Source organism: Cupressus sempervirens, chromosome 10 (genome assembly GCF_028749045.1).
Source record: "Cupressus sempervirens isolate cs-2001-9-10 chromosome 10, ASM2874904v1, whole genome shotgun sequence".
Lineage (NCBI taxonomy): Eukaryota > Viridiplantae > Streptophyta > Pinopsida > Cupressales > Cupressaceae > Cupressus > Cupressus sempervirens.
Genome location: NC_143127.1, coordinates 659,982,880 through 660,054,968, shown reverse-complemented (window position 1 = coordinate 660,054,968; position 72,089 = coordinate 659,982,880). Strand labels below are relative to the sequence as shown.

The window sequence follows — 72,089 nt, the reverse complement described above, 5'->3', positions numbered from 1 at the left end:
AAAGATGCTAATGTATGGAGGAGATTAACACCTTCCTTACACACATTTTTACATAATAGATGTTGTTAATCTCATATTGGTTTTGATAAATGAGTGTCTATACACTTTAGTCATTTATAAGTTATGTAGTTAGTTCAAGATGAACAAGTAATGCATGCTAAGCATAACATGTAAGATAGCGCATTTTGAGTCACTCAAGTACCGAGCAACATTATGTGTTGAGTGATTCTAGTGTCAAGTAACTAGTAAGTGCCAAGTAGATAGTATGTGCTAATTTATTTAGATATGGAGTGATAAATTGCATGTTGAGTCATTCAAAGGCCAAGTTAAAACATTGAAGTTGTAGTTGATGCTGAGCATCAAGGACTTCAAATGCTGAGTTTTAGAATTTTGACATAGTTGTTTGTAATGGCACCAACTTCTATTAAACCATTTTGAGCCAACTTAAGGATTGTTTTGTGACCTTAGATTATAAGAATGAATCTTTGTTGTGAATCCCTATGTAGTACATGCATCCAATCATAAAAAAGGAAGGATTAAGAAACAATATGGGTGAATTGTAATCGTTGATTCATACCTAACCCTAAGTCACCTAGGTCTTCTTAAGGAAGACAAACCCAAACTTTTTATGTGTGTGGAAGGAGAAAATAGAGAAGTTTTGCATGCACAAATAGAGCTTTTATGGTGACTAAGGAGTTGTGAATTGAAATACATTGTAGAATATATTAGAGGATTACATAGGAAAGGAATTAGAAGACAACAGAGATACATCTAATCAGAAAGGATCAAGTAAACATTAGGAAAGAGGTAATCCATCATCAAGCAGCAAAGTCTTAACTAAAGGATCATTAGTGAGACATTATAATAGGTGAATTAGTTAAATCTCTTAATAGAATAGTCTTAATAGGTTGTTGTAAATCCTTTAATAGGGTGCTTACTTCATTCTAACTCAAAGTCCTTTTACAAGGCACACATCTAACAGTGTGTTGAAATCCTTTAATAGGGAAAACCTTTCATAGGGTATAGATCATGGTTCATGATCAAAAAATTGTAACCTTCATTGGATACACTTTATTACTACAATAGTGGAGATTTGTGGGTGTCATCCCCAACCTAGTTTTACCTTCTTGTTGGAGGGTTTCTGGGTAACCAAATATCTTATGTCATGCATGTGTTGAATATTTTATTTACATGCTTTAGATGTATATTCTTAATCTAATATTTTAGTTTACTTATTGAATAATGAGATTGAAGTGAGGTGAATGATTTTATGATTAAAAAATTTAAGTGTTGATTCACCCCCCCAAAAAAGTTTACTTTCCCTATTGTATTTCCAACAATTGGTATCAAAGCTTAGTTATCTGGAAGTAAAGCTTTGCAGCTTTGAGGAAAGATCTTGGAAATGGAAGTCTACAAGTTGGGAAAGACTATTGAGAACTAGAAGATTGAAATACAACTTTCCTGTCATGCCCAAAAATTATAGGCAAAAAGCACACAATTTTTTTTTTGAATTAATTAAGATAATAAGGTCGACAAAGGTGCAGGTGAAAATCTAGAATGGAACTAATTGATCAAGTATTTGAAATTTTGATAACCAAAGGTACTAGGAGATAGAAGCAAGTTCACATAATTTTAGAGCAGTGACATCTCGATAAGGAACAATAAAGTAGATATATATTAAAAATTTTGGATATTAATTTTAATGAGTACGAGTCTAATTAAAAAGAAAATTTCTTAATCGAGTACCATCCCTAAGAGATATCACATCTAGACATACACATAATTATACTTAATTCCAATGAATTTTATTAAAATCTAAGTTAACTACATACTTAATACTAATAAGTCATAACTAACTAAATCTAGCTTTACTTACCAACTAAATACATTCAAGTTTAAGATCTATTCCAATTTAACAATCACATCCATAATATCTTTTTTAATAAATCAAAAAAAAATAAAAACTTTCATCATTTAAACTTTACTAACCTAATCTAAAAACACTAGTTATATTACATAATTTGAAACCTTTCAAAACAAATATCAATTTAACTAATCATTAATTTTCTAATACTCAAGATTAAGAAAATCTTATACTAATTTAGGTTGCAACTCAATCTAAACATACTTAGATTGAAAATTATTTTAATACTAAACTAAAATAACAAACTTTAAACAACACTAATCTAACTTAAACCCATACTACTTCTTAGATAACATCAAACAACTACTGGTCTACTAATAAATTTAATACTACTCTAAGCTGAAATATTAACAAGTCTATACTAACCCAACAACTATAAAACAAGAAATATTACTAATAACTACACTACACAATTTAACAATCTAATATCAATAAAAATTAACCCTACACTAACCTAGACTGCAAACTAATCATCACCCTAAGCTAACTCACATCAAACAAGTCTATAAATACCCCTAGCCTTAGGCCTACCCTCCCTCCCATGTCACATAAGAAATGGGCCTACCCCCTAAGTATAGTGCGTTGCCTAATGGGACCTGCTCACTGACATAGGACTGTCAGCGCAGGTCTACCCTTGTTCCACGCATGAGTGGAGGTTGGGAGAGTCAGCACTAGGGGAGAGGGAGTGGTGATATTAAGGGGATTGTGTCACCCTTAATAAAGTTAGATTCCCCTTTGTGTTTTTTTTTTGTATGGCATGGAACAAATTTCATTGCCTCCCTAACGTGGGTGGAGGAACATCTGTACTTGTCCATGATACGTGAGAGATGGGGGTAGACCAATGCCAACGCATGGTAAGAAATATTGATGGGTGGGTTAAAGTTTAGGCAAAGATTGGTGTTTAATGCTCTTCCTTCTTGCACCCCATATTGACATGACCACTGTACTGCGCGTAGGTGGCAAGGGGGGGGGGGGGGGTGTGTGTTAGTAAATGCATAAAGTTTTATAGTTGAGATATGGAATTTAAAAGCATTAACATATATATATATATATATATATATATATAGATGTTTTATATTTAATCTTATTTAAGTTATATTATTTAATGAATTAACAATGATTTTTAATTTGCAATTCAAAGAAGAATATCTCATGGAATATTCTCCGTGACATGGGGAAATTTAAGACTTCTCCATACATTTTCCAGAGAGTGTTTTTAGACCTGGAGATGCACAATTTGGAAACCATTTTTGTTTTTTTTTTGGCCAAGTGCTAGCATGTTTTCTTGCTAAAGTTCCTTGTTATGCAAGATGAGTTTAAACATTTCTAGAGATAATATGGAGTTCCTATGAACAAGCACACTAATACAAAAGGATGCAAAGGATTATAATTCTCTTTTCTACTATAGCTCATGTTAATTCAAAAATCTAAAGACAAGGATGTATGTTTTATATAGTCATCATATAACATGGTATGTGTTCTCTCTTATTTATTTAAATTCAAGGAAATTCAAAACTTCTTAATCAAATTGATCTTGTTCTTTATGAAACTCAACAAGGAATTATGATCCTATATTCAGAATTCAAAAAGGTGATGAATAATTCTTATCAAATTTAATTGTATTACTAATGAAGCTTAACAATGAATGTGCTAGCTTGGTGATCACAATGTAGGATTATTATTACATGTTAAAATTCAAAACAACGAATTGAAAACTTCAACACATCCATTGTCTTTCATTATCATAATTGAAACTCAGAATTTCCCAATTCAAGACATTAACTACCATTCTAATTTCTCACATTCATATGCCAAAATTTGGAACCACATGAGAGCATTGCAAGGAGAATTTCATAATCTTTTCTTTTCTCTATTATTCATCCTGGTTCAAGGCTCCATCGGGAAAGAACTAGTAAGAAAACCCGATGTCTTTGCCACTACATCAAATTCAATTACAACTTACATAATATTACAATTCAATGAGTTTTCTTCAAGGCTTTCACAAGAGAACTTTTATCAAATGTCTACATTGCATCAAGGGAAACATGGAAAAGACAAGAACCAACATGGAGGTAAACAACACAAGGAGATAAGCAATTTAAGCATGCATTCCCAACCCGGTTTCACAATAGGTCCAATAATGAATCAATATAAGGGAAAGGTGGATTTTCTCAATAGGAGAAGTCAATCACCATACCATCACATAGCCCTTTCGGGGCTAAAACTTCAAGAACTTCCATTCTTTTATAAGGCCCTTTTGAGGCTATATCCATAAGAATTTTCATTATTTTCCACATTCAAGAATTCTCAATAACAACAAGGTATGAGATGACAAGTAGGGGCCCATACACCCTACCCTTTTTCCCTCCTCTCACCATGAGAGGAGACTCTACACTATTGAGGTCCAACTAAGGCCCTTTCCCCAAACATGGCCACTTCTTCCCTATCCAAGGGTGAATGTTGCCAAAACCATCCCCATGAAAACCTCTCAAAAACAAACAAAACATCAAGAAAGCATATGAATAACATTAAAAAAAAACAAGGTAAAATCCCTCCCAAATCCACCCCCAACACACAAGCAAGAAATTCATAACTACACAATGTCTCAAACATGATTCAAGCAAGATTCAAAACATGAACACACATAAAGAACCATTCAAGGAGTGAAGAACTCCTACCTTCATAGAAGAGTTATGGCAATGGTGGTTTGAGAAGAGCTTCCCTTTCTTTCTTCAATCTCCAAACTTCTTCCAAAACTAGAGGATTGGGTGACAAAAACCAAAACTACTCCCAAAATGCCTCTAAGTATGGTCCTTAACTCAACTAGACTTCAAGTAACTCAAGATGGAGGTTTGGTTTCACTAGCTCAAGTAAAGAACAATCCATTTTCGAAATCAACCTAAAATAGGGTTTTTGAGTGACCCTAAAAGTCAACCAAGGAGGCTAAAGGGTTGGAAAGTACTCCCCACCCATACCCTTACCCATAGGGTACTTAAATTTAATGTTTTTAGTCCTTTAAAGACTTATTAAGAACAATTAAAAGCTAGGAGAATAGTAAGACCAATTTACAACCTTTAAGAATTACAATACAAGGTTAGCACAAAATTAACAAGTAATTTAGCTCTACCTTTCCATCGAGTTTTCTTGGCTAATTTTCCTGCACACTCATTTCACACATCAGTAGATCCAGAAACCACATGCATAATGTAAATTACATATTAGAGGAATCATATAACTTAAAGCACATTTTCTAATAATCAATTATTTATCTAATTCTACTCATATTTCTAGCCATTTGACTTGCATACTCAAAAATGTTAGTTTTGCATACATTTACTTCATCATTATATAGGTTTATAAGCATTAAATGACGAAATCAAATAACTGAAGTAAAGCATCACACATCACAAAATAGCATAATAATGTTCTGTATATCAAATAATTTTCTGACATATCGAGGCATGAGTATCAAAATAATATTGTATCATCAGTGCTAGGATGGGTCAGGGCGAGGCCTCACATTTCCCTACATTAGATGAATGAAGCAAGAGATGAGTTAAAGTGATCATTGAAAAGAAGGAAGGAAATAACTATTGAAGGGAATGACACACATTACCAAGAGATTGACACTAATGAATTGTTTATAGATGGAAACGCAAGTGAATTTGATGAAGTAGTTGCAAATCTAATGGAAAAGAATGGAATGCTAACTAAAGAGGTCAAAAATCTCAAGATAGAACAAGAAGTCCAATCAATATTACTTTGTGAAGTCACTCAACATAAAAAGAAAGCCATAGAAGAAAAAGACATGATTGAAGATGAGAAAAGGACACTGGTCAACAGATTGGAGGAGAAAACATCAAAAATACAAAGAATTTCTAGCATGCAACTGGAGACAATGAATCAAGTCATGATTGGAAATCATTAACTGAATGGAGAAGACATTGATATCACAACATTGAAGTTGCAGAATGAACAACTAAGAAATGACCTAAAAAGAGAAAAAGAGTTTGTTAAAAGATTCAACAGACCTAGTGAAGCTATAAAGTACATTGAGTAATTGATAAGATCTCTTAGATCCAATAGTGATACAATCAGATTAGATTACACTAGTACTAATGAAGGATAATCATCCAAAAGTGGTGAATAAAGAAGTAACAAAGATAAGAAATCCAAACCTACTTGTCATAATTGCGGTAAGATAGGTCATACTACTAATTTTTGTAGGAGTAAGATTGCAAATCAAAATCCTAAGCAAAAGTTCATTGGTCACTTCCACAAATGTAACAAACAAGGACATCAAGCACATGAATGTAGAACCAAGACCATAAGTACACAAAGATTTGAAGAATACTACTATAACTATCAAAGGTATGGACATAGAGAATATGAGTGCAAATTCAAGCCTAAATGGTCATCAAACATGAAGAGAAAGGTAAAGCACAATGGAAACTCTTATAGTTGGGATTATAATACTAGGTATAGTTGTTAATATTTTCAAGAGTATGGACATGTTGCTGAAAATTGCATAAGAACACATTTCAAAAGTGATTACAAAATATGGTTGAGTCAAACTACATGTTTTAGCTATTTGAAAACTGGTCACATAAGCATAAATTGTCCAACCAGTTCAAATGCACCAAGTAGTGAATTCAACAAAGGAAAAGGAAAGGAAGATGTTAAGAATGTTAGAGATGAGATGAACAAGACATGGAAGAGAAAGGAAGATTGCAACATATCAAGTTCAGATGAGGTACTTTACTTCACCCAATGGGTTAGGTGAACACACCACTTCCAATTAAGCAATCAAGAGGTATGTTGGGATTGATATTTAAAAAGGCATAAGTTATACATCAGTTAAAAGGATTTAGTTTTGAAAAGGTTATATATGCATAAAGTAAGATGCAAAGTGTTGATTATAACCTAGAAGAAATCTTTAAGTTGTGATAGATTTCATGTTACTACCAAGCATGAAGAGTTTTACTTTAGCTACTGAGTGAAATGTTAGTTGAGGTCGAGCTATCAAAGGTGATAGTGTTGCTAAGCTCATAGTAGTTTCCAAGTGGAAAGGAAACTTCATGGAAGCTAACTGAGTTGAGATTTCTATTGAAGTTAAGCTTACAGTTGTGTAAGCACAAATCATTAAATGTGAGGTTTTAAAGTCTATATGATTGATTTCCACTGATTTAGCATCATTAAAATGTGAAGGAGAGCTCAAAGACCTAAAAGAGAATTTAAGAGATCTTTCCAAGCATTTTCAAATAGGATTCAATAGTTTCTCAACATCATCTCAGCAAATTTACAAAGGTATTTAGCATGTGGCGAGCTATGCTATTTGAATTTTTGCAAACTATAGGTTTTCATAATGGTGTCTATTTCTTTAGTAGCTAAGGTTAAAGAGGGAAAGGAAGTTTTGAATGTACAATTGATAAGAAATGATATCAAACAACCAAACTTTAGGGCTATTCCTGATATTTCTTACAAGCAAGATCCATTTAGTGTGTTATTGATGATACCACCTCAAGTTTTAATGATTCAAGGTGTGAGATGTTGCTACACATGCAAGGTAGGTAGTATAGGTGACATGGAGATTAGGAAAACCTATGGGGAATTATGCAAAAATGGAGCATTCAAAGGTGAATTAAAATTTATAGAGGCAAAAGGGTTAACCCATGCCCTAGATTTCTTGAACATGTTCAAAATTGAATGGATAAAGATGGTTCCAAGAAGAATTCATGATAATTATATATGGTTGGATAAAGGACCTATGAAGATCACGAAGAGGATTGTACACAGAGTAATAGGGTATCCAACCATAGACCAACCTAAAACTATCAGGAGTGAAGAAAAAGAAGCTATTGAGAAGAATAGAGGGATTGTATGGAACAAATGAGGAATGAAAATTGACATTATCTCATATCCCCAAATTTCTTTTGTAGTGAGGTTTATAGCACACAAAATATATCAATCTAGCAAGCTCAATAGTGTACTATGTATTACTATTGGCATGGGCTACAAGGATCATACTTATGACCTTGCCAAGCTTTAGTTGCAACAATTGACAAAACATTTGGGAGCAATAAGGAAGACCAAGAGTGCACAATGAAAATTTGGTTCAATTCTTGTATGTATGTTCTTTTATGTATAGGATACATTCCCTAATTTTGGTAAAGTTGTATGGAAAAAAAAAAGATCTATTATAGTACAATTAGGTGAATTTATTGAGCAACTTGGAGATAATTTTTAGTTTGTAATAACTAGCTGCTTTGATGATTTCAAGATGTCAATAAAGAAAAGATTGATGATACCACTTTCACCAGTTGAGAAACATTTCAATGATGTTTCCTTTCTAGTTGACATTGATTTTACATATGTTCAAGTTGTTGTTCCAAGGGTAAGGAAACTAAGGCCACTTGGCTATGAGATCAATGTAGATGAAACCTTTGCAATAATTATAACTCTTCTTGTAGAAGATGTAGATACTAAGGCTATAGCCTTTAGAAATTATGATGTGGATAAATCTAAGATAACAATGGATTTAAAGACTACCTCAGTCATAAGAAAGAAAAACAAGATTTTCAAGAAATTTAAGGAGAAATTTGATGGAGTAGAAAAAAATGAAGAAGAAGAAGAAATTACTGCTCAAGCACCATTGATCATTAATCAAGGTCAAGGTGAAGACAAAGGAGATGAGGTAGAAATTGAAGAAGGTGTCAAGGGAGAAGAAGCCATTGAAGCACCTGAGAAAAAGAAGAGGAAAGATAAAGCCCTAGTAGTTAGCAAACCAAAGAAAATTGCAAAACCTAAGCCTATAATTCAAGCTACTCAAACTAGCACAAGAGCTACTTTTAAGAAGGCCCAAGAAGTAGTAAAGCCAAAAGAGAAGATGGATAGATTAGCTAGCAAAGAAGAAGATTTTGAGAATATACTAAGGAGAAAGTGTATTGCTTCAACTGTATTTGATGACAATAGCCAATTCAAAGTGGTAACTCATAGTTCTTCCTTAGATTTAGACAATGTGTGTGAAAACATAAGGAATAATGCTAATTTATCTAGTCTCACACATATTGAGCTTGATAAAATTCTAGAAAATTTGAGATGAACCAAGTACAGGAGTTGATATATGTCATGATGGCAACAGTCAAATAGAGTCCAATTGAGATTTCCAACTCATTACCAAAAGATCTATATCACAAAGTTGAGAAAATATGGCAATATAGTCTCAATACAAAAAGACAAATCAGAGAGCCTACACTTTCTCGAGTGATGCAAGAATTGGATAGGGTCAGAATGAAAAAGGAAATAAAGAAAAATGCAACAAAATTCACACCTAAATATAAATCATTTAGCATACTATAGAATAATATGTTGAGGATGTTGTATAGAAGACCACTCAGATTTGGAAATCATTATATGGTTTAATAACACCCAAGGCAATAGAGTAGACACCTATTGAGGTAGGTGAAGACAAAGATGAACAAAAAAAAGTAACTGAGGTTACTACAGTTGACACTAAGATAGTTGCACACAAGGAAGGCACTAATACACATGAAGATACATAGGCTACAACTGAGTTTGAGTAGTAGATAGAACTGAGTGTACAAGATACACTAGTGTTGAGTGCTAGTCCTCAACATGAGTTGAATATAGACACTAATGTTGTAAACATTAAGGTTGTTTTTGATACTATCACTCAAAACATTAACCCCCTTTCAAAGTAATACTTGAAGAAGATACTGGTAGAATCTACTACCTAGGCAAAACTATGTGAACATCCTATACTAGCGAGTGTTGATGAGATTGAGAAGGTAGAAAAGGCATCTACAAGAGATGAAATTCAGAATCAAGAGACATCTATAGCCCCTCCTCAATCCACCTTGATACAACCTACATTACCCCTTGTAGTGTATCAAAGGAAAGAGCCATCCATGACCCATATTAGCAAATTCATACACATTGTGTCAGTACCAAAAGTTGCAACAAATGCATAGGAAATAATACAAGTTCCAACAAGTCAGATAGATACTCCTGCACTTACAACACAAGAACAAGGTACAACTGAGAATGTAGAGAAAGCAAAGGATAGGATTGAAGAGATAGAATTTACTAGAAAACCTGAGGAGCAACTAGCAATATGAATACTGGTGACTTTTCTAGGAATTGCTACTCCTAGTCAAGCTCTTCATAGGCCAAGTATAGAAGTTATACCCCTACAATCACCAAGTCCAAGTCTAATAACATCCAAGGTAGATGAAATTACATCATTTATTGATGTGAACTTGGATGAAGTGATTTAGTTTAACAAGTCTGATTTTGCAACCATCACTATTGTATAGATGAGCATACTATAGGATGCTCTTGCAAAGAAGAAAAACCAATGACTACTCATACGAGAGGATAGGTAGAAGCACACTTTGCTAGATTCCAAGGAAAATTTTCTTGATGCATTTAGCCTACCAACACCAGAAGCAACAAAGCCTATCATAGAGTAGTTAACCAACCTAGTTGAGAAGGTAAATGACACAAACTTGAATTCAAATGTGAAATTACTTGAATGGTCTGAAAGAAAGTTTCAAAATAAGGTTAATGAAAATATATCAAGTGCTATTACAGTATCATAGGTTGAGTTAGAAACCAAAATTGACCATGTAAAGAAGGTACTAGAGAATATTTTCTCTTTGTACACCAAATTGTGCAATCCAACACTCTTTACATAGGAAGTTAGGAGCCATATAATAATTTTGGAGAGTCATATGTAGTCAACTAGCATAACTCTACCAAGGTCTCCAGCCCAAAGTGAGAAACATTTTAGGAATCTCTAGAACTCCCAATGTCAGTTAGCAATATTGCATGCAGATGAAGCAAAAATAAAGGCTGAACTGATTAGCATCCAATCTATGCTAACTCCACATATGAAGATATTGCACAAGGAACTAGCCTTTGCTAAAATACTCATGAAGAAAGGTTTGCATCTTACTACTCATGAAGGCTCAGTACACCTTGTTACCAAGCTAGCCATCCAAATCAAATCATTGGAGGTTGCTTGTGAGATTTGGAATGCTACTTTGAAAATAATGTTTGAGATCTATAATTTTTTTGTTGGATAAACATACTATTAGTGTATAACCCTTTGACATTAGTGTCAAAAAGGGGGAGAAATAAGGAGGGGGGAGAAATAAAATATGGGGATAACTAAAGATAATGGAGAAAATATTTTTGAGGGAGCTACTCATTTTGTGAAAATAGGAGTCAATGATAGAAACAGAGCACATAGATCGGTTTATGCACATCTACTTAGCAGGAGGGATGATTTTCGTTCAGATATAGAACAACACAATTAACTCAAGGGGAATTATTGAGTTTTGAGGTATAATGGGTAAGGCATACTTTACAATTTTTTTTGGAATTTTGGAATTTTTTATATAAGTCAAACAAAGATATTGAATATCTATGCTATACTCATAAGTTGAGATCATTCATGCATAACCAAGTGTTTTTCTTACTCATGTGATAGGGGGAGATTATTAATCTCAAATTGGTTTTAACAAATGAGTGTCTATACACTTTAGTCATTTATAAGTTATGTACTTAGTTCATGTCAAGCATAACATGTCAGATAGTTCATGCCAAGTCACTCAAGTGTCGAACAACAATATGTGTCAAGTGATTCAAGTGCTGAGTAACTAGTAAGTTTTGCGTCAACCAAGTGCTGAGCAGATAGTATGTGTTGAGTTATTTAGATGTCGAGTGATCAATGGATGCTGAGTCATTTAGAGGTTGATTTAAAACATTGAAGTTGTAGTTGATGCCAAGCATTAGGGACTTTAGATGTCAATTTTTACATTTTTGACATAGTCATTTGTAATGGTACAAACTTCTATGTAAACCATTTTTGAGCCAACTTTAAGGATTGTTTTGCAATCTTAGATGATAAAAATGAATCTTTATTATGAATCCCTATGTATTACATGTATCCAATTATAAAAAGGGAAGGATTAAGAGGTAATATGGGTGAATCACAATTTTTGATTCATAGCTAACCCTAAGTCACCTAGGTCTTCTTAAGGAAGACAAACCCAAAAAAAATTATGTGTGTAGAAGGAGAAAATAGATAATTTTTGCATGTGCAAATAGAGATTTCATGGTGACTAAGGAGTTGTGAATTGAGAAACATTGTAGAATCAATTAGAGGATAACAAAGAAAAAAAATTAGAAGACAAAAGAGATACATCTGATCATAAATGATCAAGTACATGTACATCAAGAAAGAGGTAATCTATCATCAAGAAACATAGTGCTACTGAAGAATCATTGTTGAGACATTCTAATAGGTGAATTAGTTAAATCTCTTAATAGAGTAGTCTTAATGGGATATTATAAATCCTTTAACAGGGTTCTTACTTCATTGTAAGTAAAAGTCCTTTTACTAGGTACAGTTCTAATAGGGCATTGAAATCCTTTAACAAGGTAAGACCTAACAGTCTTTGTAAGACTTTAATAGGGTAGACCTTTCATAGGGTACATCATGTTTCATGATAAAAGAATTTCAACCTTCATTGGATGTAATTTATTACTTCAGTAGTGGAGATTCGTGAGTGGCATCCCAACCCTAGTTTTACCTTCTCCTTGGAGAGTTTATGGGTAACCAAATATCTTGTGTCATACATGTGTTGAATGTTTTATTTACATGCTTTAGATGTATATTCTTAATCTAGTATTTCAATTTACTTATTGAATTATGAGACGGATGTGAGGTGAATGATTTTATGGTTGAAAGTTTTAAGTGTTGATTCACCAACCCCCACTCCCCACTTAGAGTTTACTTTCCCTATTGCATTTCCAATAGATGTCATTCATGGACACAATGAATATGGGAGTAGATGCAGTAGAGATATTTGGTATTCATGGAACTCGAGATATTTTTCATCTATATTGCCATCAATGTCAAAGGGAGAGATTATTAAGCATGAATTCTAATGATATTCCTATGAGGAAGTATCTTGGAACTGTTGAGGACATGATTCAAAGGTGGCTCCTTGCATTCATGATAGAGTTTTTAATTGACATCAACATATTACTTATTTTGTGAAGACTAGCAAAGAAATAGACAAAGTTTAGTTTTTTGTTGTTTGAGAAACAAAATTAAGCATATGAGGACTTTTGATTATATTATACAAAGTATTTTCTGATGCTAAAGTTAAGAACATGTATGAAAATATGAAGAGTAGATAGAGATATGATGGATTTAGTGAAGGTAGCATTTAGGAAAAGCTTCTAAGTAGCATTTATTGTTGTTTGGATTGTATGTCCTGATAGAGATATTGTTAACCTCATAATGGTTTTTGACACTTGAGTGCCAACACACTTAAACATATTTCACATTGGATGCCAAGTACATCATGCATTCCGAGTGATCTTCATGTGCCGAGTGAAGATCAGCTGCCGAGTGAAAATTAGATACCGAGTGAAGTATAAGTGCCGAGTGTTAACAAGTGTCGAGTGTTAACAAGTGCTGAGTGTTAACAAGTGTTGAATAACATCAGGTGTCGAGCTACTTAAAGTGCCGAGTAATACAATTCTGTTAAGGTGCCAAGCTATCCAGGAAATAGCATGTGCCGAGTATTTGCAATACTTCAGGAGCTGAGTAACTCAGTATATCGGCATAAGAGTTTGTAATTGCACAAACTATGATGCAAACAGTCTTTACAGCTGACATAAGGTAAATCTCGAAGGATTTAAAGATGAGATCGAATCTTTTAATTTTCCTATGCAATTTGCATGCAGCCAATAAGAAAAATGCTAAAGGCATGCAACCAATCAGCAAAAGATAAGTATTGAGCAAAAAATGAAGATTGAATGTGGATCATAGATCCATACCTAACCCTAAATTTTCAAATGTCTTTATAAAGAAGACGAAACTTCATTGTAAAATGTAAGAGGTAATAAAATAAAAGGTGTGAGAAGACATACAAGGGTTCGCAAGGAGTTATATTTTCAAAAGTGAGGATTATCAGATCACAAAAGGATCCATATCAGAGAAAGCATAACAAGTGCCTGCAATCAACAATCAAGGATTGTAATCAGTCAGGTTTATTATACCTAATACTCTCTAGCAATTGTATTAGAATGAAAATCTTATGGTGATAGGTTAGCTTAACAGCTATTTCGATAAAACCTTTAACTAGGTGATTAAATCCTTTAACTGGGTGACACTTCATGTTAAGTGTTTGAAATCCTCTAACCAAGTCACTATTGACACAGTGTAAAGCCTTTAATAGGGCAGGCCTTTAACAGGGCAAACCATCAGAACTGGTTGAAACAATATTGCTGCAGTAATTTTTGTGGGTATCATCCCCACCCCAGTTTTACCTTCTTATTCCTGGAGAGTTTTTGGTTACCAAATTCCTGTGTTATGAGTTATTGATGCATGTGTTTTATTTCATGTTTATTTGATGTATTTACATGCATGGAATTTACTTTCAGTTAAACCCCCCCCCCCCCCCCCCCCCCGCCCCCCTCCTCTCATAAGTACTCTTTCCATATTTGAATATTCCAAAAATTGGTATAAGAGCTTAATCTAGGTTCTCTTAAGGAAAGCCTAACAGCTTGGAGGAAAAGATATAAACATGGAAGCTTTCAAACTTGGAAAGATCATTGAAAATCAGGTGATAGATGTGCAACTTGCTTTGCATAGCTTGGAGGAATTCCAGAACAAGTTGAGAAACTCATTAAAAAAGAGGAAGGATCTAGCCATAGTTGGAAATAATATACACTACAAGGAGATTGATACCACCAACATATTTTCCAGTGGAAACACTAAAGAGTTTGATGTAGCAATAACAGAACTGATGGAGAAAAATAAAATTCAAGCAAATGAGATAAGATCTCTCAAGATGGAACATGAATCAAAGGCCATAATGATATGTGAAATTACTGAACACAAGAAAAAGAGCAGTTGAAGACAAAGTGATGTTGGAAAATGAAAAAAGAAATCTTGCAAACAGACTTGAAGAAAAATGTACTAAACTGACAAGGATCTCAAACATGCAGATGGATACACTTGCCCAAATGATGAACCTTCATCATGAACTCAATGTAAAAGATATTGAGATCTCTACCTTGAAGATGTAGAATGAACAAATGCAGAATGAATTGAATAGAGAAAAGGAGGTAGCAGAGAATCTCAACAAATCAAGTGAAGCAATCAAATATTTTGAACAGTTGCTAAAATCACCAAAATCTTCTCATGATACATCAAGACTAGGATACAATAGCACTGAGGTTGGGGAATCATCAAAGAATGCTGAACAAAGAAGTGACAAAGGTAAGAATTCAAAACCCACTTGTCATTTCTGTAATAAGAAGGGGACATACAGCTAATGTGTGCAGGAGCAGAAGATTTAATCAATCAAACATACCCAAAAGTTTCTGTCACAAGTGCAACATGCAAGGACATATGACACAAAATTGTAGATCCAATGTCACAAGGACTCAAAGATTTGATGGACATTATTATAATTGCAAAAAATATGGACATAGGGCATTTGAATGCAGATCAAAACCTATGTGGACATCAAATCAACTAGCAAAAATAGAAGGGAATGGAAGTCATTATCATTAGGATTACAACACCAAGTACAGTTGTCATTATTGTCAAGAATATGGACATATACCATAGAAATACATAAGAAAACATTTCAAAGGGAACTACAACAAATGGTTGAATCAAACTACATGTTTCAGTTGCTTGAAAACTGGTCATATCAGCAGAAACTGTCCTACAAAATCAAAGGCACCCAAGACTGAAGATAACAAAGGAAAACAAAAGATTGACATTGAAAGGATAAGAGGGCAAATGAACAAGACTTGGATAAAGAAAGATGAGTACAACACATCAAGTGAAGTGATCACTTCACCCAATGGGTCAAGTGATCACACTTCATCAAACTAAGCATAAGAAGTACACATGACTGATATACAAAGCTATATCATACATCAGTCCCAAGACAAAGAAGCTAAGCAAAGTATAAATCTACATAAAACAAGATGTCAAGAAAAAAGAAAATGTTGATGCCGAGCTGCCTTTGGATGCTGAGTTAAAATAGATACCGAGCTTCCAACAGCGACCGAGCTAAAAAATTGATGTCAAGTTGGAAAACTCCAATGAAAGTCGAGTAAAGTGAAGAATAGTGGAAGCTGAGTTAGGTCAAAATTTCTTTAGAAGCCGAGTTGGTAGTTGAGCATTTAATGCAATGAAATTAGGGTATATTATCACAATTTTAATTAGTTTTTCGCATCGCGATCAAGAAGCAAAGGAGAAGAAAGAGAGCTGAGCAACTTCATAGAAAGAATCCAATATTTCAAGCAGATTGCAACCTCATTCAACACGTTTTTCATCGATCTTAAGGCATTTTCATCTGTGTCGAGCTACGTAGTTTCATACCCATTTGTTGTATAAACCCCAATTTACAAAAATGGCGTCAAGTTCAAAGAAAGTCGAAGAAAAAGAGTCATTTGAAGTCCAGTTAGTTTCAAATGAAGTTAAGCAACCAGATTGCCACCCTATTCCTAAAGTTGCCTATAAAAATGACCCAGCCGGAGCTCTTTCCCACATTCCCCCAAAAGTTGTAATGGTTCAAGATGTGAGGAAATGTTACAATTGCAAGATAGGAGCCCTAGGAGACATGGAAATTAGACAAGCTTATGATAAACTATGTGTAGATGGAGTACTGAAAGAAGAATTTAAAATCATTAAAAGAAAGGGTTTGACCCGAGTTTTAAATTTTCTTACCGTATTCAAAACTAAATGGGTTAGACTTGTATTTAAGCAGAATCCATGGAGGAAACTTATGGTTAGAAGATATGCGCATCAAATTGACAAAGGAAATTATACATAGAGTAACAGGGTACCCAACCCTAGACCGATACAAGACACTAAGAAGTGAATCAAAGGAGGTCATTGAAAGGAATATTGGTGCACAATGGAACAAAAGAGGAATGGCAATTCACACTATAAAGGATCCTCTAGTTGAGTTTTCTATAAGAGTCATTGCTCAAAAATTTTATCAATCTAGTAGACTCAATAGTGTACCATGCATTGTAGTAGATGTAGGTTACAAATTGGTGAAGAAGGATCATACTTATGATCTTGTAGAACTGCAATTGCAACAGATAAATGAAAATCTAGCTGCCATAAGAAGAACAAAGGGCACACAATGCAAATTTGGAGCAATCCTAGTTTGCATATTCTTTTATGTACAAAATAAATTTCATTCTTTTGTTAAAATAGCATGGAGGAATGATAGAACCATCATTGCACAAATTAATGAATATATTGAGCAAATGGGAGAAAATTTTGACACTTTGATGACAAGCTATTTTGAGGATTTCAAGAAATCCATGAAGCAAAGGTCAAGGATACCAGAATCCTTAGTAGAAAAGCATACTAATGATATATGTTTCTTAGTTGACATAGGTTTTACTTACATTCAAGCAGTAATACCAAGAGTAAGATGGCTAAGGCCATTTGGTTACAAAATCAATATTGATGAAGCATCAGTAGCAATAATTGCATTATTGGCAGAGGAAGTAGATAAAAATGCACCACATTTTGGCACTTATGATGTGGTAAGATCAAAAATAATTATGGAATTAAAAACTTCTTCCACACTAAAGAAGAAAGATAAATTGATCAAGAAGATCAAGAAGAAGTTTGGCAAGGAAATTGAGGCCGAGGTAGAAGAAGAAGAAGATGACGGTGAGGATGAAGATGAGCAGGAACAAGGGCCAATGGAGCTAACTCAAGGTCTTGGAGAAGAAAAGGAGGAAGGTGCAAAGGAAGAAGAAGCCAAGGAAGCACCAATTGAAGCCAAGCCAAAGAAGAGAAAGGCAATAGAACAGCCTTTAGCTAAGCCCAGAACGAAGAAAGTTGCTACTCCATCACCTCAAAAGCCAACAACACGAGCATCAAAAAGAGCCTCTACTCAAAAGACTAAATAAGAAGTTACCAAAAAGAAACAAGTCAAGGAATCACAAGAAGATCTGAGGAAAAGAAGAAGGTATGTGGCTCAACCTGACACTGATGAAGAAGAGCAAACAACAGCAGAGCAAATAGAAAAGGTAAGAAATTCATCAGTTGATACCTTATGCAAAAAGATTGCAAATGGTGACTTGAATAACTTAAATAAAGTTTATTTTAATAAATTTACAAAAGAGGAACAAAATAAGATAGAAGAAACAGTGTATGGAATGATGGCACAGTTCAAGTACACTCCACTTGAACTAGATGGCCAATTGCCAAAGGAGCTGTCAAAAATCGTAGAAGATAGATGGCATTTTTGTCTAAAAATGGAGAAGGAGATGAGGGAATCAACCCTAGCCAGTGTATTGCCAGATTTGACTAGAGAACAAGTCAGCAAAGAAGTCAAAAGGCATAATAACAGGTTCACACCCAAATACAAGGCATTCTTTATACTTCAAAATAGAATGGAAGAGATTGTTCAAAGAACAATGAAATCATGGAAGAATTTGTATAAAAAGATTGAAGATTTTCTTGAGGAAGAATACAAGGAAGAAGCAACCATACTAGTAGAAGAGAGGAAAAAGAAGAAAAGAGAAGAGAGAAGAAGAAAAGAAAGATGGAAAGGAGGAAAAGACACAAAAACAAGATACAATGGCAACAACTAAACAAGAGGAGCAACCAGATCAGAGTGTGCAAGACACACAATTGCCACCCCCTAGCCCTCCACAAGCATCCATCTCACCTGCAGATACAATAACAATTACTGATGTTCCTGATACTTCTGTTCAGAATATCAATCCACTAACTACAGAAGATCTGAAAAGAATTCTTGACCAATCAACTCAACAAGCAATATTATGTGCAGATCCAGTATTGGTCAGTATAGATGAGTTACAAAAAATAGTAGAAAATATAGTTAAAGATAAGGTGAATACACAAGAACCACCTTCTATCACAACTACTAGTAGTCAATTTGAAATACCAACAAGTATAATTGATGCTGCAAGACAAAACAAAAGTGCAGCTGTAGAATGAGGAAAAGAACAAATAGGACAAACTATTACATCTGACCCTATAGCACAAACACAAGGTGCACTTCCACAAATAAAAATAATTGACCATGGTAGACAGGAGGAGGAGGAAATAGTAAAAACCCCTAAAGAATAGGAGGCAATACAAACACTAATAAATTTGCCTACCTTGGGGACTCCTTCACACAAGCCATTACAAATTTCAGTACCATCATCTAGTACTACCAAAATTGCAAGGGTACTTCATTATGGAGACCCTGAATTAGATGAAGAGATAGTCATACCAAGTTATGACTCAAAATCAATAACCATTGATCAAATCAATGAAGTGCAGGATGCACTAAATAGAAGGAAAAGACAGGAAATACTTAGGAAAGAGTATAAACATAAGCATACACTTTATGAGATCAAGGACATCTTTATGGATGCCTTCAGTTTGCAATCACCGGATGAGTCAAAGTATATCACAGAGAAACTAATAGATATTGTTGACTAGGTGACAAATGAAGACCTAGAAACCAATGCAAAACTTATGGAATGGTCAGAAAAGAAATTTCAAGGGAAAGTGAACAGAAAATATCAAGACAAATCGCACTTTCACAAGTAGAATTGGCAAAGCTCATTGATAAGGTGAAGAAGGTACTTGAGAATATATTCTCACTGTACAAAAAGTTGTGTGATTTTTCACACTTCACACAAGAAACAAGCCAAAAGATACCGAGCTTGGAAAGAAACTTAAACATTTCAAGCATGCAACTACCAAGTGATCCAGCTCAAAGTGTGAAGCATTTTGTTCAATCACTTCACACAAACAAAGAAAGAGCTGTATTAACAGAAGATGAGGCTAATATCAAGGCCAAAGTAATACAAATCCAGTCCTCCATCACCCCACATTTAGAAATACTCCATAAAGAGAAAGTATATGCTGAAAATGTACTCAAGAAAGATCCAAATCTTTCTACATTAGAGGGACTTATTCATCTTGCTGCTGAGACTGCCATCCATCATAAGTCACTAGAAATTGCTTTGAATAATTGGGATGAAGCTCTCAGAATGATTATGGAGGTCAATAGCACATTCTTGGCCAAATATGGTCTTAACCCTTAAACATTCTATGACATAAGTGTCAAAAAGGGGGAGATTAAAAAGGAGTTATACAGAAAAAGGAGGAGATACAGATTAATAAGGGGGAGATATAGCATAGATACTAAGGAGGAGCATTGATATACAGATAAGACACAATCAACTCAGGGGTGGTTACAAAATTTTTGAGGTATATATTGTAAGATTGTAAGTCACAAATTTTGATCAAATTTTTCAATATGTACATACCAATCAGATTAGTAAATGTACTTATAAGGTCAGTTAAGTGTTTTTGTCACTCATGTCAAAGGGGGAGATTGCTAACCTCATAATGGTTTTTGACACTTGAGTGCCAACACACCTAAACATATTTCACATTGGATGCCAAGTACATCACGCATGCCGAGTGATTTTCATGTGTCGAGTAGTTTTCAGATGCTGAGTGAAGATCAGTTGCCGAGTGAAAATCAGATACCGAGTGAAGTATAAGTGTCGAGTGTTAACAAGTGCCGAGTGTTAACAAGTGCCAAATAACATAAGGTGTCGAGCTACTTAAGGTGTCGAGTAATACAATTCTGTTAAGGTGCCGAGCTATCCAAGAAATAGCATGTGCTGAGTATTTGCAATACTTCAGGAGCCGAGTAACTCAATATATCAGCATAAGAGTTTGTAATTGCACAAACTATGATGCAAACAGTTTTTACAGCCGACATAAGGTAAATCTCGAAGGATTTAATGATGAGATTGAATCTTTTAATTTTCCTATGCAATTTGCATGCAGCCAATAAGAAAAATGCTAAAGACATGCAACCAATCAGCAAAAGATAAGTATTGAGCAAAAAATGAAGATTGAATGTGGATTGTAGATCCATACCTAACCCTAAATTTTCAAATGTATTTATAAGGAAGATGAAACTTCATTGTAAAATGTAAGAGGTAATAAAATAAAAGGTGTGAGAAGACATACAAGGGTTCGCAAGGAGTTATATTTTCAGAAGTGAGGATTATCAGATCACAAAAGGATCTAGATCAGAGAAAGCATAACAAGTGCTTGCAATCAGAAATCAAGGATTGTAATCAGTCAGCTTTATTGCACCTAATACTCTCTAGCAATTGTATTAGAATGAAAATCCTATGGTGATAGGTTAGCTTAACAGCTATTTTGATAAAACCTTTAACTAGGTGATTAAATCCTTTAACAGGGTGACACTTCATGTTAAGTGTTTGAAATCCTCTAACCAGGTCACTATTGACACAGTGTAAAGCTTTTAAAAGGGCAGGCCTTTAACAGGAAAAACCATCAGAAGAGGTTGAACAATATTGTTGCAGTAATTTTTGTGGGTATCATCTCCACCCCAGTTTTACCTTCTTATTCCTGAAGGGTTTCTGGGTTACCAAATTCCTATGTTATGAGTTATTGATGCATGTATTTTGTTTCATGTTTATTTGATGTATTTACATGCATGGAATTTACTTTCAGTTAAAAGTTTTATTGGCTAAAGTATGATACTTATGATTCACCGCACCCCCCCCCCCCCCCCCCCCCCCCGCCCCTCTCATAAGTACTCTTTCCATATTTGAATATTCCAACAGATATAATTTGGTTATGCAATCTCGGATATAGGTAGAAGATATGATGAAGATGCTAAGGTATGAAGGAAGAGGTAACTAAACCTATGATACTTTATTGTGATAACACAAGTGCCATAAACATATCAAAGAATCCTGTGATGCATGCCAAAACAAAGCATATTGCAATTAAGTATCACTATGTAAGAGAATTGGTGGAAGATAAGCAAGTGAGGATAGAATATGTTAGCTCAAAGGAACAAATTTTTGACATCTTCACAAAAGAACTACCTAAAGATTCTTTTGAGTATCTTAGAGGTAAATTAGGGGTGATACCCTCGCCAAGGCTACTTGAGAAAAAGAAAAGATTACACTGCATCAAATGAGTTGATTGTTGAAATATTATAAATTGATGCAAAGGATACTTACATTAGGATTTTTCCTTAAGTAATCAAAGTGTTGAACTACCAAATCAATCACAAGGAAGGTGACAGAGGGAGAAATTGGAGTACCTACAAAATGCTATACTTGCACAATAAGATGCTAAAATAGTATGTATTTAGCATTGTTGTCAAAGAGTGAGAGATATTGTAATGCCCCGCCAAGGGATCCAAAGAATTTCACTAAGTTTACCCAACAACTTATTTTTAAACATGAAAGTAAAACCATTCACAACACTTGCGAAAGCAATAGTAACATCCAACTGAAAGTAAACATAACATAATAGATTACATTCTTTAAAGATCCCTTAACGTTGAATCACATCTAAATTAACTATTCATCTAACATCACATCCTTATCAAATAACAATGATACATCCAATGTTCTTAAACAATATACAAGTGTCTTTTTAGTAATTACATTTTAGATTGCTCAATCATCCACTGTACATGTCACAAGTATGAAAGGCTTAAAAGAATAAAGCATCCATGTAAATAAAGTACATCATCATCCAATATTAATCCATGATGCAATTAAAGTAAATGAAACCACATATCATACATGATACATCATCATCATAAAGATATAAACATCTACCACAAAATATAAACAAACATAAATAACTAAGTGCATGGTTCCTCCCAACCGTAAATAACATCATTAGACCATCATGGATCTTAGCCATCCCTTCGTGCATAACATTCCAAAGCACCAAAGAGATCATCAGCTATTAACATAGTAGGAATGTCACTCCTAAAAATATCCTACTAACATGCAAAGTAAAGCATAATAAATAATCAACTAACATATGCAAATCATCAATGTAAGAAACATACCAGCAAATACATCCATCACAAGGTATATCATCTATCATAATGATCCAAGAACATAATGAAGATAAATACCAACCAAGAATGCTCCAACCACGGTGTCTCGGATGGATCTCAAATTATAAGAGTGGAAAATACACTACCACCCGACCGCGTGGAACCTAAGTGGTCCACTCCCACCATGCTGAGGAGATAATCTCAAGTCCCAAATAGGCTATCAAAATCACAAAGCATAAATCTCTATAAATCTAGCAATCTTAATAGTATACTACTCAAAGGTTCCAACACACACAAAATCGACATCTAATTCCCAGAGGCACACAAAGACATGTAGGAAACCTACTCTGCAAGTGGGAAAGTGTCATCGCATTTATCATGTACAAGTTACTCTGGCAGTTAGCTAAACTCCACGGGTCCATACTGATCTCATGTGGCCACTAGTATCCTCTCATACTGACAAGGCATACTACGAAATGCACGGTCACAACTATGTGTTCTCACTACTCCCATCCTAGCCTGTACAAGTGCTCAAGGCATGGGTGAGAACATCAAAACAATTATCTTTTTAGGTTCATTTAATCCCCATTTAGTGTGTAAATGTTATCACTTATTAACAAAACTTACAATGAGTTACCCTAGTAGCCACTTAGGGCCCTGGCCCCCATTGCAAGCCACTTCCCGACACTACAAGTAGATTACCTACCCTAAGCTCATGAAATCGTAAATCACCACAGTCTTGTACAAGTGACTGTAAAGAAAATTCAAAAGATAATCCATAAAAAAAGAATCATCAAATATCCATGATAAAAGCATCAAATATCCATAATAAGAATCATCAAATCTCCAAGATAAGAATCATCAAATCTCCATGAGCATCTGAAAAAGCATCCATAGAAAATCATGACCACAACAGTTCTGTATTGGCGACTGAAGGCATCACTAATAATCATAAGTATCAATTGGTTCTCAATAACCAAAATATATCTCAAAATAAATCATCATATCCATTGGTTATCAACAAACAATCAAGAATATCTCAAAATCATATTGATCGAAGACTCCAAAATGGTTGAGTCAAACATATCACAACATGAAATCACCAAGAAATAAATCCACATTTCAGTCCCAGCACGGCGACTAGAAAATAATCCAAGGATAACTGATCGATGACCCAAAAATGATTAGCTCAAGTGTCTTAGATACATATACATCTCAGCTTCACACATGAAGACTGATGAACAATTACAATTAGTAAATACAAACATTTTATAGAGCATACGATCACATAACCATGGTTGAGCTTATAAAGATCGAGACCAAATAAGACCAACATGCCGTCACATCTCATAACCCCCGAGCCTCTAGTAACAACCTAGGACTGGTCAACACTAGTCAACCCCAAACCCAAAACAAGAAGCATATAGAATACACGATGCAAACACATGTTTTGATTTACTAAATTCACATAGTTGAATAATGTTTAGGGGTTTTCAGTTTTCTGTTTGCAAGTATATTTTCAAGTGTCTTAAATTTCATCATTTGACCTACAAGTCAACCCATTTGTTTCCTCGATAGCATTATCCTAAGAATAACTTAAGGATAATTATTCACTAAACTGATCATCATTGACCTTTAATTAAATTGTCCTCTATATTTAACCATGATCCATATTTTAATTGATTAACCTTTCAACTTTTCTAAGATCATTATTTGTTATATTATAAGAGGACCAATTATCATTCTTCGAATAAGAGATTATAACTTCATTAGAATGATCAATTAATATCGGTTCACAATCCTTGACCTTTTATCATTCTAATAATTCTCAATTATATATTACTAAGTCTTCACCATTAAAATATCTAAAGTCATTATTCAAGTCATAAACATAAGACCTATCAACTTGATATCAATATTTCTACAATCTCATTAAAAGAATTATATCAATTAAATCTCTATTACATAACTTAATTATTAATTAAATCCAATTAGCTCTAGTTAATTGATTTAATTCATAATTTCACATTCAAACCATCAACCCAATGAGTATTAGTTAACTAACAATAGTTTGTACGTCAAAGTCAACTTCAATCCAATACACAAATATTAATATTTTAATAATAATAATATTAACAAGTTATTTTGGAAATCTTATCCATAATGACTACATTCATCTTTCTTAACGATTTTGTATTAATGATAATCATTTCAAGTTAAAACTCTATCGCATAATATAATTATATTGACAACTCAATGAATATCAATTGATTAAAATCAATTATAATCCAACTCCAAAAATTATTATTTTTTACAAAACTTCAATCAATAAATAATCTCCACTAGATCAACTCTAATCAAATTTGTTGATATCTATTTAAACTATTATTTATTAATAGTTTGCTAGTCCTTACAAACATTAATAAATAATAAACTCCTCAAACTATAAATACTCAATCTATAGAATCCTTCCATAAACTCATTAGTTAATATTTGGCTAACTCTTAACTCCATTAAGGTATTCAAACGTATTAACCAAAATCATAATAATTTAGTCTTAATCAATATCATTCAGAGTTTCTAAATTTAAATCAACATAATATAAATTATCATCTTCATTCAAAGTTTCTAAATTTAAATCAACATAATATAAATTATCATCTTACAATTATTTAATCAATATTAAAATCAACCATTAGACTCCATTTTCTAATTGTTCTAATAATATTTTGTCTATATAAATGTTGTTTGAAAAAGATCCCTATCACAAACCAATAAGACTCATTGTAGATTTTAACATGAATAATCTCCAAATTCTTAACATTATCATCTTCATTAAACAACTCTAAAATTGTTTAATATATATTAAATAGTATTCAATATACATTATAAAAAATCCACTATATAAACTATATTAAAATCTCTTTTTTTTTTAAAATTTCTCTCATTTAAAAATTCATTTACTTAGATTGACTAATAATTAATTACACTTCTTCTACTATTAGCTAATCTTAATTAAATTTGATTTAATTAGATTAGATAATAAATCATATAAAACTAATGCATATTAATAAGATTCTACTAAGGGAAGATTGCAATAATATCTTTAATTCATTCCATGCTTTAATATATTATTTTTGCAAAGTTTAAGCATAAAGAACTCTTGATTATAGGAAATGGAGAAATATCTATCCTTGAATAAAACAGTCCCAGTACGATGGTCATATCTCTCTAATGAACCGTTGGATCGGGCTGAAATTGAAATATCTTATAGAGGGCCAAGTTGTGCCAATTCTGACTGGAGCGATCGAATAAATTCGATCTCGATAATAAGTTATGAATAACTGAGTTTGGGTCTATCCAAGGGGCAGCGATAGGACAATTTGTGATGAATTAAATTTTTTCTCTTAAAATAATTGTTTTCTAAATTTAACCATAAAAGGGCTTGCTCATACGCATCTAAAAATATAATTGATAAAAAGATTACATCTAATCATTCGACTTTTCACCATAAAATTTCTATTTTAATTCCAAATCTTATCTCTCTAATTTAATATAAATTCAAACCTAAACCCGATCAATATCTAATTATTTCTCCTTAATTGGATCTAGGTTTTTTTTTCTATTGTTTTCCTCTCAACCAAATAGCATATCTAGATTCCAATTCATATCATAGATTCAATCATAGAGAAGATTCAAACACATATAACAGACACAATGAAGACAGGAAGAGAAAGAGTGCAAAAAGAATATGTGAATATCACGAGTGCACTTGGACACTGATGCTAATCTGCCATGCCTCAGAAGTCCATAAAAAATCCTTTCCTTCTCCATCATTCACAATTCCTCCAAGATCCAAGCCAACCAAAATTCTCATGTGACTAGAAGTGCTAGAAGAAGCATAAGAATATGTAGAAACATATGAGCATGTAGAAGCATATGAGCTTCTCAAATTCATGTAAGCTTTGAAGCTTCCATTTTAGCTTGAAGCTTGTAGCTTCCATTAAGCTTGTCCAAACACACTAGGAGAGCCTCTATTTAAAGGCCTCTAGGATGCATCTAGAGTGTCTCTAGAAACAACTAGGAGATAAACATGACAACCAAGCATGGCTCTTCTCCAACCTTCTAGATGAGTCTTAAGGTTGTAGACACCATGTACTCAAATAAAATGCTAACTTCTAAGTGTAGACAACTAGTGCATTCTTAGAGTGCAAACTGTTGTGTTGTCTACATGACAACTCTCGAGAATTTGCCAACTCCTATGTGAGAAAATATTAAAATAATGCACATTAATTAATTTAATATTTACTTTTACTCTTTCGAATTTAATTAATTTATTTATTAAATCTCATGCACTAACTTTAATAGCTCCACTTTTAAATCTTAATATATTTATATTTTAATCACATGAAATTTAGAATCTTTTAATAATTTAAAAAATATTTTTTCACTTTTAAATTTCATTTTTCAAAACTTAATTGCTAAAATATTTGTTAGCTTTAATAATAATATTATTTAGTCATTTATTTAAAAATGAACTCCAAATATATTATTATTAAAATAAATATTGTCACATTCCAAATTTAAACTTTTAACTTTTATTTTCAAATTTAATTATTTGATTTAATTAATTTCTCAATTAATTAAATAAAATAAATATTAAAATACCATATTAATTTTTCATTTAATTAAACCATTAATTAAATTTTTTAATTAGGCTTAATTAATAGAAAATACATCAAAGATTCATAAGGTAAAAATATGAAAAACCCATCATAGCCAAAATACATTAAAAATCAAATCAAGGGTTTAAATCACGAATTATGTCATCTGACGCATTCGGAGGATACTCAACTCGAATACTTGTCCTAATTTTTCAATTAGGACAAATGGCTTAAAGGGTTGGGATTTGGACTTGAGAGTTTATCTCCCCTCTCTTATCATTGAGATAATGTGATAGGGTACGCTCATCCTGGAAAATTCAGAGAAGTCGATATCCGGTACCTGCAACCTGCATAAAAACTATGCATGTACAAGCACAATATATACTAAATTAAATAGGCAATGGCAGGAAGTGGTGCATCATGTAGATCCCGACTAGCAGGTGACTACGACTCCCTTCCTTAACCACATCAGACACGCCATACAAAAATAAACACGCAAAGCAAACACGCACACCATACACATGCAAGTATGGGGTAAGTATCCATAAGAAAACACATATGATAATAAATCATCTTACTAATCATCATTAATAACTACAAACACTAAAAATAATCATCATGCATACATGAAATATAAAGTCTAAGTGATCTCATCACATATCAACTGAATCCATAGTACAATATCTGATAATCTCAAAAGAATGCTGCTAACCAACAACATAAAACTAGCTCTAAAAGAGTTCAACAATAATAACAAAATGTGAAGCAGGGGCAGGCACTACAGATATGTAGAAACTGATCAACAACATTCAAGGAGAAAGAATGAAAGAGGGAAAGAGTAGAAATAGATCATAATAGAATCAAATAGAAAGAGAGAGAAGTAGCTGATATCAGAATAGCAGAACATGAACAATGTATATAGAGGGAGAAAGAGTGAAAGAGGGAATCAGAAGTAGCACAAGATGAAAAATGAAAAGAAAAAAGGAAATAGAAGCTAAAAGGGAGAAGTAGAAGTAAAGTAATTAGGATAATAGATCAGAGAAAGAGATGTGAAAACTGATGGTAACACATTTTTCTTTTTGGCATTTGACTTACTGCTCTAACTTGGTTGAATAGTTTGGTTTGATGGTTGATCAGTCTAGTTTTCCATTAATGCCGAAGAGGGAGATTGTTGGAATCTGATTGAAAATATCATTTTTGAAGATCAAAGAGGGAGATTGTTGAGAAGAAGGAAGATGGTTGATAAAGAATGTTTTCAATCATTGTTTTTCCATTGATGTCAAACTTGATGTTTGTTGGAATGAAAATTACTTATAAGATCCAAGCACTATCACTTAGTTGATTGATGAAGAGAGTTTAATCAACAAAATGTATCAAAAGCACCCAAGGGAAAGGTTAAGTTATGGTCTTGTAATGAAATGCAAGGATCAATTAAGACAATGGTAAAATGATGTATTGATAATATACTTGAAGATATGAAGGTTGGTCACACTTAGAAAATTTATAAGTATAAGTTGTAACAAGGTTGACTATAAATCTTAAACTAAGTTCGTTAGTGAGTGTAGAGTAAGCTAGTTAGAGCTGAGCAAATTTTTAGTTAGTTTCGAGCAAAAGAAAAATCTAGTGTGTACCAAGTGATACAGAAGGAGCTGACTGTGTTTAGGTGCCGAGAAAAGTAATAAGTGTTAAGCATTAGAAAATCTTAGTGGATGCCAAGTGAATTCATAGTAGGTGTCGAGCATCAGTAAAATGTAGTTGGTGCTGAGTAACATAGTATGTGCCGAGCACCAAAATTTCAATAGTGTTGAGCTACTACATTATTCAAAAAGTTAAAGGCTTTCCAAATCTAAGCTAATAAGTTTGTTACCTTGAATTTTGTTAACCAATTGGAGGATAAGGATGATGAGCTGGAGGCATAGAATTTTAGATAAACCATTTTTAGGGGTAAAAGCACAAACCTATGTCACCTTTTATAAAGAAACGAGATATCAAAATGTGATAGTTCAACATTAATGACAAAAAAAATGGTATTTGTGTTTAAAATATGAAGATGATGTAAACTGATAAAATGTGTAGAATTGGATGAATTTTATGTCTATAATTTTTATAATTTTTTGAGTAAGAATTTTATTTATTTTATTTTATTTTGAAGTCCCTTTTTTAACTATAAAATATATAGGGTGTAGTTCCCATCAAACAAGTAAATGTAAATCATCTTTTTTTTTTCTAATTTGAAAATATCTTATAGATGACATGTATAGCTAGTGACCAAAAAAAGAAATAATTATTTTTGATGTATATTTTCTTTGTTATAAGTACTCAAGTTTGACCTTTTCAAAATCCAACAGTTTTTTCCTCTCGTCAAAACTTTTGGATCAAATCTATACCTTCTTGAAAAAAAATTACATATTCATGAAGAGGATTCTCTGCTCTAGAGATAAATATAATTTTATTTTTTTTGATATGATTTACTATTTTTTTTCTCCTTTTTTGAGGGAGCATCTTCTAAAATGTTGAAATATTGACTTATAATATTTTGAAAATAGAACATATTATAACTAATCAAAACACTCAAAAAATTATATAATGATGATATTGAATCTAAGATCTACAAAAGGGTATTTTTAATTTTTGAAAAAAATTGAATTTTGATAGAGAAATGAGATTTGACCAAAATAGGTTTTGGTTTCATAAACAGTGACATAGATCTGTGCTTTTACCCTTAGGCAAATTCTGGAGGATTCTTCATAATGTTTCTAGAAGGAACAAAATATGGGTTAGATTCATTGACTCCTACCTGATCCATTCTAACTGAAATTAAAAGGAGGGAAGAATCAAGAAGGAAAAGCAATTTTAGACTTCTATTTAAGGAGTCACATGCCAAGAAGCAAGAGTTTCTACTATGCTAAATTGTGAAGTGGTTGAAGGGTGTCAAGGAGAAGATATCAAGGAGGAAGAATAGAGCACAGAGGCTCTACTTCGATAAGTGGTCAGAAAGAGATGGTTGCACTAGTATATTAAGCATGAAGACTCAAGGAGACAAAGCTTGAAAGGAGGACAAGTTGTCAAAGCTAAAGAGACTGAAAGTCAGGTAATGTTATGACCTGAAGAGTGATCTAAAATTTGAAAGATAAGTTGTAAGCTATAATCAGATCAAAACCCCTTATTGTTACTCTCTAGCAATTGTATCAGTTAGGGTAAAATCCTATGGACTTAGGTTGGTTTAATAGCCATTTGTAAATCCTTTAATAGGGTGACATTCCAAGTGAATGTTCTAAAGTCCTCTAACTAGGCCCACTTCTAACAGGGTGGTTAAATCCTTTAACCAGGTCACATTTAACAGTGTGTTGTAGCCTTTCACAAGGCATCACTTCAAAAGAGTGAGAATTGAGTAGCATGTTACTAATGGTTTTTCTCAAATTGGATTTCCAAATAAATTACTATGTTATTTGTTGATTCTTCATGTGTTATGCTTGCATGTTGATTTATAGTAACTTGCTAAGTAGGAAAGTTTAAGCTTGAATGAATGAATAGTTTGATGAGCACACTTTACTTGATGAAAAAGTTTTAATTGGACATTTGAACCTTAAATAACTGATTCGCCCCCCCTCTTAGTTATTCTAAAACATTTCTAATAGGTCATGTCACCCCCACTTTATGAAAATTGGGTCCCATGCTTAGATCAATCGCCAATAATGGTACATGATTATTTCTATTTTGGTGATGACTTCACCAATGGAATTTAATCTTTCCATGTGGTAAGTCAAATATTTTTGCCTATAATTTTTGAGGCCTTCTTATTTAATAGACACATTCACCAATATGTGGTAGATCTCTTTAACTTAAATTATATTTTAAGTAGATATAATTGACAAGTATCTATTATGAAGACTTTTCAAGTAAATTTTGATTGTTTTAATCTTTGGCCTGGAATATATTTGATTGTGGATAGGTGTCATCATTAAAGAGACTTTCTCTACAACTTGTCGTCCTTGAACATTTTAGCCCAAAATAGGATCTATATCGTTGATTTACCATCATCTAATGGTTATTTTAAAAGGTTATTGTATTTTAGATGATATAAAATTATGGTTTCTATGTATTTGTACTTTTGGTTATGATTTTCTTCAATAATTAAACATTTTCCAAGGTTTTACAAAATTTTCATACGAAGGAAACAAAATTGCCAATTAATTTAATTTTTTTTCGAGTTTGAAAAAAACTTTCCAATAGAAGTTAATTTTTTTCTCCCTAAATAATGTTGTATTCACCATAATTTTATACTTTTTCCAAAGGGAGGTTTTTTAAAGTTATCCCTGGTTTAGACAGTGGGTCCATCTATCTTCCTAAACAACTCCTAACAAGGTAAGAATCTCCTAACAAGGATTCAAAATCTCTTAATAAGGATTGATAGGTGTTGAATGTATTTCATTGACTCATATCAAAGTTCATCTTCAAACAGGGAACATTTATATTAGGACATTATCTTGTTAGTACCATCACTATCAAGGCTTTCACCTTTTACTATTAAAAAAAAACCCTAATTATCCTTTAAGAGTGTAACCCCAACATCTTACTAAGGGCTCTTTTCCTTTAAGGATTTGAGAAATACAAATCCACAAAGCTTGAAGAATACCAGCATGTAGAACTCTATTATAGAGAAGAAAAAGACAAGAAGAGGCACGAGTTTTCTTTGAAAATATGCAAATTATATTCTCACAAATGAAAAAGATAAGAGATAATTACAAAAGATCAAATCCTATAGAAGCAGATTGAAACCCAAAAAAGGGTAACCTAAAAGGTAAATTCCATTTAATAATTACTAATTAATTATTAAATGTGAATGCATAAGTGCATAAAGCGAAATCTTAAGAAGGGAGAAAAGGTAAATTAATAAATGAAATGAAATTAACCTTTCTCTCTAACACCCCCCCTTAAGATGAGCAATAATGCAACTACAAAAAAATGTAAGGAAACTATAATGCTGAAGGAAAACTTGGGTCCTGAAAACAAGGCCTGATCAAGTACCTAATCACAATCAAATCTCTATGAAATGGAGAAATAGAGAAAACCCAGTGGGAAAAACCCTACTCCAAAAAGAGATAGAAAAGGATAAACAAATGAAACATCTCAAGATAATCTCTCAATTATAAGTACAATGAAAGATTCCATCATAGAAGCTTGAGACTCCATAGCCCCCCTAGAATGGAAGAACTCGTATGTTGATGAACATACCAATGTGGCTCCAATCTGAAGGAAACAAAGGCAGTGGACATGGATGATAAAACTCATGTATGTAAGGTGTAGCTAAAAGTCCTAGCTAATGCTTAAAGGAGTAAGCACAAGAATCGTGAAATGAAATCTCTAATGGAGGTGGAATAACAAGTGTGTTGAATTGGTCATTAAGAGGAGATGTGTGTCCTCTGATATATCCTCAACAACTATAGTAGATGGCTCAATGATTAGAGCTACAATAGTAGGAAATGTTGAATAGTAATCCTATGAAAGAGGTAGAATCCAAATAGGAGGTGGATGTGTGGAAATCACAACACTCATCTCAAGAATAACACATAAGTTCAAGAAACCAAACTTCACCTTAATAGACTCTCGTGAAAAAAGATAGTGAGTCTCCGATAGTGGATATGGTGAGAAGGAATGTAGGTGGGAAGCATGAACAATAGTCTTTGTAGTAGTTATATTGTCTTTCATACTATCTTTGATGTGCACTAAATCTTGTGCAAACTCAATTGTATTCCCTATCCCACTATGTGTAATCTGATAAATAGAGAGAAGGTTAGAGCAGAAAGATGGAACATAAAGTACATTATGAAATGTACCATCATCAATGTCAATAAAACCTTTCCCACATACAATCATAATAGTGTTGTTCCCCATCAAAATATGTGGAGTAGGAGAAGCCTCAAAAGAAGAGAACAAATCCTAAGAAGATGTCATATAGTGTGAAGCACCTAAATCTAGCAACCATCTATAAGAATGAGGAATAGTAGTTTCACATAGTACATGACACTTTCATATATCTTTACCATCTGACTAAAATGATGATGATGAAGAAAGTATGTGAGAATTAGAACGAATATCAATGTTGCTCTTATAAAGGAGAGTTGTCAAATCTAAAACCTGTTTAACATGGCCATCTAAATTCTTCTCATAGCAATGTAACTCATCATGATTAAGCTTATTACAATAAGTACACTTTAGTCTTTCTAGCTTTGGTTTACCCCCCTTAGGAGGAGGTGTCCCTAATTAACTATGAGTGATAGAATCAATATGAGACTCTTTAAAATTAGATTTTTGTGTCTTCTCCTTCATCCCTGAAGATGGTCGAGCTACTAGTGCATAAGTTTGTGAGCTTGTGTGAGAATCCAACTGAGAGAGCTTAGCTTGCTCTCGAGTCCAATGATCACAAAAAACCTCAAAGGATGGCATGGTAAATTTATTACACAAAGAATCTTTGTTGGAATGGAAGGTCGAAGAAAAAATCTAAAAGTTTTCACAAAGCTTAGAAAGAATAAGATAAATGCAATCAATCTCAGTCTTGGTCTTCCCACAACCCTACAATAAAGATCTATTTTTATTGAAATTCATCAAGAAGTCCTCAATGGAAGGTAAATAATCTGGTACAAGAGAGGTAAGCTCTACCCCAATTTGAAGTGCCCTAAACTCATTCACTATACCAAACAAGCCTTCAAGCTTGGTCCAGATAGCTAGACAGGTATTGCACCCATCAAGATGAAATTGTAGACTATCAGATACCTATAAGCAATAAATCCTCTTGCCTTGTCCATCTTTTTCTAGTGTTACATGACCTCAAAAGGCCTCTCTAAAACTAGTTGTACTGCATCTAAATAAAACCACAACCCTTTTGACCGAAGAAGTTTTCTCATCAAGGTCTTCCAAGTGTGATAGTTATGAGGGGTCAAAAGTTCTAGACAAGAAGAGCTCTCGACCATTGTTTTAGAAGGTGTTGATTTTTTTTCAATGTTGTTCTAGTTTACATAAGTAAATAATAGAAATGATACAATAAAACACCCCCAACAATGCAAAAAAATGAACCCCAACTACTTGAAATAATACGTAAATGAGATAAGAGAAAAAAAAACTTTGTAAATGAATGACAAATACCTAGTAAAAAATACTAGTGAAATAAAATAAAATCTAGATAGTTATCGAGAAGAGATTTTTGACTTCTTTTTCAAATTGAAAAACATACCTATAACAAAGAAGTTATGCCCCTCAGGAGATAGAATTCATCAATGAACTTCAAGCACAAAAATAGCTACCAAACTAGAAAAAAATCCCAAAAATGCCTATCCATCATCTCCATCTTGAAACCATATTTTTGACACTTCTTTCAGATCGAAAAAAGACCCTCGTATGCTCAAGATATTACAAAAAAACAATAGGGGCCCCAGAAGTGCATTAAAAAATATATATTTAAAAAATTAAAAAAAATTATCACCGTAAGTGGAGCGGTGGTGGTGGTTGGGTGGGAGGAGGGTGGTAGTCTGGCAGTGCTCAGGTGGAGTGGTGGCCATAGGATGGAGGTCGACGAAAGTGAGGTAAAATAAAGAGCTTGAGAATCCTTTTGTGGGTCGAAAAAGTTTCGCCAAGGGCCGAAAGTTGGCAATGGTGTCAGAAGGCACCCTATCATGCCAAAAAATTCCCTATGGTGCTGGAAAATGATACTGTGGGCCCAAAAATGGCTTTACGGGCTGATTTTTAAGTTTTATTTTAAAAAAAAAAAAACACCTCAATCTATGTGTAGGAGGATGTACAACCCTGCTAGGCAAAACAAATTTTCTTCCTAGATCAATGTTATCCAAAATCAAACACTTTATATGAAAATGGGGGTTTTGATGCCTTTTGAATCCAATTGTGAGGTTTGTTTGGCCTCAAAGTGTTGCAAAAATTAGAGAAACCCCTATTTCCACAAAAAATACCCCAAAAATACAAGAATAATTATATCAAATCCTCGTTCTCCTTTTTTCCCAAATACCAAACAAGCTACAACATATCTGGCTCTTATACCATGAATGATTTGAGCAATACAAATCCACAAAGCCTAAAGAATACTTGGATGTAAAAACCTATCATAGAGAAGAAAAATACAAGAAGAGGCAAGAGTTTTCTTTGAAAATATGCAAATCGTATTCTTAGAAATGAAAAATATAGGAGATAATTACAAAAGATCAATCCTTATAGATGGAGATATTCAATCTAATAATGTAACTTTTTTTAACAATTATTATTTTCATTAAAAAGTAAAATATAGAAGATTAAACATGCAAAAGTCTATTTTATAGATCACATTATATTACTTATTTGCTAAATTATTACTATGTTATGCATAGCTATCTACCAACTAAATAAAGCACCCTAGCTTATCTCTAAAGAGACTTGTGATTGTCGAACCTTATAGGATTTGTCTCATGTTGATTTGTGACTTCTCCCATGAATCTATTCACATGCATTTTTTACCATGTTAGTGTCTCTTCTCATTCATGCACCTCAACCTTTTGTCAACAACAACTAATGGTATTTGCTAGCAAAGCACCATGAGCACCATCTACTGGAGCACTTCTATCATGTGGTTTCAAACATCATTTGACATCTGACAATTCTTGACCAAAAATTATTATATATGAAGTTTTAATTCTACTTTTAGATATTCTTGTTTTTACAAAACCATTAATACACACATCCAATTATTGTTGCAATGTTACGTAGCTAAAATATGGTATAAAATTAATTATTTGGGAGGTATTTAATGTAATGCATCTTTTTTTTACTTGCTAAATAAAATATTCATTATTTGAACATTTAAGTGCAAATGATTTAAAATTACACTTTTCTGACTATTATTTTGCAAAATATTTATTATATTTTTGCTACAATCAATTTTAAACAATTTTCAAAGAGTTCCACATTATGATTTAATGATGTTACTACAATTTACAATCATTTCAACTTAAATTTTTCTTTAAAATTAGATTCACCTAAGCAATTAAATGTATTAGAAACATTACAAGAAACTTGAACCCATTAGAAAATGTCATCAATCAAAACAAAGAAAATCCTAAATGGTGTGAGACAAACAAACAAACAATCCTACCAAAATTGTCAAAGACTTGTAGGACTAAGAGAAAACCATGAAGTAGTTAATTAGCTGATAGGCTTTCATTTTGGAGTTAATTCCAACCAAAATTTATCTTGCACTAGTTGGAATTTGTCTCACACCAGCAGATAAAATACCGGGAAAAAAAATTTGAGGTTGTATATTTGATTTTCCAAGTATATCATTCTGCAATCATAAAAGGCATATTTGATTTTGTGATCATATCTTTCTACAATCATGGAAGGCACTTGAATCAAAACACAACATTAAAGAAAGGAATATCAAATTTTAAATTTTAATTTCTCTCAGGCTCTCATTATGAGAAAATCTTAGAGAAATCTTATCTACATATATGGGGATAGGCAATAGTATCTTATAATAACATGGATGGCTTCTCTGATGAGAAAAGAGGGGTTTGTAGTATCAAGAAGACCACCATCTTCCATTAAAGTTGAAGTGATGAAGAGTGGAGATTGGCCCATAGATTCTTCCACATTTTTTAGGGGATCTAAGAATTGTGCAATCATGGTGTCAAATTTGTATTGGTAAGAGCCTATTCAAGGAAATCATTTATCAATTTCATTTTTCTTAAAATAATTATTTTAGATTTTTAGAGATGATGGCAAGGTTTATTCTGGAGCAACAAGACAAAACTCGAAGGTAGGAATAGGATTTTAATGGATTGGACTCATTTTAGAATACACCATAGTAGGTAGTTGAAGGCAAATTCTGGGTAGACAAGGCTTGGTACATTCAGAAAAATTAATGAAAATTTGTGCCCTTGTGGAGGAATAGAAAAAAATCCCAACATAATACCAAATGGTGCGAGAAGCGAAAAAATAACCTCACCATGCACTCGTTGGGAAAAGCTATATTCAAAATTGAACCTACTAACCTAACATCACAAGAACCATAAACCAATCAATGGTTTGTAGGAGCATCCACATAATCTAGCTATTTTGAGAAGGAGGTTTGTAGAGTTTCAAAAGTGTACTCTTGCTGAAAGGAATAAGGACAACTTTCTTAGCCTAATATGATCTGACAATTTTGACAAGATCTCCAAGGGAAAATCTTTTGTTCAATTGGTAAAGTACATTTTTTTGTTAATCCCAATTTCTTCTTTTAGAGACTTGAGAATATGAATAATCTAGGGCTTTATGATCAGATTCCATAGAGAAATTTAGATAAAAATGGACTGATTTTCATCACTCAAATGGTGCCTACATGAGTTCAAAACACCTGAATCATGGTGGAGATGCATTGCCAAATGTTCAAGGATATCAGACTTTTGAAGTGGGCGAGTCTTCAAAGGCTGCCAAGGAGATCCAACTTAATAAAAAAGATTGATCAATATGATTCAAGGAGAGAGGCAGCAACATATGTGATGGACAAGCTCAAAATGAAGCCAACAAATATAAACAACCTATATTTGATATATGTTTAGGTACATTGCCCGAGTCTCTGGTTTTACTTCAAAGAAAAATCCAAAAGATCAGGAAATCAAATAGCCATCAGAATATCATCCCAAGGGTTTTGAATCTCAAGCTAAACACAGTGTGCAGAAAAATAAGGAAAGCTCATAGCATATGGCTTAGGTTTTGAGGAAAAAATATTAAAAAAATATGAATGGGACTGATTTATACTTATGAACATTGGGAATCATAAGTATGCATGGTGGTGAGTGGCATACCTAAATTAGGCCTTATATCTAGTATAAAACTCAAAATTACCCTATTCTCTGCAAGAGAGGCAAGATGAGAAATCATTCCTCCTTCCTTTTCTTGTGGGTAATGTATCAAAACATCCAACCATGCCACAATATGATACTTCCCACTCAAGGATTCCAAGTCCTTAGTCTCAAATATTAGTTCCACTAATGTGGTTTCCAAAAAAGAGGGTTTTAGTATTCCATTAGCCATCATTTCTACCTCTACTACTATAGAAGATGAAATGTCACTTGCATATACAATGACCCCTTTAGTTTCCAAAGGAATAGACAAGCTATCAGTTCCACAGCCCACATCACAAAAATTGATACCATTTAAAGATCCATCTTTCTTAACCATTTGTAGAACTTTTTCTACACTATGTGCATGCCCCTCACTAATGTCCAGATGAATAGAATTCACATTAGTTGTTTCTGCATAGATTATTTTTCACATATCAAAAATGGTGGTATTAAATTAGTTTCTTACCACTTCTCTTTCATCTCCACCTATTTCAGTTCCCTATTGCTTCCTTTTCTTCTCTAGGTTTGCAAAAGAGAGTGCAACTACAAGAGTGACTATGTCTTCTCCTCCTAGTAATGCAAATGATATTTTCTCCCAACCACTAGATAGTGTCTTGGAAGTTTCTATTACTACTTCTTAATCATAAATTATACTTTGGAAAATTGAATTCAAAGATGCAGGTGAGGGAAGGCTCAATTTCCCTCCAAACTGGTAGATGCTAGTTCAAGCTAATTTGGAAGCATTCATCAAATATGTTGATATGAGGTAAATCCTTGGAAATTATTTTATCAATGCTCCAAACATCTTGACAAAAATATATGACAATGTGGAAGGCACATGTGGCAAGTTATTATGTGGCTAAGTGAAAGACACATGGCAATACATGTGTACTGAAGATATATCCAAATTTCAACCATCCCTAGACTAGGAAGTGGCTCCTAAGAAGGTAAACATGATAAAGACCAAGAAGGTTTCAATTTATTACATTAATAAAGTTACAATATAATTGAATGAGTTAAAACACGAAGTACGAACAATATTGCAAATGTTAGATATGTAGATCTATATACACTGAAGTACATCTATCTTAATTTCCACTGTAATAGTTATACTTGTATCATTATGATAATGACACCTACATTAATTTCTAAACATATCTTTCACTTACATTTATAAATGTCTGCCAAATGAATTATATCACATACTCTGTTGTTTTGTAAATTTTCTTCATTATAATTACTCAATAGATAAATGCTAAAAACATATTTATCTATATTCACATATTTGTTGCACATTATGTCATGTGATAAATGCTTTTGTTGCAATTATTATAATCTCCCATTGATTTGATATGATAATACACTAAATCATTCACATGAGAAAGATTCAGTGTATTAGTGATTATAAAATTATATTTATAATAATTAGTAAATGATATGTTTTTATAAGTATAATAAATTATCCACTAATTATATATATTTTTACAATTAAATAGGGTATAAATAGTAGGTATGACTGTATATGTATTTGTTACATAAGATTATGAAAAAAACTAATTTTCAATTATATACTTGTATATAAATAAAGTGAAATAAATTATTAGTAAAGTGGTTTAAAATATGTATTAGCAATATAGACAAAATGATGTGTATAGTATAATGACTAATGTAGTTATTTAATGAGTAAATAAGATTATATGTGGAGTGTGATGGGTATGTGTAGGATTATGGTCAACCAAACTATGGCCTTAAGTGGTAGTGAAAAACTAGCAAATAAGGGTTATGTCAACTTGACACATAATTTTAAAGTGGCTCTAAACTTTATATAATAAATTTGTAAGAAAATAATCTGTAGGAAATTGAATCTAGTTTCTAAACTACTAGGCCTTATTTGGAGAAAAAAATATTTGATTGGTCAAAAGTTTGCATTTTAATGCAGTACCACAAAATTTTTAGGGCAAAAATAAAAAGCAGGTGTATGTTTGACCACCTTAATCAAAATCAAATGATAATATTTTTTAATATAATTATAGATATAAAAAGTAGACTCATGCTTGGATGTGATGCATATTTTTGGGTATTTTTATTTCAAATAAATAATTAAATATGAATTTTCTACTAAAACATTTTTAGAAAAAAACTCCTATGTCTAACCACCTTAACTAATTGAAAACTTTACCAAATTAATTTTATTTTTTTCCTTATACTAGGCGAAGCACAGAATGTGATGCAACTTTTTGATTTAAAAAATGTTATACCGTTTGAAAGTTCTGGCTATTTTTCAATCAGTATGTCAATCAACACTTTAAAATCATCTTCATTGAAAATTAACTAATAAATACTTATTGAACTTAGAATTTGACAGCAATTATATCAATGAAATCTCGAGAGTGTTATAAAAAAACACTTTTCATTTGATTCAATTTTGATGAAAGTAACATTGTCAAATGGCTACCTGAAGTCTAAGTGTCAGTGAATCCCTTTTCAAACACATTTTTTGAGTTGACCAAATAGGCTTGCTAAATATCGAGCCTAATCGGATACTCGAAATAAAATTAGGTATCCGATTTGTAATTGGATACTCGATATGAAATTGGGTATCCAATCACTGTGAGTTTTTCAATTACAATTTTGGAGGGAAATTTGAGAGGAAATATTTTTCAATTGCAATTTTGGAGGGAGGGAAATTTGAGAGGAAAGAAATTTTCCAACTATAATTTTAGAGGGAAATTTGAGAGGGAAACTTTAGAGGGTTTTAGAGGGAAATTTATTTGGGAGAAGTGTGGACATTAATATTATTATTACATATGATTATGATTATTATTATTAACTATTATTATAATATATGATTATAATTATTATTAGTCCCTACCTATTTATAGGTAGGGAACTAATGTTCCCAGTTTCCCGACAAAATTAATTTTTGTGACCAAACTAACATATTTCTAAAGTTCGAAATTGAGTTTATTTTTAAATTATTTTTCAGTTTATAATTTCATTTTTTTGATTGGTTAACCAAAATTTCGCTAGGGGTTTATGTTATTTTAGCAATTCAAAAATAGCAATAAAATCTGGCAAAGTTTTCGTATCCTATGCTTCATATGGCTATAGTTCAACTTCTTGGCTAATACATTAAAATTGTTGGCATAAAACATGGTGACATTAATTTTATCAAAGATTGAGCCAGGCAACTCATACAGGATTTTATCTATCTAGAAGTAACTTGAAACTTCCTTTTCCATTACGCTTCTCTCACTAAAATAGGTTGTGAATATGTTGTCTCATTAAAGAGAGCATGAATAATATTGAACTTGAGCTGACAGTGGGAAGCAGAACAATAACAAGGGACATAAGTTTTTATAATTAAAGTATAGGGACCTAATAGAAAAACTAGTAAGATTTGTGTGTGTGTGTGTGTGTGTGTGTGTGTGTGTGTGTGTGTGTGTGTGTGTGTGTGTGTGTGTGTGTGTGTGTGTGTGTGTGTGTGTGTGTGTGTGTGTGTGTGTGTGTGTGTGTGTGTGTGTGTGTGTGTGTGTGTGTGTAATTATGGTTTAAAATTATGTAAAAAATTAAAATTAAATATCAAAACTTAAACACATAAAATATAATTAAATTAATTTAAATTTCTACTTAAAGCTAAAGCTAATGTAAACATTTTTTTTTTTTTTTGAATTTCTAATTAAGGCTAATTTACATGAATAAAAATTCAATCAAATTATGAGCTTAAAAAATTAAAACATACAAATCTAAAATCAGTTAGTTTAATAACTATTCACATTTTCTTAATAATAGATTATTGATATAATTAAAAATAAATTTCATAACTTAAACGCATAATTTAACTATATAAATTTAAAATTAACTTAAATTTCTACTAAAGCTAATGCAAACAAATTTTTAGAACTTGCTATTGTGATAGACCAAAAATTACAATTTTTGTTGTTTCTATAGGTGGAAATTTAGTATTTCACCTTTAATTCCCCACTAATTGGATGAAAGATATAAAACTAATTATCACGGGGAGGATAAATGATAGACAACATATGTATAGATGATAAGAAATCTATAAATAATAGTAAGAAAATCTTACTTATAGAGACAAGCTATAGCAGCCTACGTAAATATAAGATTTCAATCTATAAAATCAAATATCGTTCCATGTCAATACTAAATAAAATAGAAATCTAAAAAAGATCATTTAAAATAAGCGAATAATTATGTATTTAAAATTATATTTGGTTAATGTATACTAATATAACATGTCATTACTTTTTTTTAAACAAATTTCATTATCATTATATAAAATTAAATTTATTCTAATCCATTTCTATTAATTTTTACAATAAAAATAATAATTTAAAATTCTAAGATTTTGAAAAATTAATTTCCAAAATTTGATCTTGATGTCCCTAAGTCCTTGTCTTAAATTGAAGAGGTACACATATTGTTCCATTAACTTTAGAGTTTTAGCTCCATAACTCTATTTATTGTAGGAGAGAGGACATTATGAATTTATTTAAATTAAATGAAAAATATAGTCCTTACTTTTAACTAAAATAATTTATACTATTAACAATTCAAAATATCCCCCCAAATAGTGTTGATTACATGTATGAGGAATAACACAACATGGATGACCATAACAAAGGGCATAATTTTGACCAGAGCAAAAATGTTGACACAATATTTCTATTACAATCCATGGTGAAATACATTATCTAAGTGTTTTTTGAGTTAAACAATAAGAAGGGGCTATAGCTCTACAAAGAAATAAAGAATGAAATTTTCACAAAAACTATTTTTTTTAAGGAAAAAAAAAAGAAATTAAAATGTACTAAAAGAAAGAAATATAAGAGAAAATCAAAAGAATGAACGAAAAAATTATGTTCAAGATAGACAACATAACAAACAAAAGAAGCAAGTGCCACATAGTGGATTAGTACTTACCTTTAGTTTTTACATAGATATAATAGTAAAAATAATTAGAATCCTTAGCTCACTTACATATCATTTATATATTATAAAAAAAGGAAATAAATTAATAGATTTGTTGGTTAATGCTATATCTAGAATTAGATTTAATACATGCTGCATTCAAATATCATACTTTTGTATTCAAAGTAAATGTGATTCATTTTCATTAAGAATGTTCAAATCATCTTAAATTAATAATTCAAATTAAAAGAAAACATTCTATGGTGAATTTTTTTTTCTTCCATTAAAAATTGTGACTATTTAATTTTTTCTCTTTTTTTACCAATTGATCAAAGATAAGATCTTGGGTTTATGATTAGCAGTAGGACTCAATTAGAATTTAATTGAGAAGCACAAGTACTAGCTATTTTTTATGAGCAATCACTCAACCAAAGGACTCTTCTTGACCAAACCCTTACCATTCTTACATAACTTTTACTCTATTGACTTTTTCTTCTCTCTATGTGTGAATAATGTATTTGTTTCTCCTTATCCCAATAGGCAGGGACTCTAGCTCACATAGAGTTCTTGTTATATATAGTAATATGTATAATTATTATTATTAAATATAATATAGTTATAAATATAATAATTATTATTATAACTAAATATAGTATAGTAATATATGTGATAGATATTATTATTATTAAATATATATATATAGTAATATTATATGACTATTATTATATATAATAATATATATGGTTATAATAATTATTAAATCTATAATCTACTAACATATATGATTATTATTGTTATATAATCTAATAATATATTATTATTATATTAAAATATACAGTATTATATTATTAAATATAATATTGTCATGAAATGCATCGAAAAGGGTCATAGGTTAACCTATGACCCCTTTCAATGCATTTCATGACAACATATGTCCCTAGGGCCCCTAGTGACCCATTTTGACACATTCCCAATGGGTCCCTAGGGGTCCTAGGGCCACTAGGGACATATGTTGTCATGAAATGTGTCAAGACCTATGACCCCTCTCGATGCATTGGAAATAACCAAATGCATCCCTAGGGGCCCTATGACCCCTAGGGACATAGGTTGTCATGAAATGTGTCTCAATACATTAGAACCAACAAAATGCATCCCTAGGGGTCCTAGGCCCCCTAGGGACATACATTGTCATGAAATGCATTGAGAGGGGTCATAGGTTAACTTATGACTTCTCTCAACACATTAGAACCAACCACATGTGTCCCTAGGGGTCCTAGGGCTCATAGGGACATACGTTGTCATGAAATTCATCGAGAGGGGTCATAGGTTAACCTATGACCCTCTTGACACATTAGAACCAACCAAATGCATCCCTAGGGGTCCTAAGGCCCCTAGGGACATACGTTGTCATGAAATGTGTTGAGAGGGGTCATAGCTTAACCTATGACCCCTCTCAACACATTGGAACCAACCAAATATGTCCCTAGGGGCCCTAGGACCCCTAGGGGCATAGGTTAACCTATGACCCCTTTGGACACATCAGAACCAACCAAATGCATGCCTAGGGGTCCTAGGGATATACATTGTCATGAAAAAGCATCTAGACAAGTCATAGGTTAACCTATGATCCCTCTCAATGCATTGGAACCAACCTGATGCATCCCTAGGGCCCCTAGGGACATAGGTTGTCATGAATTACTTCGAGAGGGTTCATAGGTCAACCTATGACCCCTCCTAATGCATTGGAACCAACCAAATGCATCCCTAGGGGTCCTAGGGCCCTAGGGACATATGTTGTCATGAAATATAACCAATCACATGCGTCCCTAGGTGTCTTAGGGCCCCTAGGGACATACATTGTCATGAAATGCATTGAGAGGGGTCATAGGTTAACCTATGACCCCTCTCGATGCATTGGAATGAACCAAATGCGTCCCTAGGGATCCTAGGGCCCAAAGGGACAAATGTTGTTGTGAAATGCATCGAGAGGGGTCATAGGTACGCATTAGAACCAACCAAATGTGTGCCTAGGAACCTAGGGACCATAGGGACATACATTGTCATGAAATGCATCGAGAGGGATCATAGGTTAACCTATGACCCCTCTTGATGCATTGGAACCAAACAAATGCATCCCTAGGGGCCCTAGGGGCCCTAGGACCCCTAGGGACATAGGTTTTCATGAAATGTGTTGAGAGGGGTCATAAGTTAACCTATGACACCTCTCAACACATTAGAACCAACCAAATGTGTCCCTAGGAGTCCTAGGGCCCCTAGGGACATACGTTGTAGTGAAATGCATCAAGAGGGATCATAGGTAACATTAGAACCAACCACATGCATCCTTAGGCATCTTAGAGCCCTTAGGGACATACATTGTCACAAAATGCATGAAGAGGGGTCATGGGTTAACCTATGACCCCTCTCGACGCATTAGAACCAAGCAAATGCATCCCTAAGGCTCCTAGGGGCCCTATGATCATACGTTGTCATGAAATGTGTTGAGAGGGGTCATAGGTTAATCTATGACCCCTCTCAATGCATTAGAACTAACCACATGCATCCCCAGGGGTCTTAGGGCCCCTGGGGACATACATTGTCATGAAATGGGTCGAGACTGGTCATAGGTTAACCTATGACCCCTCGTGATGCATTAGAACCAACCGCATGTGTCCCTAGGGGTCCTAGGATCCCTAGGGACATATGTTGTCATGAAATGCATCAAGAGGGGTCATAGGTTAACCTATGACCCCTCTCGATGCATTGGAACCAATCAGATGTGTCCCTAGGGGTCCTAGGGCCCCTAGGGACATATGTTTTCATGAAATGCCTCAAGCCTATGACCCCTCTCGATGCATTAGAACTAACCACATGTGTCCTTAGGCATCCTAGGGCCCCTAGGGACATACGTTGTCATGAAATGTGTTGAGAGGGATCATAGGTTAACCTATGACCCCTCTCCACGATTGAAACCAACCAAATGCATCCCTAGGGGTGCTAAGGCCCCTAGTGACATACATTGTCATGAAATGTATCAAGAGGGGTCATGGGTTAACCTATAACCCCTCTCGACGCATTGGAACCAACCAAATGTGTCTCTAATGGTCCCAGGGCCCCTAGGGACATACGTTATCGTGAAATGCATCGAGAGGGGTATTAGGTTAACCCATGACCCCTCTTGACACATTAGAACCAACCACGTGCGTCCCTAGGGGTCCTAGGGCCCCTAGGGACATAGGTTGTCATGAAATGCATCAAGAGGGGTCATAGGTTAACCTATGACCCCTCTTGATGCATTTTAGAACCAACCAAATGGATCATAGGTCATAATAATAATAATAATAAGAAGAACATATATAAGATATTACGTTATTATATTTAATAATAATATAGTAAAAAATAATAATATAATACTAATATATATTATAATAATAATAACATATTTATTAATATAATTATATTATAATATAATTATAATATATATATTATTATTATATTTATAGATAATAATAATAATAATAACATATATTATTATATTTAATAATAATATAATATAATAATCACATATATTAATAATAATAATATGTCATAATAATATATAATACATAACAATAACCCTAAATAATATTACTCATCATACATTCTCCTAAATAATATTGCTCATTGTACATTCCCCTTAATTCCCTCCAAAATTTTGGCATCTATCCGATACCTGATAATATTGAGTATTCGATATCAAATCAGACACTCGATAAGGGTTGGGGGCCTACTTTCCAGGTTTGGTATTAGGATGGGTTGAAAATAGTCAGAGTGGATTTTGAAGCACTTTTAGACATTTTCAAATTCTATTTTTTTTTTCACATCACCACTTTTTGTTACACCATGATCCTACACATAGCCTGATGTATATTGTAATCATGATAAACTTCATGTGAATATAATAATGAATGTGTTTTTAAACACAATATTTAATATTTATTTATATAATTTTGTGATCATTAAAATCAATAAAGGGGTGTAAGCCTGAAACAAACTCTAGTGTATTAATAGCACATTAATAGCACTAGCACATTATCAAGAAAAACAACAACCCATAGTTTTCCTGTATATAAAACAAAAACCAAATAGGTCATAGTTAATTATTAAAAGTAGAGTCTTCTAGCATAATAATAAAGTCATAGTATGTACGCTACACTGGGAGGTAATAAAAGGTCTAAAGCCATCATGGTTGTTAACCAAAGAGCACTAAAACACCATAAGACTAACAAACTTAATTGCTTCCCAACCACTTAGAAAGCAATGTGAAAGTCCATTCTTCTTTAAGGAATTGGAACACATCCTTGTAGTCTTCATCAGTCTTCGAATTTGACCTAGAGATCTTCTCATGCAATAAGCACAACGTCACAGAACAAGCATGCATGACTTTGATTGTAAACTAGTTGGAGTCCTCAATCTTTGTGTTGAAGCTACCAACCTCCCTTGTCAACTCCTATAATGTCACTTCTAGCTTCTCTAGCTTTTCTTTCACCTTTCATAGTAGCTCACCTGATGTTGGACCAACTATGTCCTTAGTAGCCTCCATGAAAGATACCTGCATAAACTTGGAGTTGGGAGTAGGGTCAAGGATAGGTTTCTTAATCTAGGTATTAGAGGGAGAGGGAAACAAGGTAATATTATCACTATAACCTAGTCATCTACTACTTAACATACTAGGTGTATTGGTCGACCACTAATTTTATTATCAAAATTTCTTTTTTTTGCATGATTGTTTGGAGAAAGGAAGTTGTTCTTCTATCATGTTCAAATTTACATAGAAATTAGTGGAATTTTTTTTCTAAAAATTGTTTGAGTTTGGTATGTTATTTTCAAGTTTGCAGTGAGAATTATGGGGAAAACAAAGTTAAGATAATGTTGTCTTCAAGGTTAATTTAGTATTTATTGATTTTAGTTAATATAGAACTACTATGAAGCTTATGATGCAATTTTCATTGTGGTTTGATTTACACACCCACAACCCCCAACCCCCCCCCCCCCCCCCTCCTCTCCTGCCTCCTTTTTTTCCATAGAGACATTTTAGTTGCATTGATGTCATGCCCAAAATTTACTGTAAAAACACAACAATTTTTTTTTTTTTTTTTAATAGCTATGTGTTACCTTAATGCATCTACTCAAGATACTTGCTTAAAAGTTATGTCTACTTGTTCTTGCATGTTTTTAATCATTTGATAGATTATGATCCTTATGTTCGTTGATAGGAAAATACAATCCTAGCCAGTGCCATGTTCAAATGATTCAGGTTAAACAATATCTCATGCTTCCACAACATCGTTACATTGTCAACACAAGTTGTCTAATAGTTTCATGATCCTTGTATAAATGTTCGTGACATTAACATGATATAAGTGATTCTTTAGTGAATTTCTTCCCCAAAATACTTGTACATACATACTACATTTTATTTTATCTTATTATTGATTATTGCAATTACCATTATGCTCCAAAAAGGTGGATGATACTGAGCAAACTTAATCCTAGGTCAAGTTTATGGACAACCATGTATAATGATGAGGCTAAAATAATGACACCTATATCAACCTCGCCTTCATACTTGAGGCATGCTGATATTAAAATTCTAGTAGTGTCCACATCTGTTTAATTATGCGATATAAGGATTGCTTAGATTTCACTTAGTGTCAAATGTCTACCCTAAATAAATGCCATGACGATCGAGTACTAATCCACACTTATCTCCACTTCCATTGTATACTAGTTCAAGAGTACATCTATGTGCACACATTTGGGATGTCCTTCCACCCATAATAATTTATATTCCACTATAACACTGGGTATTTATTTTTTTATACATTTTGTTAGTGTTCGTTAATAGCTAAGCCAATTTATGTGAAGTACTATTCTATTACACCTTAATTATATGATTATATTAATCTTGTTCAAATGTATTATTGTAAACAACTAGTTTCTTTTATCCTTACGATTTCATTATGCATCCTATTAACACAAGGAAAAAGAGTTTACTCTAATTGAATTAGTCATATCTATAATATAAATCTACTATAATTAATTATTACCACTTCTTTTATTTATTATTTATTTATTTATTAAATTAGTAAATGAAACCTATTAATAAATGGTTTATCACTAATACTAAAGTACCCCACTAACTTAATCCTATCTACTTGCTAATACCCAACCACAGTTAAGCTCTCACTAATTTCCCACTAACACCATTATCAAGACCCCATTACAACTCCTAACATGGCTTTAAACTTTATCACCCTCACCCTAGATGTCTACCTATCATGTCCCATCCAAGGACCCTTGTTTCAAATGCCTAATTTACACAAAACAAATTTGTTCCATGCCTAAATTGCTAATTCCTAAGCAAGGACACATGATGCGTCCATTACTCCAAGGAAAAAAAAAAAGTGGGGAACAAGGTACTTAGGAAATCTGACATATGTCAGCCTTGCCCCAATTCCCATGCCATCTTAAATGCCTATGAAGGTGGGGCGGTCTATTTTCAAGTTGATGTATTAAAAAAAAACTAAACTTTTGGACTTGACTTGAAGTCCTTCCCATGTTGGCGCCCAGTGAAGACACACTGCCCAAGTCTACCTATGACATGTGCTCACGTGATCCAAGGGAGGGAAAGGCTCATCTCGTGAGTCCCACGGATTTACTCTTGCAAGTCCCCTTGGGCTGATCTGACCATACTGAGGGTGACGCCTTGGTAGGATTGGTCACCAATAGGATTTGTCATGATATTTATTTATTTATTATTTTGTTTGCATTCTATGTTTAATGATTATTTAATTGTTTTATTCTCTATCATTTTTGAAAGTGTTATGAGTGGGTTTAGTACAACTCTTAGCATGTTGTAAGGGAGTCACATGTTTTTTAATCCATATGGTAATCCCCTTAACTCATAGGTTCCTACTAGGGGTACTAAAGCTTATTCCTATATTATTATATTGGCCTGTATTAGCTAAGAGTCACACTTCTTAATTCCCATACAAATTCTAGAAACTAAAAATGCATGTACAGGCATGCTTTCTTATGGAGACTCATCTATTGTTCCTTCCTTTAGAATAATGAGGTTATTGGTTTGGAAATGGGTGATTTATTATTATTATTATTTTTCTTTAGAATTGCAATGTAGATGTATAATAAGCAATTCCATTCAAAATCACCTTTGACATGAATATTAATCCATGAAATGTATCTAGAAAAAGATAAAACACAAACTAGTTAATTAATTCTTCTCTTCCATTGATAAAATTGACTGACATTTCGTATTTCCCAAAGAATAACTATGAGAAATCTGTTTTAAATACCATCTCTTAAATCAATTGATAAATTCCAAAGAGCAAGATACCAACAATGCATGGTTAATTTCTTGAGTATAAGTTATCCTTAAAGAGAGAGAGAAAGCTTCCTTTACATCCTTCCTAAAAATGTTATGATTCATAAAATTATTTCCAATGAAATCCAATTAGATGCTTGTTACGGAAACTACAATACAATTATATATGTAAAACTTCTCATATGGTAACAATGGCACAATATCTTTACATTACATTGAGACAACACAATAGACTTTCAAAATGATATCCACTTAAGAAGACATGAACATTGAACTTTCTTTACACACTTAGATCTTCTCCACTTGAACAAGGGAGAAACCCCAATACTTCATGACATGCCCCTTCACATAACCTGCAAAACAACATAAAACTTGGAACCATGGAGGCTCACCTCCCCACCTAGGCTTCTATGAAGCCACCCACCGAGTAGGGGAAACAAGAACCAAACAGGTTACACACATACTTCACCAACCTCTACATAAAGACACATCACAAACACAATCAAAACCCTCCCATGGCTTGCACAATTATTCACCATTGGAATCATAAAACGTTGGGTGAAGGTGGGCTCTTCAAGGAGGAGAAATTATAACAACATATATATCATATTGCCAATGCATTTTGCCTCTCAAGGCCATCACAACATAAAGAGCATATTGCCACTAGATTGCCTCTCAAGGCCTTCAAACCACCATCTTCTCCTCATCCACCAAACCTCCTTATACCTCCCAAACAACAAGATTCATGGCCATGATGGAGCTCATGCTCCATGATAATAACAAACCTCATCATGAGGTAAAAGAAAAAGATTTCTTTTCTCACCTGCAATGTCAAGCCCAACTTGTGCCCTTCACCCAAGGCTTCTCTACCCTCCCAAGGGTGAGTGAAGCCTTCACACCCATAATCACAATCAACAACCACATTCAACAAGAACAACAACAAAACAAATGAAGAACAACAAAACAAAACCAAGAAATGATCTCCAAAAGCACAAAACACATTCACTTTCCATTCCAACAAAAACAAAACCAAGAAGGTGAACCAAGAATTTTACAAGAACATCACACATTCTCACATTGTCACAATACATAATCAATGCTCATAATGCAACAAGAACACCACAGTTTCACACAATACCCAAAGATCCCTATCACAAGATTTACAATGCAAATGCACACTCTATTAATGAACTCTCACACTTGCAGATTTGTTTAACCATGCTAAAAGCAAGAAATGAGAAGGAACAAGTTTTGAGACACCAACCTTGGTCCAAGCTATGGTAAGGATAGTTGTAGTAGAGCTCCCTTAATCTCCTTCCAAAACCCAACAGTCTCTACAATTAGAGAGTGGGTAGACACCCCACTAGTTTGGCCAGGACCCTCTAATAAAGCCTTCTCACTAACTTATTTTAGCAAAAACACTAAGCCACTACTTCTTACAAACTTTTCTCCTCTAACTTTTCTATTTTTGACTAAGTGGGAACATGGGGAAAACACATATGACAACTCCAAATTCGAATTGATGGAAGAATGCATGGGTAAAGGGGCCTCCTAGGATATCTAGGCACTCACATGATCAAAATTAGGTCCCTAACATGATGTACTATCACATGGGTAACTTATTTTCACCTAAAAGACACTTTGGGATCACCTAATGACCCCTCAAAACCCTAGTCAAGTCCAAATTCGAATTTATTATGATTGAGACCCATCCTTCCCTTGTCAAGTGGGTTTAAATTACTTATTAATAGGGTAATTAGTTTTAGGGTAAATTGCCACCATGGTCCAACCCAAAATGACACATCAATCACATATAAAATTCACAAGTGTCAAGTGACACATAAAGCACATTCAAATTACCATGACACACTCCTAATGCACCTAACTTATGATTAAACATTTCCTCATGCAAACAAAGTTACATTACAAAAAACACATTTTCACAATGAGGCATTTTTTTGAATCTTCCAAAGATTCGCCTTGGTTAAACTGTGTTCACAAAGGTTTGGAACTTGTTTCCCCCCAAAGTATCCATGGTTCCACTTCCTGCACATTCAACTCGAGCATCAGTAGTCCAAGAAGGTTACATGAATAAATATCATAAATGTCTATAATTTCAATCGTTACATAATCTTATTAACATAATTCAAATAAATTTCCTTTCCTAATCGTTTCAAGTAAATAATTCAAAATGTTAAAATATCAAGATCTACATATCAAAATCAAGTCAACATATGTCTATGTATCATAACTCATCATAATCAAATTAACATTTATCTGCATACCGCATTAAATCTTAAATCATCATTATCAAATTAACATTTATCCGCACTTACATCATAAGCCATTGTAGTAAAATTATCATTTATCTACGTATCATAGATCATCGTAATCATCATATTATAATCTAATTTTATCATGTCATTAAGTTGCATCCATATGTGTTCGATTATTCCATTCACAATATAAGTTTTGTTGTGCATATCGTAGAAGCAGAACACTACTGTAAGTGTCAAAATCAAGTGATAAAGTAAGCCATTGTCCTACTAGATCTTTAATAATGTCAAATATCCAAATAGCAAATATAAATAATGAATTACAAGCATTTCTACAATTTAGCCTCTATCAAAGCAATAGAAACGGTCTAGTTCATGAACAGAATCATTAATTATATAATATAGGCCTTAATGTGCAAACATAAACGTGGGTCATCAAAATGTAGATATTAAAATACCAAACTAAAAGTACCACAATGCAATTATGTCATCTCTACTAGGGCGGATTGGGTGAGGTCTCACAATTGATACAAGAGGCACCATCCCCTTTGACCCTAGCCCATGTCTCTACATAAGAATATAAGAAACCATGATTCTATTGAAAGGAAGAAGCATAAATTTCTAGCATAGAAATAGATTTGAATCATTGCACAAATATTTTCCTATGCAAGATGTAATTTCATGGGCTTATGCCCATGGAATTACTTTGAGCTTTCATATGCATATAAAAATATAAACTATAAAAATTGTCCATTACATCTAGACTCTATATTTGATCTAACTAATCAAAAGTTCAACAACCTAAATAACTGTACCGCCTATTCATTCAAACACTTTTCCAATAATATACTTACCAAATGGATCATGTCTCAATCCCATGCTACAAAATGATTCTCGTGCCTAGAAAAATCATACTCTATTATCATAGTTTGGTTAAAAATATACATAGTTGAATCTTGATAAGAATATCATAATTTGATTTGTTATGGAAAATATGTCCTACTTATCAATTGATGAAGTTGAGTAATAAGGTAGAAATACACCAAAAATTTTGAGAGGATTTTCTCCACCATTGAAGCAAACCCTTTTCCATAGAGAATGAACTTGTGGTTGTAGAGATAAATATCATAAGAATGATAAAATATTATGTTATTGTAGTACTTATACATAGACGACTTACTAAATAGTACACAAATCTTTTCAATCATACTAAACTCATGGTTCTTCTTCCCACACCCTACATTTCTAGTGGTTCAAGCTTCCATGATTAACTAATAAAACATTAGAAATGAAAAACTAAAATCATTGATTGAATGTAACTTTATAACTACAATTATAATCACTAGGAGGTAATACTTGCATTTTTTGCAATAAAGAAGGAATGCAATTGTATTGTCATTAATTTTTAAAATGATAAGGAAAACATATAATACAGCTTAGGTGAGGAGATTCCTCCATGATGTGGAAAAGAACCTCGATGTAATGCCCTTGTGCAATATTGAAATAAAATTGGAAACAAGTGTTACATAATGGCTTACTACTTCGATTAATGAATTTAAATATAATTTTAATTTAAAAATATATACATTACTTGCATTTTTTGCAATAAAGAAGGAATGCAATTGTATTGTCATTAATTTTTAAAATGATAAGGAAAACATATAATACAACTTAGGTGAGGAGATTTCTCCATGATGTGGCAAAGAACCTCAATGTAATGCCCTTGTGCAATATTGAAATAAAATTGGAAACAAATGTCACATAATGACTTACTGCTTCCATTAATAAATTTAAATATAATTTTAATTTAAAAATAAATACGTTACTTAACTTTAATAACTTATATCAAATTGTTGATAAAATAATTTAAACTTTTAACTAGATTGTATTTTTAAAAACTAATCATTATAATAAAATAAAATAAATATTGAATACATTTAATTCTATAATATTGGGTGAAAATGATAATATTTTTCAATACATAACTAATATATAATATAATATAAATTAAATATATAATATCATATTATATATTTATAATTTTTTATTTGTTTTATAATATTTTTAAAACATATTACAAATTAAAATGAGTTTATATATTATTTTGTAATATATAATTAATATAAAAATAAAAAATTCTTATAAAAATCTTAATGAGACATAAAAATGAATTGTTTTTGAATTTTCAAAAGATTCAAATATTGACATATTAATGATATATAATGCATTTTAAAATCTAGAAGACAAAAACTATACAATATTAATCTACTATTTGTTTATTAATGATACAACAAATATTTATATAATGTCAGTTTTACACGCTTCGTTCTATTACATATATGGTTAATTATTCTTTTATTCTTTCAAATAAAAACCCTATCGACTCCCCTTGCACCTCTGAAAGTGCTAGTTATCTTATTAGTCCCTTAGCAGTAAATCATTGGAGTCGATGATCGGCTGTCGACCACAGAAGCAATTCAAGTTATCTTATTAGTCCCTTAGCAGTGAATCATTGGAGTCGATGATCGGCTGTCGACCACAGAAGCAAATTCAAGATAAGGTTCGATGATCCGACTCTAAATGACGGCTTAGACTTAGATCTTCCATAAATGCCAATGCAAATGATTCGAATATCGATGTCGAGAGATAAAAACATCTTGATTTAGAGCGTTTTGCCATTAATTGTGTTCGGGTGTCGTCGCTGTGTTTCATAACAATGGCCTCAACCCCACGTCCTCCACACGCAGTAGTCGCGCCCTTTCCTGCCAAAAGCCATGTCAATCTGCTGATGCACTTAGCCAAGCTCTTGGCCGCCAGAGGATTCTTCGTTACTTTCCTCGTCACAGACTGGATCGACCAGCGGATTTTCCAAAATCCCAACGACTCCGCGGCGGTTTCCCGTCAGTTGCAGCAGGAAGGCCTTCAGATTCGATTTCTGGCTGTTCCCGACGACCACCCTCCAGACCATCGACGAATAAAATCGATTGACGAGTATTTCCTGGCCGCGCAAAAGTTAGGCCCTGCCATGGTTCGAACCCTGCAAAGCACCGCCAACGAAACCCCGCCCATCACTTGTATTGTTAGCGATTGCTTCATGTCTTGTACGCTCCAAGTAGCCACTTCCTTAGCTGTGCCTCGTGTCGTTTTCTGGACTTACTGCACCTCCGCCGCCATTGCTCTCTCACATTCTCGGGCGCTTATGGAGAAGGGATACATTCCAATTAATGGTGAGTATATCTAAACTTTGATGGAAGATTTGGGGGGAGGCATGTTTCTGTAGTTATTATTTAGTAGTAGCGTACTTGTGGTGTGCAGTGAAGGAGGCGCGGCGGCCGGAAAAGCTTATCAGTTGTCTTCCGGGAAAGATTCCAGCTTTATGGCCAACGGACCTTCACACTGTCTTCCGAATTCAAGACACGGCCGCTTCATTGTTCAAAGTGATTATGTACGAATCTGAGATTCAGAGCAAGGCGGACTATGTGCTTATCAACGTGTTTGAAGAACTTGAAGGCCCCGAGGCTGCCGAGGGACTTTCCTGCAACGGTTGCCCTGCTCTGCCCATCGGCCCTCTCTTCCTCCCCGAGTTCCTCCAATCCACTAATTCCTCTGTCAGTGTTGATACCCGCCTTTGGGAAGAGGACATGGATTGCCTTCAATGGCTTCAGACAAAAGCGTCCTCATCGGTTCTGTACGTGTCTTTTGGGAGCATCTTTGAGATGTCGGTGGCGCAGTTGCACCAAGTGGCTCTAGGGTTAGAGGCCAGCCAGCAGCCTTTTCTGTGGGTGTTACGGCCAGGTATAGCCGAGGGAAAGGCGGCAGTCTTGCCAGAGGGATTTGCAGAACGAATTGGGGAGCGGGGACGGATTGTGCAGTGGGCGCCTCAGGTGAAGGTGCTTTCCCATCCCTCTGTTGGGGGGTTCTTGACCCACAACGGATGGAATTCCACCTTAGAAAGTATAAGCATGGGAGTGCCTGTCATTGGATGGCCTCTCGGGGCAGAGCAGTTTCTCAACTGTAGATTTTGCAAAGAGATTTGGAAGATTGGTATGGATTTCGAGTCTCGTGTTGAAGACGAAAATGGTATTGTACCGTGGGAAGAGGTGGAGAAGGTGGTTAGAGCGATGATGGAAGATCCCCAAGGAAAGGAATTGAGAAGGAGTGCGGCACGGCTGAAAGAGGCAGCTACCAAGGCAGTGATGGAAGGGGGTTCTTCTTATCGAAATTTGGATAGGTTTGCTAAGGACATGACTGCAAGAGCCAATTCTGAGTTAGAATAAATGAAGGTTTTTATGGCTTTAATGTTGTATATATCACGTGCCATAATCTGTTATAAGAAAAGAGGCTCACAAGCTTTTGTGGCTTTGATTCACGCATGGAATTCGATGGTCCCTATCCACACCAGGAAAGTTGGGTGCATCATTCGAAATCCACTATTATTGACAATCATAGTAGTTAAAATAAATATATATTCATTTCATAGGGTTTCAAACTGTTTTCAATTATCAGTCCCTCGCAGACTAAAGTTTTCAACCTCTTTCATTGCATTAGTTCATTTACGGAAAACCGTGTTTTTTTAAGTTATAACATTTCTGACTTTAGTTTGAAAGATTTAATGAAATTATTCTATGTTATCTCAAGTTTTCGAGACAAGGGGATGGGGGACAAGGAAACAAGTTTTCAAGATTTTTTTTATTTTGTCAAATTAGGAAACGGCAGGGGACGGCTATATATATATATCAATTCTACATTCATCATAGCAACATAGTTTAAAATTATCAATTTCATTCATCAAATAACGATTCATCAATGTTCATAGAGCATAGCAATCGGCATCTAATCGAATCATCATAGAAAATTCTAAATAGCATCATTTTCAATCATCATCTAAGTACTTAAAATACCATTAGTACCAATGAAATGAATCAAATAAGAGAATGAAAAACATGAACTCTCGATAAAATGGAAACATTGAAAAGATAAAGACTCAAACTTTAAAGTATCAACTACAGTCTATCAATGATCATATTAATCATTTCGTCAATGTATCAAGTATCAATGATCATATAATGTCAAGACAAAACACTCTAAAGTCCGAAACATCAAAGTCAAAATGTAAACAAAGATACTGTGGCAGCTGCCCCTAATCATCCATATCAAAGTCACTATCACTATCATCCCAAGCCTCAAAATGAAAACAAAGATACAATGATTGGTGCCCCTAATCATTCGTTTTATAAAAAAATTGACTTCCACAAGTCTAGGCCTATAGATGACTCAAAAATTATGTTTAAATGGTTTTTTTGAGTTTAATAATTCTTTATAGGAAACTTTTTATGCAGTCCCCAAGACTTTAGGAAAGCCCTTAAAACGGTCAATGTGGTTCAAAAATTCATTAACCATTTTCAAAGTTTCAAGGATGGATTTCCTATTTTCTTCTCTAGGCAGGGACATCTAGGAAATGTCCCTTGTCATCCCCCAATCCCTAAAACCATCCCTATGTCGAAAACTTCGGGTTTAGGGGTGGAAACACATCCCCGAGTAACATAGAAATTATTTTAGTTCATATATAAAAATTACTATTTTTTCATTGGTCATTATTATTTTTATTGGTCTTTTTTTCTCTGTACAAACATTAGGTTAAAATTTTAAACATGACAATTGTCATTCCACTTAGCGGCCTACGCATCGACTATTGCAATTTCCCAAACATGCTATACCTATAGAGAATAGAACTTGTCTCGAAGACATTCCTTGCATGACATGAGGTGTAGGCTTTTTAAAGAGTTAGGTATATGAATCTTTGTGCCGAACAAAATATGTTTTCATACTCACACCTTATAAGATGACACAATTGAAGAAAATGTCACCTACTCTCTATTGTCAAGTGAGATCATGTGATCTTAAATTGTATGTGTTATAAGGTAAAAATAAATTTTTTTATCTCCTTATAAGTAGCAATTCTCACATTGTCAATATTGAAAAACAATAATTCTCGTTCTAGGTTGAATAGATATTTTGGACAAGCTTGCTTCCTTTGGATTAGTGGCTCTAGCATATTTAGGACTTAGGTATCCACTTTTACTTTCTTCCTACTATTGCATAACTGCTTAGAGTGGATCAATTTTTATTTTTCTAATTTAACTTTCTTATCGATCTTGTTAAATAAGATGAAACCCTAAATTTCATTTGTCTTTGCCCTTCACATTTTCATTTTGCCATTTTGGAATTTGAATATGTGCAACTCTATACTACAATATGGTCATTGAATTGAATAACGTTGTTTTGTTTTACTTTTTCTTGACACGATTTTTGTTTTTAAGTAATTCTTAAGATCTTGTACTCATTATGCCACCACTACATTGTGCACAGTTCTTTAGAGCATTATCTAACTTGAATTATTTAAAATAAAAATGAAAAAATTAGCTAGTGTAAATCTTCAAAACTAATAAAAGAAATGAAAAGCATGAATAATTACTTTTGGGTTGCACTATTAGTTTTCATTCAATTGTATTATGTAATTCAAGAATATGAAATATTTAATGTACATTTTAATTTCTTATAAATGTATCTTATGAGACATTTAATTTCTTAGAAAAACTTGAATGTGAAATATTTTATCTATATTTTTTAATTTCTTACATAATTTGAGATACATCTTGATAAATGTATCTTATCATAGATTCAATTTCTTAGCTAAATGTTTTCAATAGAGGAACTAACATCAAATTAATTATCAAATTATCTTTAATTTATTTATTGTTCTTATCTCAATATAAAACCATGAAACTATCTTGTGGGATCTTCAACTCATTTCATTGAAGGATGGGTTCTATTGATTTCCTTATAGAAAATAAATATAAAAATTTAAACAAATTGGTTTCATGGAAAAATTGATTCAAAATTATTTATAACTTTTTAAAAATAAGTTAAATATCACTTCAAACATGAAATCTACTTGCAAAAGAAATACCCAAATTTTAATCAATTGTAAGAAATTTCAATTAATATATATAAATTGATTTTATCAAAATTGTAAGTTACACATCATGGCCCATAATTTTTCTTTCTTAGTCAATGAAATGTTTTAATTTATTTAATAATTTAATAATTAGTCTTGTATAAACTAAATGAAATAAATTATTCAATTAATTCTTTAACCTCTCCCATCATTGATTAAATAAATATTTAATTTATGTTATAATTTTAATTCTATACGTTTCATAAAGATAAATCTTACAATATAATTAATCTATTTATTATCATTTAACTTATTTTTGTTTTATTTTAACTCTTAATTTTACTTTTCAACATTCCCTCTCTTAATCTTAACCTTTCACCTTCTCACCTCTCAAGATCCCAATCTTGTTAAATGGTAATCTATTTTGTGTTCAACAGGAGATAGTTGTGAGAGGATAAATTAGTTTATTAATCAGTCAAAGTTTAAAGAGAATTCCTATTATCATGGATGATGTGGAAGTGGGGTTTGCAAAGCTATAGGTAAGAATTTCTTACCATTATGATGGTATCATTTAATTTTGCATCAAGAGAATGGGTTTCTAGAATGTTTTGGTTTCATCCATTACAAGGAATGGTTTTAGCAAAAAATGGTTTCACAGTTATTTTTTGTCCTAGTTAAATCTATAGGAACTCAAAATCCATTTCACTCTACACTTATTTTTTAAAATGTGTGCTGGCAGGTGTTATGGAAGCGAAAGCATTAACCAAAAATAATATACTTTACAGCACAAATTAGATGCAAAGAACCAATAAGAGAAATAAATAACAATACAAAGATATACTTGGTAAAACCTTGACAATATGTTAAGAAAACATCCAACGGGCAAGTATTGGTATTCTTATTGCTCAGAAGAAACTCATTACATCTTCAACTTCACAGTTGTTGTTGCAATATTTCTATTCAGATATTTTTTATGCCTTCACAAAGAAGAAAGATATGTAACCTCTAGAAGATAAGAGAAAAACTTCTCAACATAGAATAAAACTCGATTTATTCGTCAAAAACTTAAAGTTTCCCTTTGAAGATAAAAACTGTTCTTTTTCTAAAATAGAAAAATGATTTTTTTCACAATCTTGTTTTTTTTTTCTTTTCTTCAATTGTTGTCATTATCTAACAGTAGGAACGTGTTCAGTATGGTTATAGTGGGTCTCACTTCCATATTTTCAACTCAAAATTTTCTTCCCTTCATTGTTCACTTTCTTCCATTGGCCCCAATATTATTTCTTCAAATGTAGCCTGGTGCAAACTAGATACACATCCAAATCGATGTGGTCATAGAGTAACTCTATGTTTTTACAAATTGTCTCTAAAATTAGATGGCTATGGAAATTGAATCCTCATTATTTTCTAGAAACATCCCCAAGAAGAGGGAATGTAAAACCAACCATTTCTTCTCTCTTTAAATCTATAAAATCATCTCTTAGAATCTTCCCCTCTAATGCATATTTCCATGGCGTTGATGTAACCACTACCTACTTAGAATTTGTATTTTGGATATGTCTACTTCTCTTGGATGTTCTCATACTCTGTTTAATATATTCTTTCCCACATCTCTTCTTGTTTTGAGAACTTAAAAATGCTAGTGTCAATGCCTTAGAAGAGGTTTGAGATGATGAGATTTTAACTTTCTCGTCATTTGATGTTTCTGATCATGTTCCTGCCTAGACCAAATTGATTCATTTGTTTCCCTAATGAATAAGCTAATGACCCTACTTTTGGTCTGTTAGTTGTTCATTCTAGATATGCTTATAAATTCTAAGTTCTCTAACATGACCATCTAATTGCTCTCATTCAATGCCAAATTATTTGTAAGTTTTCAATATGTTAAGATACAAAATTATAAAAATGACATTTTAAATCCTATTGTTTCATTTATCTACTTCACTTTCATGTGATTTCTAATATGCAAGACATCTCTATGCATATTGTAGCACCATTCATGTTATGCTTTTTTAACATTTATACAATTTTTTTAATGATTTTTCTTGGTCTAAGTTCAAATGTTCTAGAATTTATTTAAAAGAATATTTTATATTATAATAAGCCCCTTTTCATAACTTCAAAGTAAGGTTCAAGTTGCATTCTTTTGTATATTTTTGAATGATTAGAATTAAAAACTTAATCCAACTCTACCAATTTTCCCTGAGTCCAACAAATAGTAGTGGTCTCCCTTATCAACATGTATAGGACTAGTTACATTAACCAAAACATATATACTCAAAATCATATACTTCATTGATTAATGTCTTATTTTGGATATATAATGATTTATCAGGTCCTACTAGAAAGTAATGACTATTTCTTTTGTATAAAAACTTTTTTTATATAAGAAAGAGCATACAAGCATACACTTGTCCTTAGGTATGATATAATATGGTAAAGTCCATATCTACATTAGAAATTTTTGGACATTGTTACAAGGAGAATAAGCTCATTAGGGTCTCTTCAGGGTTAAACTTTGTTCAATCATACCTCTTTGAATCTATTCTTCTAGCATTAAAAGATTGAACACTAGGAACACTCATTCCAATTTACATTAAGTTGAATTACATTTAAGTTAATTTACCTTGTTTTCTTTTATAAATAAATAAACATCATCTCAAAGATGTACTTCTATTTTTTTAAAGATGTATTAATATAATCTATGACAAAGGTAGTAGGAACAAATTTGCATTGTCCAACTAATTTCATCCATATCACAAGAAAGATCTCCTATGTTTAAAAAGCACTCTGTAGAGCTATAACTTATTCTTATCCTCATTCAGTTCTGCCACCATCAATAAGTTGGATTTTGAAACAAAAAATGATTAGCCACCAACCCATTCAAGGACAAAAATCTACAATAGAAGTTAAAGGCATTCTCTTATAATAACTATGAATTAACATGCACACATGTTAAATATTTTGAATTTCAATTCAACTTGCCAAAGCAAATTCTAATCAAACAAGATGTTGTATCAACATTTTGTTTCTATGAGTATTCTATGAGAAGCATGCATATACACTTAGAAGTGCACCTCTCATTCGTTATAAAATATCTTTTCTCTCTATGTTTCTATGTAGGTATGGCACTTAGTCTACCCTCATTGATTATTATTTATACTAGTGATTGCACATTCTTCTTTTATGCAATAGAAAGATGTATAAGCAAGTGTTTCAATATTAGGATCGAGAATAAGCTTCCTTCTTACATTAATATCACTGGCATGCCTATTTCATGTATCAAACCATGGAAGGAAATAAAAAAAAGACATAGAGAGATCCCTACCTAGTAGTGCAATAAACATGTTGAAGCAAGATCATGCAAAGCAACCCCCCTCCCTACCTAAAAAGCCAAAATTGGATGTAGAATTGATGTTGGATAGTGAACCGCTTGCACAAGTTATTAAATTCCTAAAATTTAAAAGAAAAAAAAATATAGCTCATCCAATCCAATATCTAGAGGTGGCAAAGAAAACTAAGCCCTAAATTTTTTCTCAAAATTTATTTCCAAAACAAGACTATATCTTCCTACTAAGCATTGTATTCATCCCATCACTAAATGGTTAAATGCTATGAAGGTCTATTATGTTATGAATTCCACCAAAGCATTCATGCCTTCCATGTTGATGTTGTTAGTAGAAACCTTCTTCTAATTTATTCAAGTAGAAAAAGAATTTACAAGTGGAATGGTAAAATCCAGCAATTCAAACTACTCAACACTATCCTAGTTTATGTCATGCCTTACTTTTGTATAAATGTCAAAATATGTTAGTCAAAAAATCATCCCTGCTGATTTACCTTAGATTTCAATCTATGAAATTAGAGGTGCTCTCCAAAAAATGGTTTATTTGTATAAGAATATTCCATGAATAATTATTGTAATGTTTGAATATATCTTTTACCAAATATTTTAGTTTTTCTATATCTATTTAAATCTAACACATTGAATATATCTTTGAGATGAAAATAAATCCCAATTCCACCATGTTTTTACTTATTCAAATTCCTTTGTAGAAATATGTCACTTCTTACCTAAAACACTTTATAATCACATACTATAGTAGCAATGAAAACCTTAGTCACATTTTGAAATGACTCACTACTAGTACCATCTCCAAAAGCCTCTCTGAAGTAATACCTAGTCTCATTAATGTAATGCTAGAACTGAGGAAAAGAACATGATAACCATAACATCTTCTCTTTCAATGAAACATTTTAATTTTATCATATAATCAATGTTACATTGATACGATTATATTGATTTCTACTTGCCAAAAGAGATTCTTACTTTCTTCGATTCCTTGTTTGTTACAACCATTATAAATACTACAACCATAATCACCATGAGAAGTATGTCAAACTTAAGAGTACATATAAATTCTCCTATGTGATATAGTTAGGTTCATTTAATTTTTTTGGTTGTTATCTATCCCAATAGTTAATTTATTACTACCAAATAAATAGTAATACAATTAATTGACTAGTTTTCTAGAGGGGTTTCTATTTATTACTAAAAAATTGGAGTTAAATATAATTAATTTGGATACAAGCCAAAGGTATTTGGATGGATATTGTTATCCTTGTTATTATATTTCTACTTTCTTATATATTCTCATAATTCTAATGATTTTCATTAAAAAAAAATATTAATTACTATATTATGATTGTTTATTGAAGTATAATTCTCTTTCCCAAGCTGACAGTTTCCTCATTGTATAGGTGTTGTAATGCTCATTATGAAACAAGCAACCGTGCTTTCATATTTTTCAAGGTTCATAATCACTTGTCAATTGACCTTGCCAAATTATTCTATTTATCTTCTCCCATTGCATTCCATTGGTACCATTATTGCATTATAGGTGCTCATATTCCTTATGTTCATCTATTTCCTTGCTACGTTTTCCATAGTGAAACTAAAAGAAGGAAAACTATTTGCAGAGTAAGTTGGCATCTGCAACCTATAGGAAAACATGTTCCCAAGTAGCCCTCACAAATTAGGACACGCCCCCGATGACCCAATTATAGTAGAGGCATATAGACCACATGACCAATCAAACATAATATTTATTGATGAGGCCCTTGAGAAAGTACATTTCATTCATATTAATACATTCAACTTCAAATTTGTTGATTTCTTGTTTGACACCCTCCATGTTTTAGTTCATGGTCGATACACACCTAATGAACTTTGCAATAAAATTGTCAACCACTTCTTGCAAAACCTTCACAATGGTTGTGTTGAAGCTCTGGCTTCTTACGAGCACATAAGTTTCACCCATCAATGCTTTATGACTTACATAGGATTCAAGACAAACAAATGTACCTATTTAGAATGAGGGTTTTCGCAATAGAGGTCAACAAGTATGGTGAGGTAGGCCTCTAGGGTGACATATTCTATATATGATGGCTTCCATATTGGTTGAACACCTCCATATGTGTTTGGTCCTCAACCTAGAAAAATCCATATTTGCATTTCAACAAAGGCTTTTCTTGTCTTCTTATATTGATACTTTTACATGATGCTAATCCAATAGCTGGCCATTATGAGCCTATTTTATCAAGAGTGGGCACACCCATTGAGGTCCAAAAAATGCAACTAGCACTCCCAAACATAGATTGTGATGTATCCGACACTTGGCACATGATTGTGGATGCATTTAGTATACTTGGTCTTAATTGAGTTTTGGCATTTTTCGCTTCATGTGGTGAAACCATGTTTGTTGTCATGGCTTTCTTGCTTAAAAATTGATTTGATGCAATATCTTTATGCTTGTTTGTAGCTCAATATTTAAAAAGTGCAATAAAAGTGAGTGAAAAATTTGTAATACAATGTTTCCAAACCCTCCAAAATCCTCCCACAATGCATAACAACAACCCCATCCTTGCAGTTGCTAATATCGAGGCTCATACTACCATATACTAAAATAAGCGTAGAGGGTTCTAAATTTTTCTTATTATGGCTTTCACACACATTTGATACAACTATAAATGTATGGCAAACAACTCCACCACACATAGCTAATGTATTTAGCCACTACCACAAATCAAGAAAGCTCATCAACTTACTTTTCTTCAAAACAAACAAAGGACACTATCATTATATACCATTTCAAGCAAGTGAATAATTACTAGATAACATGAGCAAAAGCCTAGCCATGCTAGTTGAAGTTATGCCTAATATATTTGTAGTAAAGAATTCAAACAAATCCTACTCAACATGTGTTGAAAACACAAAAGTTCCCAAGAAATTTACAAAAAAAATGAATACAAGACATTCATTGTGAAAATTGAAAGTATCAAATCGCAATATAAAAATATACCAAACATCCATTAACAATGTTGATGGCAATAGAATTAAAACCATAATTGGATGGAAAAACTCGCACTCGCAAATGAAAATAATATGTCCATTCTATAAGACAAGACCATGTTGTCATCCCAAACAAGAATTCCACTCAAATCTAGAAAATAATGCAATCAAAAAATCCATTAATTAATACTTGAAAAGCATTAGCGACACTCCTAAAAAATCATGTACTTTGTGTGAGATATTATATTTCCAAAAAGATATTTACACAATCGACTTAACATTTATTCAGGATTTTTCTTTTCTATTGGTTGATATGAGTGAAAAATAATAATTCCATTAGGCCACCCCATTTGCAAGAAATGTGTAAAAGCCACCACAATTGGCAAGATCCCATCTTTCACAACTCCATGGAACATCAGACCTAATAACTCTATTGATGTTTTTAGCTCCTTGACTACTTCAGAAGAAAAACTTGTCTCCCTTCACATTGATTTTGCACAAATTAGACAACTACAATACAAAAGAGCACAATATGGCATGAATGGTACAATGATCAATGTCTCTATGCATTTTGACAAGGTCTGAGTAGCTCTTCCCAAGTAGATTGGTGAAACTAAAATAGTAGTAGTGAGGTTAAAACACAAGCTACAATATGACAATGCATATGTGCAAGGAAATGTTAGGGCCACTTGTGCAATGAATACTTTACTAGTCCTATCAAAGACTCCCTTGTACACATGAAAAAATTTCAATCAACAAAGACTGGGAAGTCCTTTTTATGAAAAAAAATAACACAACCAAGTGGAAATTAAAACTCAAATAGACATGGATGACACCTTGTCTTACCTCAAAGATGAACCTACTACTGAATCACTCATATATTGGTTTAATGACCCCCATTCGATCAAAGACCTTGACACAACTATTATTCATATTGCACCATTAGGAGGGTTTAAGCCTCTAAGCATATTCCAAGATGTCTGCTCAGAGAAAATGAATTTACCTATGATTTTCTATAGTTTTGCATGACCAGAGGATATAACTAAAAGATTTAGCTTTCAGAAAATAGAAGAGTAGGTTCTCATGCATAAGGACAAAGACTTTGCAACCCATACATCTAATATTTTCTTCAAAGCCATAAAATTCATTATTCGACAAAAAGCTCCATTGTCATGGGTTTACTTACGAAAAGCTAAACTAAAAGGAAAAATATTATGTGCTAGAGATGTGTACAATCCTACTAATCTAGAGAAGATATTATGATCCCCCTTAGGGTTTAGATCCCCAAAAATCATTCAAACATCTCCTAACTATTTGGAAAACACTCGAGAAAATATATTCACTATGATAAGACAATTGGACCCTCCTACTTTCTTCATAACATTGACTAGTGTTGAACACTTTTGGGAGTCATTGTGCAAAGCATTGCAATATCCCTGTATTCTACAATAGAATAAACACAATGAAACTATAGAAGATAAAGGCTTAGACTTTCAAATTTTAAAAAAATGGGTGCTATGTAGTCGCTTCTTCAACCATAGGGTCAATGCATTTCAGAAGATGATGCTAAAAAACCCTAAACTATTTGGCAAAGTGTTTGAGTGTTAGACTACTTTTTCATCATTGAGTTTCAGGATCGAGGAAATGAACATGTACGTACCATGCTCTGGTCATAAAATGCACCTATATATGGGCATTGTAAAGACCATGAAATAGAGCACTTTTTGGATACATATGTCTCATGTAATTCTACATTGCTAGATAAAAAATTTATGAAAATGCAAACGCACCATCATACATGAACATGTGAAAAATACAAGACCTTTAGCTACCGATTTATTTTTCCCTTGCCTCCCATGAGGAAGACAACTATATTGCAACCCTTGCTAGCCACCAATGGTGAGCACAAAGGTAGAGAAAAAATATTCTTCAAGCAATTACAAATAAAATGCTATACAAGAGACATAACTTTTGATGAGTTCCTTCATGCATTCCAAATAGGAGTAGACTATACCTCTAAATGTTACAATCAACATTGTCATAGAAAGTTGTCTTGTTGAAACAACATCCTACTAATGTATGGATCAATGTATTCTCTAGAGAACTACCACTATTATGGTATGAAAATATAGATATGCAATTTATACTAAATGCATATGTTGTTGTATCCTACTATATCTCATACATGACTAAGAAAAATATGAGACTGTCCCTTTCATTTTGTTAGTTACGAGAGAAAAGCACTTATTCTTACAATGAGAAGGCCCAATACATACAACAACTAGGGAACATGATGTAGTGAGATTTTGGATGTACCCCAAAATGAGGTGATCTAGAAAAAACACATAGCGAAAAATGAACAAGAGGAACAAGATTCAGATCCAGAGTAACAATATTTCATCTATTCGAATCAAGGAGTTTACATTTAACATGCTCGACTATAAGGCCTTCCAGGTTGTGGCCATTACAAATAAGAATACATCTTATGAAGAAGAACAGATCTCCAGATGCCAACTATGAACTTTTATCTCCCAGCTACTCCCCTTAATGCCTAAGACTCTACCCAAGACCCCTTTAAATACTTGCCAAAATGGTTTATAGAAGATTCTAGAACAAGAAAGGCCACAAGTCAGCCTAATGCAAATACTAACTAATAAACCCTTACATTAAATGCATACCCAAGCCACACGTCAGCTCACAACTAATATTAAATACACACCACAAATTAAATGCAAATGTCAGCTCCAGCTAAGAACCAAAACCTAGACAACTCGACAAGCAAAGGCTCCATGAAATACTGGCACTCGGCGTCCAAATGAATGCTCGGAAGAAAAATGAGCTCGGTAATCAAAGGATCACTTAGAATCAACAAGAAACTTGGCAACCAAAGGAATACTTGGCAATAATTGGAACTTGATACTAACTAGAACTCGGTAGCAACTGGCACTCAGTAGCAACTGAAACTCGGTAACAACTAGAAACTAGAACTCGGTAACAACTAACAGAATGAACAAAAAGTGTAGGATTGCAAGGAAACCCAAGATGCTCCTACATCAGCCTATGAGGGTAAATAGAAAAGGCCTCGGATCCCCCTACATCAGTTCTCCTAGGTAAATAGAAATATGTGTCCCACATTTTGCTTCCAAAAGAAAATTCTACACTCAGCTTCATTTTGACAAAAGGTTTCCATTCCATCACAGATAAGAGATCAAACTTGAAAATCAACCATCTATGCTTTATCCATCCAAACATTGGAATCTCATCCAACCAATCAACATAATTACTCCACTAAAAATCACAATGCTCCATCTTATCAGCAACAATATACGAACTCAGATCCATCACAGAAAAAGCATATAAATCCATCATAAAGGAATCCTCCACCAAATCAATAGAAAATGAATCCATACCAGGAATATGCAACAATAACCCTATGTCACCCATAATCATAACATTATACATATTCATTCCTCTAGAAAAATATAGATCAGCAAATACATTAGTAACAACATCTGTATACTTTAGCATCTCAATAGCAACATATAAGTAGAGATCCATATCAACAATAATAGCATCATGTAAATTCACATCAATAACACCTTTGAAATCCTCAAGCACATTACCAACAACTAATTCCATTTTATTTGTGACATTGAGATCAACATTAATTATAACAGGATGAATAGATAACTCCAAATCAGTAGTGATAGCAATAGATAAGTCCTCAATCACATCCATTTCAACGTTAATATCATCTTGAACAATAACATCCAAATCCTTACCAACATAAGTGAAACTTTCCTCCTTAACAACCTCATCACGTACAAAAAGATGCTCTACAATTTCCATGTCATATATATCTATTTGCTCATGAAAACCAAAAGACACTTCCTCCATTTTAGTAAAATCATCATGTACTTCCACGATATGTCTTCCTCTCTTCATAATCTTTTTAATTGGCCAAAAAACCATCTTTCTAATCCTCTGATGCCAACTCAAATCAAGCTCCTCCAAATCATCGATCCTTTCATGTAAATCATCCCAAAAAGAATCATATTCACCACTCTCAACCTCATGAAGATGTCTTCCACAATTTTGTGCTAACTCAATAGCTTCTACTCCAGCTGCAAGTTTCCTCACCATGTCCAATAATTCTAAATCAAGATTTCTCCTTCCTCAAACCGTCTTTACACATACAAACAACAATAGAATGGAGAGTCCTCTGTAAGTACAGGCCAAATCCGTAGATCTACCACCCTACACAAAATCACCAACTAAATAGGACTTCCAAAATTAAAACCCTTCTTTGATAAACTTTTTCGAACCAAGGTCCTAGTACAAATTGTCTCACACTTCAGCGAGCTGCTTACACACTCAGGAATAACTGAGCTTTGATACCATCTGATGTAATGAGATTTCGGATGTACCCCAAAATGAGGTGATCCAAGAGCCAACAAACAAACACATAATGGAAAATGAATAAGAGGAACAAGATTCAGATCTAGAGTAACGATATTTCATCTATTTGAATCAAGGAGTTTACATTCAACATGCCTGGCTATAAGGCCTTCCAAGTTGCGGCCATTACAAAGAAGAATACATCTTATGAAGAAGAATACATCTTTAGACCCCAACTGCTGACTTCTATCTCCTGGCTACTCCCCTTAATGCCTAAGACTCTCCCCAAGACCCCTTTAAATACTTGCCAAAACAATTTACAGAAGATTCTAGAACAAGAAAGACCACAAGTTAGCCTAATCCAAATACTAACTAATAAACCCTTACATTAAATGCATACCCAAGCCACAAGTCAGCTCACAACTAATATTAAATACCCATCACAAATTAAATGCAAAGGTTAGCTCCAACTAAGAACCAAAACCCAAACAACTCGACAAACAAAGGCTCCATGAAATACTGGCACTCAGCATCCAAATGAACACTTAGCATCAACATGAACTAGATAATCAAAGGATCACTCGACAACCAAAGGAATACTCAGCAATAATTGGAACTTGATAGTAACTGGAACTCGGTAGCAACCGGCACTCAGTAGCAACTAGAACTTAGTAACAACTGGAAACTGTAACTCAATAACAACTAGCAGAATGAACAAAAAGTGCAGGATTACAAGGAAACCCAAGATGCTCCTGCATTAGAACACATTATTGAACTACCAAAAAATGTCTAGTTGCCAAGCTATCTATGGTGTTCTCTCATTGCCATTAGCTTGAAGTTCAAGGAAAACTATTTTCATCAATATTGCATGTCCAGAGAATAGAATCTCAATGCTAAAAAGACCCATTCTATTAGCTAAAGAAAAACATGACTGATAAAACATCATGTGCACCTCCATAATTGAAAAATACACACAATGACTAAAACAATTAGAAAGCTTATGCTTAGCTAATTATACAACATTTTACTCTTCTAATTCAACACAAACACATAAAAGAGAAAAGGCATTGATTATATGATATGTAAAATACAATCCTCATTTGGATCCTGAAAATTATTTTAGGGAATTTTTTTTTTTCTATAAATGTCATTCCAAACCAATGAAGGAACCTTGTTAAAGGGACACAAAACATGGTGTTCAACATTTGTCACAAACAAACAACACATTTCAAAAATTGAAAAAATGTTAACTCCACATGTTGATAGTAAGTGGGGTGATATCGATCAAGCCACAATGGAAGTTTTCCACAAAAACTACCCATTAATAGACATCAGACAAGACAAGTCAAGAAATGACGTAG

General features: G+C 33.0%; 1 protein-coding gene and 1 pseudogene across 1 annotated transcript; one reads left to right on the top strand and one right to left on the bottom strand.

Moving 5' to 3' along the window:
- Nucleotides 1-38,339: 38,339 nt before the first annotated feature.
- Nucleotides 38,340-47,942, bottom strand: LOC149535560 (magnesium protoporphyrin IX methyltransferase, chloroplastic pseudogene; annotated as a pseudogene).
- Nucleotides 47,943-55,541: 7,599 nt separating this feature from the next.
- Nucleotides 55,542-57,509, top strand: LOC149535559 (7-deoxyloganetin glucosyltransferase-like). The gene is made up of 2 exons (XM_089806610.1): nucleotides 55,542-56,247; nucleotides 56,336-57,509. The coding sequence occupies exons 1-2, from the start codon at nucleotides 55,737-55,739 to the stop codon at nucleotides 57,295-57,297; spliced, it is 1,473 nt and encodes a 490-aa protein (XP_089662736.1). The 5' UTR covers nucleotides 55,542-55,736; the 3' UTR covers nucleotides 57,298-57,509.
- Nucleotides 57,510-72,089: the final 14,580 nt, after the last annotated feature.

What these genes read in the sequence shown, in the direction of transcription:
- LOC149535559 (XM_089806610.1), top strand. Translation starts at nt 55,737, where the DNA reads ATGGCCTCAACCCCACGTCCTCCACACGCAGTAGTCGCGCCCTTTCCT. An exon ending in GGGATACATTCCAATTAATG is followed by an intron (nt 56,248 to 56,335) that starts GTGAGTATATCT and finishes TGTGGTGTGCAG; the next exon opens with TGAAGGAGGCGCGGCGGCCG.